Source organism: Camelus ferus, chromosome 1 (genome assembly GCF_009834535.1).
Source record: "Camelus ferus isolate YT-003-E chromosome 1, BCGSAC_Cfer_1.0, whole genome shotgun sequence".
Lineage (NCBI taxonomy): Eukaryota > Metazoa > Chordata > Mammalia > Artiodactyla > Camelidae > Camelus > Camelus ferus.
In genome coordinates, this window is record NC_045696.1 from 69,219,179 (window position 1) to 69,290,444 (window position 71,266).

The window sequence follows — 71,266 nt, forward strand, 5'->3', positions numbered from 1 at the left end:
GTGCAAATAATGATCAAGAGCTCTCCTGGGCTAAGATACAGACGGGAAATGTTGATAATTATTTCTAAGAAATTTTTAACTACAGCGACTCACTATATAATGAATATTAAACGTACAAAAAGTCCACGAAACTCACATATGTATTTACGTGGTACATTTGATTTCCAAGATAGCTTTTCAACATTTTAAATAAGCCTCTTAGTTTTGTCCTCTTCCTTCACAAGGGAACACACAGTTGGATTACTCAAGCCCAAATAGTGTCCTATCAAGGTTACAAGGTGTGCTGATTTTCACCTTGTTCTTAACTGTTTTAAATGGATAAAATTTCCCTTTTCCACTCATTTTTGTAAAATAGGGCAAAATACTGTGAAAAGGCAGTAGTAGCACTGGCTGTTGTATGGCCAAAGGTGGGGCTGTTGCTGGAACCACACTGCTAGGTAGACGGCGGCTCCCACACACTCAGCAACAGCAATTGTTCAACCACATTGGAACAGTCACTCACTAAAGTCATGAGAAGTGGAGTGTGATTTGACTGTATAATGTAGAAAAGGGAAAGAGGCCCAGATGTCAAATATATTTAAGTCACGTACCACGTGAATTAGGTGCCACTGGGAAAAGCAAATGTAATTTGCAACTCTACTACTTAAACTCCTTTTTAGTGCCCATAATAATCTCAATTTCTAATATAAACCAAAGACTCTTTTAAAAAAAGGTCACTTGAGATTGGATATAGGAAAAGTGCTTTCTAAATAGTAAAATTTCCACATGAGATTTTATTATTCCCAAATTAAGTGAGAGGGAATATACTTTCTCAGTGACAATTAGTCTCTGTGTAACCTTGATTCACCTACTCCAATCTCTAATTTTCCTCAAGCTTCTTTCTAGAAGGTGCCAGGGATGTTTAATTGGGGGTGGGGACTGGATCTTCATCGCTGTTTCACAGGTTTGTGCATCCGTCTTGCTTGATGGGAGGACAGCCCAGCTAGCTCACAGGCCCCAAGGAGGGAAACGAGGCTGATCAAGGGGAAGTACCCCAGGTGGGCGTGGAAGAGACAATGCTATAGCTAAACCAACAAGAAACAGGAGTCAAGAAAAAATTAACAACAAAATGTATTTAAAAACAGACTTCTCCAGTTGGCATTTCAAATGAAATAGCTAGCAATTAACTCCAACCCTTTCTAGTGTGTCTTTTGCTCCTGGAGTCCTCTTGCAGCTTTAATTCTTGAACCTCAGGCGGCAGCACCAGACATAAATCCCCAAAGGGAGAGGTATTATTAAACCTTTTGCTGGTCATTCTTTTCTCAACACAAATGGACAGATTCGTAAGCCCTCTTATTCATTTCATGATGATCATTAGAAGAAAAAAATTAAGCCAAACTTGCATATTGAAAAAAAAAACCACACAAAAAAAACCCGTAGATAATAAATATCGCTGATTCACTTCTTTTAAACAAAGTCCAATTTTATTCACTGTTAATATCCTTGCAGTCCATTGTATACCTTCTGCACTGATCCTTGTTTCAGGAGATGTTTGATACCTGAGGAGAGAATGAACAAATGACTCCATTAACAAAAATGTGACTCCCCTAGAGTTTAAAGTGTGTTCTGTGGAGAGGTGGCTCACAAAAGGCCTTATGACAACCATGGACCTGAACTGAACAAATGACTAACAGTGTCCAACTTCATCGCCAGTGGGTACCATACACACACATCCCAGATGATCCGCTGTCTCTCTCTCAGGCACACGTACCACACATACATCCCACGAACTCTGAGAAAGAGGCAGTGAATGGACAGAAAGCTCTTCAGCTGTCTTTCATTCTTTCTTGTCTTCTTTCCAGTTTTGAACTCTTTCACCTCCTTTTTATTTGGGACCCACCAACTGAGCCCTCTTCAATCACTGCAGACTTCACCCCAGGCCTCTAATCCTTCTAATGTAGACCTCATCTTTCCTTGTACAGTTGGGTCCAGCTAATTTGTTCTAAGTGATTCTGTTTCACACCCACACAACCCATCGCTCCCCAGGTTTCAAAGCCCAGTTTATACAGCCTTTTGTAAGTCAACAGGATTATTAATATTGCCTTTGTAGAGAGGCAAGTTCATTCCCAGTCTTGTGCTCACTAGTGTCAGTAACTACTGTCACTGTCTGATTTTACTGCCTGTCCTCTTTAACTGCCTTGTTCTCACACTCACATACAACACACACATATACACAAACTTTCCACCCCTCACCTTCTCTTGCTTCCTCTGTTAGCTGTTCTTTTGGAAAATCCACATCGAAAGTGATTATCAAAGAGCCCTTGATGTTGTTGTTGTCAAAGTTGGGGAGCCCTTCCCCTTTCTTCCATAGCTTGGCTCCCGGTCTGGTGATCTTATCCCGGGAAATATGTACCTGGAAAGCAAAAGGGGATAGACTGGAGCAGGACTGGTCCTCTCAAAGTACGACGCACAGCGCCCAGTGAGCACTGGTGCCCAGAGCTCATGTCACAGCTCAGTAGAGCAGCAGGACCAAGGCCCAAGGGAAACATCACTGGGACAGTGCAGGCCAAAGAGAAGGTTTTCAAAAGGAAGAGAACCAAACATGTGAGAAAGTAAGGCTTTCGCCAGTGGAGCCTGTAAGAATGAGACTGCCAAAGGCTGAGCAGCCACCTCCAGGGTGCTGGCGGGGCGGTGGTGCTCTCACCACTGGACATTCAGCGGCAGAGTGAGGAGCGGAGGCGCTGTGACGCCTGAGAATTTAGTCCCTGTTCCTCCAAACGACTCAAGTGGCTGAAGTAATCTCAAAACCAGCCACACGGAGGCTTTGGAAGGACAGGAAGCAGGAGAACTGCTCTGCTCACCTTGTGACCATCCAAGTGAGTGATATCCATGTCGAAGCCCACTAGGGACTCCACGAGGGAGATCGTCACATTTGTATATAAGTCATCTCCTCGCCTCTCAAATATTGGGTGCCTAGAACAGAACGAGGTAAAGATCATTAACTTCTGTCTTTCTTTGGGAAGAGTTCAAAAAGTTTTAGAAAAATCATGGAAAAGGATGAGTGCCACTCTTTCAAACAATAAGCATTTATCAGATGCTCCTTTCTGTGTAGTATTCGTCAAGACTACAAAGTTGCATAAGATTTATTAAACCCGACTCTTAAGGAGCTTACAATCAGTGGAAACCGAAGCATGTAAGTAAAACTGCATGTAAGTAAGATTCTGGAGAAGAGAGAAGGGCAACTTCTGGCCGCGGGGCTGGGGAAGAAGGGCATCTGGGACGGATCAGGAGGCTTCCAGAGCTGGGCTCGCAAGGCCAGGTCAGCTCTGGAGAAGCAGATGAGGCGGGTGCAGGGAAGGACAGGGATAGGGTGAGAAGGAATTCTGGCAAAGACAAGGACTTGAGAAGGTACTGAGTTTATTCAGGGAATAGCACCTGTTCCAGTTTCTCTGGGAAGTGATGAGAAAGACAAGGTAAGTGAGGAGCACTGGGGAAAGATCACTGAGATTAAGGAGTGCTGTGAGGGCCCTTGGCACCGGGGGCCCGTTTCTCCATATTTAGGTGGGAACCTTGTTTCAGTGAATCCTTAGAAGCAGACACATCACTGGTTTCCAAAGTGGTCACAAGAGACAAATAAGAAACAAGAAAGCTTGAGTCCCAGGCAAAATTCTTACCTAAGCAGCACTTCAGGCTGAAGAGAAGCCAACCAGAGAAGCTGCCCAGCAGCTGCAGATTAAGTAACACCAGGTCCTTTCTACAGAAGAGGCTCCCATTCTCGTGTGGGGCTGTATTTCCTCAGTTAAAATCTCAGGTCACCTTGTCTGCCTCTCTTTCACAGCTCCTTACCTGTCTCATCAATGCTTTCTTTCCAAATTATTTTGGACTTAAGTCCCCAGGAAATTAAAAAATGGGCTCAACCCTTGGTTCCAACCCCAAATTTTCAGTACTACTATAAAGTTACAAATAATCATTTAGGGTATTAAGAGCATAAAATGGGTAAAAAGTCTGGAAGTGCCCTGGTGGCTCCCCTATTTCTCCAGTCTGACTCATCTGAAAAGTTAGAGAAGGCCTCTAGACTGCGATCACTTACTTGACAACTTTGATTCGGAACCGCAAGTCTCCTGGTTCGCCATCCACATGAGGCTCACCTGGTCAGAACAGGTTAGAGCACACTGTAAGTCACACAAGTCAAACACTGCCGATCAGTTGAGAACTGGCAGTTGAGAGAATTTCTTAAAGCCACCACCTAGCGTTGACTGGCAAGTCTACCTGTGAGAGCTGTGTCTCTACCTGGTTATATCAAGTTTCAGATTATTAGTAAGGATCACCTGTGCAATAAATAACTTGACCTACTTCCTAAACAAAGAAGTGATTCACTAACTTCCTGACCCTGATGTTTTAAAGCTATCTTTCTTGTAGAATTTTAAATTTAACCCCAAATTGAGGTCTGAGAGCATCTTATTAATGCTAACTAGAGTTCTATATCCTCTTTCATTGCTGAATTAAAATTAATGCATTAAGTTGTGAACGTACTAAACTTTGGTATAACCAGGGCTACTTGACAATAACCTTTGGCCATGATATTCCAAGGATAAACAGTAATGCTACTGCATAAGGTGACCAACCACGATGGTCATAAACGGCTTTCCGTATTGTAAAACTGACTGAAGTGTGCTGGAAATGACATATGCATTTGCAATGTGGCCATAAGTTATGGGGTGAGGTGGGGTTGGGAGGTACTCATAAGCAAGCAGAGAACAGAAAGTTATGGTAACAGAACATCAACATCAGTATTTTACCTTCTCCAATAAAGGGGTACTCCATGCCGTCTCTCACCCCAGGTTCAATTTCTACCTCCAGTGTTCGTTCTTCATTCACCAGCCTGAGACAAAGAGAATTTAAAAAGAAAAACAAATGAAAATACAAATCAAATTCCAGATATAGATAAAGTTTTATCCACTCAATCAGACCTTTTTCTTGGAAGATTATCCTGTATCTTTGGATGACAAAGCCATCTGGTATTCACTTACACCTTCCCTGCCAAAAGCCAGGGCAAAGCTACTACGTAGCACATAATCATGCATCTGCTGACTCTAAAAAAGCCCGCAGTAGCCTGATTACTTTGAACTGAGTGATGAGTAACAGAGAACACTATTTGCACTTATATAATTGTGCACCTGTAAGGGCAGGGTCATGTTTACCAGAAACTCTAGCAGGAGAGTTTATCCTGATTTTTACCCCTGAGCCCACAAATAACTGAGCTAGTTTTGATATATATATATATAACTGAAGGTCCAATTAAATAGCTGTACTTGGAACAGAATCAGCAGGGGGAAGGTAACAGCTCAGTGGTAGAGTGCAAGCTCTGCATCGTGCACGAGGTCCTGGGTTCTATCCCCAGTACCTTCACTGAAAAAAAAAATTAATCAGCAAGTAGTACTTCTCTAAACTGAAATGTCAGCTGGACATACAAGATTGTGCCAATAGTCCCAGTAGGAAAAAGGAAACATGAACATTTTTGTTAAGTATATTCGGAAATAAAGGGTACTGCTTACTAGTTCATAAACATAAAAGCAGGTATTCAGAAGAGATACTTTTGGAAAAAATTAAAATGTACATTTCTTTGCTCTATGTTCCTGTAGAACATGGGGGAGAGAGAGAAGGATTGGGGGAGAGAGAAGGAGAAAACCTAGATAAGGACCGTTGGCATTTCATTGCACCAAGAAGATTATGAAAGTGTCCATCGGGAGGCCGAAGATGGCGCTTTCACTTACTTGACGTTAGGACATTCGTCACAGACCACCTCCTGGGTCATCTGGAAGCGCCCGGGGCCCAGCTGGGTGGTCCGCATCTCCTGCCGGCAGTTGCACTTCCGTTTGCCAGGGGCCTGCCTTGCCACGGGTTTGTTTCTAACCACCTAGGAAGTGCACAGACAACATCAGCTTCCCTCTAGTGACCCATGGCCTTTGGTTTCCTCACCTGATTGGGGACCTGCGCGTACCCGCCTTTCTCTGCCATGTTATCCCTCAGGGAGACCCAGAGCTGACAGTCTGGGAGCTACAAATCAGCCCCACACAGGAGTGGAGCAAACGGACCTTTAACTGACTCAGATTCTAAAGCTGGAGAGGAGACAGGGGAGTAAGAAAGGACTGAAGACAGTGTGTATGGGATCATCATTTCTACGCCACAGCTAAATACTCTGGAGTTAAAGTAGTCTGCAGAATTACTATCTCTTAAGAAATCTGAGCTGTGTAAAGCATAAGCCCTGGAGAACAACCACAGCCTTCAAAAGCTGGTGTGGCTCCCACCCTGGGATTAGCCACTATTACCCTCATGAAAACACTTCCTTGTTTCAGGCAACGCAATCTAGGAGTGCGTTCCAGTGTGGTCTGAATTCAGGTACTCGAACGCATGAGAAGAGACACACGGTCATCTCTTTGTTGCTGATTGCAATCAAACATTCTAGACATGTGGAAACTAAAATACATGAAGAAATGTATTCCTGTTTTTGCCTGTTTACTTAGTCAAACACCTAATCACAGGGCACGTGCTCATGCAGAAGGATGACGTGAATGCTTGGAGAAAAATCCCTTAAAGCTTATCAACATATGAAAGCCCAGGTCAACAGAATAAACAGCACCAATAACAGTCATTATAGCCAACACATCATAGCACTTACAATGTGCCAAGCAAGGCCCTAATCACTTTTATGTATATGAACTCACTTAATCCTCACAACAACTTTATAAAGTAGCTACTGTTACCATCTCCATTTTACAGAGGAAGTAATGCAAGCACAGAAGGGTTCAGTGACATGACCAAGGTCACATAACCAATGCATGGCAGAGCCTGGATCCTAAACCAGGGAGTCAAGCTCCAAAGTCCATGCTTTTAACCACTATGCTCACTCAAGGTAATTTTTTCTTGAAAAGACTATGCCATGGGGTCATTTAAATAGCAAGGTCATGTACATCCTTTACAAGAACTGGATTAAAAAGGAATTTGTTTAGGAGCATGCTGAAAAAAAGTGACACACATTGTGTATTAGCAATGACTGCAGCCAGTAGGTCTGGAGGAGAACAAGGGAGATGAATCTTTTCCTCCACCTGAACAACCTGTCCTGTGTTTGAAGGTGAGGTGGCCCAAATATCTTTAATGCCCTTTCCTCCCATTTACACTGAATAACAGTGTTACATGCCACCTGCACCGTCTGCAATTGTCTAGTCCTCTTCTGTCAACTATTCACAGCACAAGCCACAACTAAGAAGAAAATGCTTCTTGTCAAGATGGCACATATCCATAGGTTATGGGCGATCTCCTCCAAAATCCTGGAAAAACTCTAAGAAAACATGGATTCCAGGAAACAATATGACAACACAAAATCGGTATGAAACTCCTGAGATATAAGGCTGTTTTGAACTGGTATGTGATTAGGTGGTGATGATGTTAAAAAAATAAAAAGCAGTTGAAGTTCTGCTCTTCCCTCTCTCCTGAACTGCCTTGGGCCAAGATCTCTCTGGCTCCTCTCCCCAAAAACAATACACTGCAGACACCAAACGAAAACAAAAACAAAAACACTCCAAGAAGACAGACAAATAAAACACCGTTAAAAACCACTAGGCAAGAGCTGGCCCCAATATGTTCTACCAGGGAAACAGAGTTGCTAATACCCATGGGGAAATACGAGCCCAAAGGCTAAAGCAGCTAGACACCCAAGGAGTCCCATTATCTCTTCTGCCTTCCAGCAAAGACATCAGACTGGATAAAACATATATTTTAACCAAATCTATTAGAGAAGATAGACCAAGAATTTAAAATAAGTATGGTAGCACTTAAGGAGATAAAGGAAGACATCAGCAAACTGAAATAGATTAAGAAATAATATAAGAATCAAGTAGAAATATTATGTATAAAAATGCGAGTTGAAATAAAAACACAGCCGGTGGGATATTATTAGAATAGCTATAGCTGCAGATTGAAGCAGTGAGCTGGAAGACCAAAATGAGGCATTCTCCTATAAAGAAGCAGGGAAGGATAAAGAAGAATTTTTTAAATATTTAAAAGAGAGTTAAGAGCAGACAGAAGTAGAAATGTCAATAAAGAGAATTAAATATTTGAAAAAATTATGGCAAAATTAAAAAGAGGATGAATAACTTCAAATTAAAAGAGCCCGGGGGGAGGGTATAACTCAAGTGGTAGAGGGCATGTTTAGCATGCATGAGGTCCTGGGTTCAATACCCAGGGCCTCCTCTAAGAATAAATAAACAATAAATAAACCTAATTACCTCCCCCAACAAATAAATAAATAAATAAATAAGTAAGCGAGCTCAAAGTTTCAGTAGAAAATACAGGTGAACTGCTTTCTGATTTTAGGGTAGAGAAGAATTTCTTAAACAAGAAGCCAAAACTAATCATAAAAGAGACTGGTAAATTTGATCATATTAAAATTAATTACTTCTGTTCATTTAAATAAATCTTCAATATAATGAAAAGATAAGCTACAAACTGTTAGCATATATTTGTATCACATACAGTCAAAAAAAGATTAATACTAAGAATAAACTTTTTTTAGAAATCAGTAAGAAAAGGGCAAATGAAAAATGAACAGAATATATGAATGGCCATTTCACAAGAAAGGAAAGAAATATGGCCAATAAATATACAGTAAAGATGTGTATCCTAATCAAAAATGCAAATAAAGACCACAATGAGATAACATATACCCATTTATTTATTTATACCCATTTGATGGGCAAAAATTGAGAAGTCTAATAATTCCAAGTATTAGAGAGGTGGCAGATCTGTGGGATCTCTCATTGCTGGTGGAAGTGCTGGTACCAAATAATTGAGAAACATTATGGTTCTGTCTTGTACAAATGAATATCGGTTTGCAATTCCAATTCCACTCTTACATACATCTACCCAAGAGAAAGTCTTGCTCATATATACCTGGATATATGTACAAGACTTCATAAAAGCATAGTTTGGCACTGGAAGAAAAAAAAAAAACAAACCTAGAAATAACCTACTATGCCTACTGATTCAATGTGCTCACAATGAAATTCTATTCAGTAGAATTGTAGCTATAAGAAATAACATGGATGAATCTCGGTAATATTAGAGTGAGTGAAAAGGGCCAGCCCCAGAAAATATCATTTTTACCAAGTCAAAACAATAAACATAAACAATGTATTATTCAGGTATTGGTATATATGTAATACAACAAACAAATAAGAGTACCAAGGGAACAATAAAGACAAAACTCAAGATGTTAGTAGTTACCTCTGAAGGGAGTCAGGGGAATGGAATAGGGAAGTAGCATGTAGGCAGATGTAATTCCTGGTATTGTTTTATTTAGTTCTTGGGCTGAGTGATGAGTTCATGAAACAATAAAAGTGTATCATGAATCAAGGATTAGGATTAACTCAATCCTATATACCTGACCACTCTCCCACCCCTAAAAGACAAAGAAGGTACCCAGAAACCTCTTGTTTTTATTCACAACACATTCTGGGAGTCAATATGAACAGCTGTATTATTTGGACTTACTTCTACAAAATTTCCTGCATACACTTCTTCCAAAGTGACATCTAGGTCTACTATAATATCACTTCCTCTTGGAATATTTCTGTCTTGCTGGCGAGGGCTTCCTCCAAACATGAAACCAAAATCTCCAAAAAAGCTGTTGATAAATGTAAAATGATCAGGAAAAGAAATCAGAGTTCACATCTTATAATTTTAGTTTTATCCACACTGATAAAATATTGTGGTCTACCAATGAGCAAAACTGAAAGACATTTTTTATACATTGGAGTCATACATCATACATAATTTTTAATTTATATAATATCAGCTATATTGCTGCCTACCACAAAAAATTTACTTTTTAATATTGTCCAGACACAAGGTACGTGTGTGCATATATACAGTATGCCAAAGAATTCTAAGTTGGGCTTAATGAATGAAAAAACAATGTTTCAATACTGACAAATATCAGGATATAATGGAGATACTGAGAAAAAGAATAGTGTATATAAACCTATGTATTGCTGAACCTAATGATAATTTTGGACATACGTAGTGTTCATCTTTATGTAAGCTTTTTAGAAACTAACTCTGGTGAAAGAAGAAGCTACTGCTCTGTAGAAAAATCTTGGGTACATAATTAAACTAAAAAAGCATCAGCCTTAGTAAAATTCTAGATCTTAAGGAAAAGGAAGTTCTGGTCTCTAAAAGACCAAAATTAATTTTTGTAAGTAACAGAAGCATCACTTTGAGCTTCAGTGATCTTTCATTATATAGGAGTTTTAATCTTATTAATATAAACAGTGACCTTTGATTGTACAGGAGGTCTAATCTTAATGTTAAATTTTGGTTATTAAGAAACCTCAGATGAGGGGGAGGGTATAGCTCAAGTGGTAGAGTACATGCCTAGCATGCACAAAGTCCTGGATTCAATCTCCAGTACCGCCTCTAAAAATAAATAAACCTAATTACCCACCCCCTCCAAACCGTCCCCCCCAAAAAACAAAAAGAAACCTCAGATGTTAGCATAGTGATGATGACAACTATACAACACCCCCTAAAAAAACACCAATCTTGGTGAATGGATTCCCCAAATCTTTTTTTTTTTTTTTCAGGTATAGTCAGTTTACAATGTGTCGATTTCTGGTGTACAGCACAATGCTTCAGTCATACATGAATACAGATAAATTCATTTTCATATTCTTTTTTACCCTAAACTCTACAAGATATTGAATATGTATACACTATTTATGTTTATCTATTTTATATATACCAGTTTACTGGCTTACTTCACTTAGAATGACATTCTCCAGAGCCATTCATGTTGCTGCAAATGGCATTATTTTATCATTTGTTATGGCTGAGTAGTATTCCATTGTATAAATATACCACAGCTTCTTTATCCAGTCATCTGTCGATAGACATTTAGGTTGTTTCCATGTCTTGGCTATTGTAAATAGTGCTGCTATGAACATTGGGGTGCAGGTGTCTTTTTGAATTAAGGTTCCCTCCAGATATATGTCCAAGAGTGGGATTGCTGGGTCACATGGTAAGTCTATCTTTAGTCTTTTGAGGAATCTCCATACTGTTTTCCACAATGGCTACACCAAACTGCATTCCCACCAACAGTGTAGGAGGGTTCCCTTTTCTCCACATCCTTCTCCAGCATTTATCATTTGTGGACTTTTGAATGATGGCCATTATGACTAGTGTGAGGTGATAACTCACTGTAGTTTTGATTTGCATTTCTCTGATAATTAGTGATATTGGGCATTTTTTCATGTGCTTATTGGTCATTCATATGCCTTTACTGGAGAACTGCTTGTTTAGGTCTTCTGCCCATTTTTGGATTGGGTTGTTTGTTTTTTTTCTTATTTAGTCGTATGAGCTGTTTATATATTCTAGATTCCCTGAATCTTAAATAAAAGCAGAAAGGGTGGAGGAGGAAGGAGCATGGGCAGAGCTTTTTCTTTCTGGCATCCCTGGCTATCACTTTTAACTGCCAATGGGTTCAAACAGGACACTTCCCTGGTAGGCTAAAGCCGCCAGATCAATCCTGGGGAAGAGAAGGATTTCCTAATCATATTACTCACACATCTTCACAAGTCCTGAAAATCTACTTGTCACTCCCAAACACTAAATGAGGGAAGCTATTGTATGTAACAGTCATTATCACTGCTTTTGGGGAAAGGTTCCTCTTAGAGAATCTGAAGAAATCAGTGCATCTTCTCCCTCATTGAAGTGCATATTCAAACAGTTTTTATTTGTAACTTGATTTGAAATCCTAGATCAAGATCTCCTATTTATGCATCATCAGGGTATATGAAAATTTAAATGCTCAACAAAGAGGGGCTCAGAGAGCAGGAAGGAAAGATGTTTATTATTCCAGCCACTCAGCACTCCCAGAAAGTCAGGCACAGCAAGAGATAAAGAGCCTCTACCCTAAGTCCTTCCACCAGTGCTGATGATCATAATCATCCCTGTCTTATTGATAGGATGAAAAAGAGGCAGCTCTGGGGATGGGAGGAGGAATTTCTCTCTCTCTGCTTACAAGAATAACTTTGCTCATTAAATGGTTTGCAGATTCTACGACAGTGAGGAGACAAAATGAACTGGTTTCCAATACATAAACCCACCAATACAGTCAGGGTTGATTTGACTGATTTGGTTGGCGAGATGGACAGCCCTTTTAGTGCTACCTGCCTTTTCTGGAGCTTTGTGAATATAGAGAATATTCCCTCAGAAAGGATGATAAATGATCTTTTAGTCAAGGATCAGCTGAGCTGTACTCTTCATCAAAAGCTTCTGAACAAAGGAGCAAGGATAATTCTTTAATAATCACTAAGTGATCCATTTTCAGACACTAATACCTTGCAGGTGGATAAATTACTTACTGTGAAAAAATGTCTCCATGGGAGCTCTGATGCCCATCTTTTAATCCCTCTTCACCATAAGTATCATACTGTTTCCGTTTCTCACTATCTGACAGAACCTGGGGGCAAAAGCAGTGGAGGAAAAGATTATAAGCTGGTAATATTTAGTTAAGGTGCAGTCACATTTATGTTTCGGTTGTTTTTCAAAAAATGTTTTTGCTTTTATTTTAAACTCTGATACTGTGTATACAATTTTAGTACAATGCATTATGTATGGTATTAAGGCATGTTTATAAAGTTATTTTTATCAGACTAAATTCTTTGATGCAGTGTTCATTTCTTTTAACTTTCCAATTGCTCAATTCATGTTTTAATTTAAATTTATCAAAACTCACCTAGTCACATAAACATCATATTTGAGATTAGTGATGTGGCTACGAAGGTGAGAGCAGTAACAGAAAAGAGGTGAGATGAATTCCTCAGGTTTACTTCCCATGCAGCTTGACTCCAGGGCTTAAGCTGTTAACCATGATGCTTTATTATCTCTCTAGACTATAAACTAGGACAGGACTATGATGGATTGTCACTAGTGCTAGAAGCAGTAAATGAGGACAGCCTTCAAGTTTGCTCAGCCCTGCGTGGTCATACCATAACCCGTGATTCGCCACTACCACACACACACTAAGCAACTGGCTGGTCAAGGGAATCAAATGATAGGTCTCTGGAAAGGTCTACACTCTGCTGTATTTTCATATTCCCTTTTCATTCTTTTTTTTTTTTTTTTTTTTGGTATATGTAGACATCAATTTGTGGAAGAATGCTGTCTACCACATACAGTTCATAACCCCTTGAGTTTGTACTGCAGAGAGTGAAAAGGGATACTGTTCTATGAAGGATGCTCAAGGTCAATTTCACCAACCTGAAAAGACTTTTTGAAGTTTTAATGGTTCTAGAAAACTATATACTAAGTCATAGGTATATGCTTTCTCACTGGGAACATTCCATATATGGAACTAAAGAATGTAAAACAAAATTAGCTTCAATGTTCTTCAAAATTTGCCTTCCAAAAGTAAGCTTCCCATCTATTTAGAGCATTCTGGAACACATGCATAAATATAAATTTGAAAATCGAATAACTTTATGCTGTTTGATATTCTTAAACTCCTACTTAGACAGCACACTGAAGGAGAAAGTATTTCAAACTCATACTTGTGCTGACACAGGAAAAGAAGTTGAAAGTAGAAGACTTGTTGACTCAGCAAAAGAAAGGGAAGATCTGACTGGCATGTGTAAATAGGACACATTTTTGGCTCAAGGCCTGAATGATGCATAGGAGCCACAGCAAAAATCTATTAACATTTAAGATACATTTAGAAGGATAAAAAGAAATTCAGCGTATAAGAAGAGAATGAACATTCTTAAAAGCAAAGACAAATGGGTTAGTCTAAAAGTGACCAGAGAACTCAACTAATGCCACTGTGATAGACCAGGTGAAAAAAAAATTTTTTTTGGTAAATATTCTAAAAAAGAGCTCCTTTGGGGAAGCAGAAATAAGCAGAGTTAACTTAAAAACAAAACAAAACCCTCATTATTATGTGATCTGGATTTCCAATATTTTTACTTTCAAGTATACTCCTCTGTTCTTATCTTGGCAAAGAAATGAACCCCACATTTGGGTCCATAAGAAACACTTCAAAATCCCAAAACAAAGGGTATTTTTAAGTCAGCTTCTTTTTGGACATTGAAGGCTTCTGTAATAACTGCAAAAACTGCCTTTAAAGTTATCTATTATCATTCACTTACTCCTCACTTTTCTTCTAAGGAATGCAATTTTATTCCACGGTCCTGGAAGCTTTTTTTTTTTTAAGAAAAAAAAAGTTTCTTAGTTGATTGGCCAACCAATCACAGAATCTCAACTAATTAAAATGCCAGCAGGAATCTCAGCTCAGTAAAGAAGACAAATTTGTATTCACAAAAGACTCTTCAACTTTACTGGGATTCTGGGATTCTGATTTGTGAACACTAATTGATCTAAGGAAATAACACAAAGAAAAAAGAAAATTTGAACTAATGACTAAAAAGGTTCTTAGAATTAAACTACAGTCACATGAATGATCTATGTATAACCTGCCTAGGTCATGGCTAAACAACACAGTAGAATCTTTAAAGCGCATGGTAAATTCTTAGCAATAGTTTCCCTAGAAAATACTTTTGATTATTGAGTTCCTAGCAAACAATGGGAATATGTAAGAAATACAGTGTAAAATATGGAAGCCATATTATCAACAAGAAACAAAATGTTACATACAGTAATTTAGGAGGGTCCACTAACCCTCTCAAGTTTATTTGTGGGCCCAAGATTAGGAATTTCAGTCCTATAGGTGTTGAGAGAAGAAAGAGAAACCCCATTAGTTCTAGGTTTCCCCTGGGTATAAGTCACTGTTTTAGTTTATGCACTTTTTTAACCTAGCAGGCCTTGGATCCCTTCTTTATTTTTCCACTACTAAAATATTTTCCAGATTTGTTTCCTGCCTTCTTATGCTACAGGGATTTAATCTGAATTCAGAAGTTGTAACTCCCTGACTTTTGGAGTCAAATTAGTTTTTTCTGTGCCCTTTTAGAAAATGGGAATATATGGGAACTAGAATTGATAACACTGTATTGTATAACTAAAATTTGCTAAGAAAGCAGAACTTAAATGTTCACACCAAAAAAAGAGAGAAATATGCAGTGATGGATTAACTAGATGGGCAGAATCTTTTCACAGTGGATACATATATCAAATCATCATGATGTGCACTTTAAATAGCTTACTATTTTGTTTATCAACTGTTATCTCAATAAAGCTGAAAAGAAAAAAAATAAAACCACAGATCTATTATTCTATTTCTAGGGGAAAGGTGAATTGCAACACATGCAAAGCCACTAACTTCTAAATTAATACATAAGACAGATTATCAATAGCTTATTTGTAAAATTTTTTCACCATAGTGTTCAAACGTTCCATGTATAATAGTTTTTCAAATTGTAAATATTTTATTAAGCATTCAGTAAATCTTGCTCTGTGATGTTAAAAATGAAAGAAAGAAAGAAAGAAAATGGGAAGAAGAAAAAGCCAGTTCTATTATATTTCATGGTGTCCTACTGAAGATTAAATGACACACATGAAAGTGTTTTGACCTCTAAATTAGAGGTTGCAAATTCAAACTACAGCTGTTTTCTTTGATCTGCACATAAAAGAAAATTTTAAATTCAATTAGTCACCAACATTTTATAATCAGGAGAATTCAGAAAAATTTATAAAAATCTGGATTTCCACTACTTTCAAAAGATTAAATGATTTGGCAACACAATGTCTGCATTTCTATACAGTAAAAACTGGCTGGGGTGGAATAACAGCTGCTCCCTTGAAATGAGGCAAGAGGTCCTCAGTTTGTCACTCTTCAATCCCTGCTGACTGGAGGTAGAATATGGAGGTAGGACATCCACCCTCATGTTCTATCTTATATCTGCCCTGCACGTTATTTGCCTGGTCCTCACAGGTATGTGGATTTGCTATCCTCACTTAGATTTTTGTTTCTGTTTCTGGCTCCAATGCCCGAGTGGACTGACTGATGACCAATCTACTTATTAATCTACCAATCCCTCTGTCTTTCATTTTTTCCAACATTAATAAGACAAATGCTGATATGAAAAGGGCAGGAAGTTACATCTACTAACGTTAATGTACAATATGGCATCAAGTACTACTTTTTTTTAAATGGAGGTAATTGGGATTGAACCCAGGACCTCTACCACTGAGCTATACCCACCCCCTATCAAGCACTACTTCTATCTACTGTCGGTTTTTAAAAAGAAGTGACCTGAAAAATGGGAGTGTTACTCTGCGTTACATGGTATTTTCTGTATCTGTAGGTTTTATTAATACCTTTTCCTTTTTCTGACTCACCTCATAAGCAGCACCCAGATCTTGGAATTTTTCCTGTGCTCGTGGGTCATCAGGATTCCGGTCAGGATGAAGCTGCAGGGCCAGTTTCCTGTAGGCCTTTTTAATGTCCTTTATAGAGGCACTGCGAGGCACCCCCAAGATCTTATAGAAATCTCGCCTGGGGGTAGGGGGGAGAAAGCGGATACTTCATTAAAGAGTTATACATTTTTAAAAGTTTTTATACATTTTAAAAGTTTGCATAAACATTTGGGTTTGTGTCTGAGCAAAGAGGTAGAAAAATGAAAGTACAGATGTGACATATACACACAAAAAAGAATGACTAAAAAGAGAATACGCCAGAAACTATAATGAGTCTTATATACTGAAGTAATCATGAGAGGCTGTGTACTTTTTGAACAATGCTAGAATTATTCAAAACATCTGTGGTATTCTTCTCTTAGAACTACCTTCAGTCAAGAAAATCATTTTCTTACTTTATGGTCACAGGTTATTTTCAACCAAGAACCAAATAATCAAATTAACTCTTTTCTCCCCTATTACTGACTTCTAATGACTTTTGATTACTTTCAAAGGTCAAATAATCTCAAAAGGTGATTTTTTTTATTCAAAAAGATTTTATCATTTTAATGTTCTAATAGTACTTTAATACATAAGACTTATTACAAATTCTGATGTATTCTCTTTTTAGTCATTCTCTTGGAATGTTAAAGATGAAGTGACTGAAGTTAAGTTCAGAGGTTAACAGAGCAGTTAAACCAAAGCCCAAATAAAAGCCTTAAAGAGAGAATAACAGCTACTTAAATGTATGAGTTGTGAGGGGTTTTGCTGAAAGAGAGATAAAATATTGATTCTGCAGTCACTACTAGCAGTTATACTAGTTTATCTAAGTCAACCCTTAATTAGAGACAGCTGCTGAAATCCACATGCAGGCATGTATAAGTCTCAGCAGCTGCAAATATGCATATGGCATGAGCTAGGAGACAAAGTGGAGGTCCACTGACCTCATTGCCAGGAACTATGCTGGAACCATATTAATCAAAAAGGGAATCTCTGCAGGAAGGGCCAATGGGAAGACAGAGTAAGACTAATACACTTTCAAGGCAGGGACTGTATCCAACCCATAGAAGACACCAATAAATATTCATTGAATGAAATGAATAAATAAGCATGCTCACAAAAGTCTTTTCCTTTTGCCAGTCACGTTAGCCAGCAGAAATTTTTCTGAAAATGCATTCTCTCAACCAAGGGGATGGGAAAGTTGTTCATGATGGAGACAGTGTAGTAGTGACGGTAATTTTAAAATGCAGTGGGGAAAAAATGCATTGGGGTATCAAGATTCAGGTGATGTAAGACAGAACATGAAAAAAATTAATTCATAAGTTCTTAGTCACACTTCAGAAAAATTATTTAAACATTTTATGTATAAGTTTTTAAAATTATCACCCACAAGGGGTTCCATGAGGATTAACTAGGTGCTTTATCCTCCCCCCCAAAATCTGCAGAAACTTGACATCTCTTGAGACGAGAACTAAAGAAATAAAAAGGTTCACTAAAGCTAATAACAAAAGAGCTAACTATATAAAGAGTGAGGCTTCCTTAGAGTATACTTACTATATAACTAGTTAAGTAACAGCTGAGAAAAATACAAGGAAAAGATGCCTGGCATAGCTCAGCATCAACATTACGGTTCCCAAGAGACTCCTTTACCAAAGACTGAGGTTTATGGCTACAGTATTAACAATATGTATGACATTTTACTTAAACACCTTAAGGTATGCATTGCTTTAAGCGCAAAAAGTACTACAAAAATATACTGAAAAAAAAACAATAAAGCATTACCTAGGAAAGTTAATTTTTATTTTAGAAGTTTAAGACATTTCACAAGGTAAAAAATAAAGTTTAAGCATATATGCACAAGGGAAAAAAACTTTTAAGAGAATAACAAGCAATTAAAGTTTAAAGCTCTGCTAGGTAGTGCTTTCTCCATTCAGAACAACCTATAAATTGTCAGAAGCTAAGACATTACTACTCCTCACATTTTAAAATGAGCCTGGTGTACCATATCCTGCGGTCACCAGGCTTATAGCATAGTGGATCTTAAAGGTTGGACAAAGTCTCAAGAGTTCAGGTGGCCATAGTTCCTTCAGATAAGTGGCACATTATCACCCTCATGTCACAGATGAGAATTTAGGTGTTCCTTCAAGGTCACATAATTCATAAGCCGGGTGGGGGTGAGTGGGCTAGAATCCCAGTCTACTACCTGTTTCCCCAGCTCATGATACCCTTCAGCTTCTCAAGAATGCTTCATGGGGAGAGACAGTGAGACATAATGGCAGCTTAGGCTCGGTATCTCAAGAACCTGAGAAGTACAAGGGCTTTCCAAAGGGTCTGCCTTGCTCCCTCAGTCCAATTTCCTTCAGTCCCAGCATGGCTTTCCTACCTGCCCCTCACTTCCTCACTTAGCCTGGAATCATAACTTATTCACTTTAATGTCAGCCCCCCAATGGCTCGTGGCAGGCTCAACATTGTATCGTCTTCTCCAGCTCAGCTGCCCCCCGACCCCACGTTGTTTGGCACTGCATCCAACACTTAACTTCTCCGGGCAAATCTAGCTCTCTAGGGCATCTGGATCTAATCTCCTCTCACTCGTGTCACCCACTGTTCTCTCCACTCCACTAGCCTGGCCCATACTACCCATTCCTCAGTTCCACTGCATCACCACAGTAACGCCCCTCTCCACTCCCGGAGTCTGACAATGCTCCCTCTTCCCCCCAACCTCCTCCCCAGCCAAGACTGACTTAAGTGCCCCGTGCCCGCGGCTGCCTGTTTCTCACCCGGCGATCACGGCCCCGATGAGGTACAGCAGCAACAGGCAGAAGGTGCCCAGGTTCTGCGGGGCCATGGTCTCTCCGTGCCGGCCCCTGTCCCCCGCACTCCTCACAGCCTCCGCCGCCGCTGCGTCGGCTCGCTAGCCCACCCGGCCCTGAGAGGCCGCCTCACTCCGGGGTCTCCGACTTGGTCGGGAGCGACAGCTAGCCTGCGCCCTCCTCTACGAGTCCACTTCCCGGGAGTCCCGACTCCCGGCGAGAGAAGCCCCCAGCCGGCTAGAGCCAATCGCTGCTCGGGACATCACACGCGGTCGGTGCCTCACAGCCAACCAGCGCAGTACACTTCACCTCCGAGGCGGCGCAGGCGGCCAGTTAGGCTTTGGAACTGCAGCCGCAGCTCCCGGCCAATCAGAAGGGGAAACGTCAGAGAATCGCGCCGCCGCAGGAACCCGCTCAGCCCCGGCATCTGCCAGTCGTAGAAAATTACGTAAAGATTGGTGATGGGAAAAGGTTCCAAGAGCCGGCACCAGCGGTACACTACACGGTTTCCCTCCGCCCGCCTCCTCGGACTCTCCACCAATCACGAGGCTCCTTCTCCAGCACTGACCAATTGCGGGAGGGAGATTTTATCTGGATTACGTCTCTCGGAATTTCATTCATATAGAGCTAAGCGTTGGACGCTCTTGGGGAGGGACGCTGACGAAAGGGGCGGAGACAATGACTCCAAGCCGACGGAACCGCGAACTCATAACTTAGATATTATTTTGTTTTCTTCTAACAAATCCAGGAGAAAATTGTCTCGGTTTCACAAAGAAGCAGCCTGATGAGGACAGGCCGTGGAAGCAGACTTAGGTTGGGATTCAGCTTCTGTCACTTCCTAGCGGTGAGAACATGTCTCCCCTCTCCTTGCCCCTCGCCTGAGCCTGTCTTTATCTACAAACTTGAGGCAAAGCATTTACTGGTGGTGTTGAAACTTTTAATAGAAGAAAATCTGTAAACCGTATTGCACAGCGTCTGGCACATAGTAAGCACGCAAAGAATAGTAACTATTACTATAGTTAAGAAGAGAACTCTGATCCCCATCCCCACTCCCAACTACTTCTGCTCATTTTAGTAAACGCACCACCTAATTGTTCATCACAAAACCCTAGGTGTCTCGATTTCTCTCCTGAATCCCCTATCCAGATCTTTACCTTTAAACCATATCCTGAATCTGCCCACTATTCTACGTTTCCACTACCTCTCTGGCCAAGTCACATCATCTCCCAGCTGGCAAGGCCCTCCTAACTGGTCTTCTTGCCTCTACTCGTTAATATCTTAGTATCTCTTTTTCACCCCGTACCCTCCCCCAGCCATGCTTTTTAAACATATCAGATCATGTCATTCTTCTGATTTAAAGCCTCAGATGGCTTTTCACTGCACTTAGAGTAATATCCCAACTCTTTATACTAGCTTATAAAAACATTTCTCAGTAAAGCTGGGGGGGGGACCCCCAAAACCTTATATGATCTGTACCCTCATCTAGTATACTCCTTACCATGTTCCAGCAAAACGTTCTAGTTGTTCCCTCTCCTGAAACGATCTTCCCTCAGATCCTAACATGGGTGACTCTTTTTAAACTTAGATAACAGCTTAAGTTCACCACCTTATAGAAGACTTCCCTGACCAACCAATCAAAATTAGCCCCTACTGAGTTCCTAGTCTTACACCACCATGTTTTATTATTTCTATCCCTGCCCTCCACACTCACACACCTTGCAATGTCAGTTTCATGAGAGCATGAATTTGCACTGTTCTGTTCACAGCTGCATAGATCAGCATCTTAGAACAGAGCCTGCCACCGAGTAAAAGTCACTTCGATTGTGATCTTCGTGCACTGGCTTATTTGTCAGACCTCAGCTCAGATTCGTAGCGTATCTGAAATTATCCTATTTTATTTCCTTAACTTATTATCTATTCTCCTTATTAAAATATACACTCCAAGAAAGCAAGGACCTTGTCTATTTTGTTCACTACTATAACCCTAATGCCTAGCACTGTGCCAGGCTCAGCGCAGACGTAGGAGGTAGACCAGGTTACTACTTTCAGGAAGGTGCCTACTGGCGGTGGGGGCGAATGCCACGTAAAGGAGGAACTAAACTGCATTTTATGGTCTTATTTACCTTTGTTATCTCTCACACCGAGAGAGGCCATAAACGAATTAAGAAAGCAGGAAATGGCCCAAAACCATGAAATAAGAGGTTTAGAGGAGGGAGTGATGTCTTCTGCGGGGTGAAATCCAAAAAAGCTTCCTGAAGGCGGTGACATGGCGGAAAAGCTGAGTTAAGGAGCTAACCCTGGGCACTCTCGCTTCAGACAGCCTGAGTTTGTATCTTGGCTCTTCTCTTGCTGTGTTACTTTCACCTAGTTTCCTCAGTAAAACAAGTGTACTGAACTTAAAGGGCTCTTAGGAAGACTGAGGTAAGATACGTAACGGTGCTTCAAACAGTACCCAGCCCAGAGCAAGCATTCTATAAATGTAAACTGTCATTATCATTTATTATTACTGATCAAAGCTTGCTGACCTTCCCAGCAGCTAGTGGCTGACCACAGTTCTGTGGAGCAATATAAAACGTGCTACCACCGCGAGCTGAAAGGCGCGACACCATAAAGTGGAGGGGTCTGACTCTAGGTTCCGGCTCAGAGTTACGCAGACTGTGGAAGAAGTACTCGGCCACTCTAGCAACGTGGTCCCCCAGTTCTCAGTGGTGCGAGGTTTCGCGCTTGCGCGGTGGGCGGGCGGTGGGCGGTGAGCGCGGGGCGTGGCGGCGCACGGAGAGGCGCGGCAGAGCGTCCCCTGCCTCCGCAGGTAACCGCGAGCGGGCCGGCGCCGGGGAGGTAGAGGTGGGTCTGTCACGCTTCAGGCTCCGGCTGGGGAGGCCGCCTTCGCTCTCGCCAGGTCTTGGGTCCGCTACGCAGCCTGTCAGCTGGGACTTCTCTGTTCCCGAAGTCCGATCGGGGCTCTCTCGGGCGGCCCACCCCGCGTCAGATTCCTGACCGCGTCCTACCCACGACAGCGGCCGAGGTGGTGGCGAAGCATCGGGCCTCCAGCCGATCTCCCCGTCTGTAAAACTCGGATCCCGATGCATCCGAGGGCAGCTTTTGAAGACGGAAAGAGCCCCAGTTTATGTTTACGAATTTAGCCTTCTCGAGTTTGGTGGTTAGAATAGAGGGTTCATCCCCGAGATCTGGCTTTTGATCGTACACTTCAGGGACAGGAGGTCAGTACCTCAAAGAGCAGCCTGTTTCCATTTGGGGACGAACTAAGATCTTCCTCGCCGAACTTTCATCGTCTGGTTTTACTCAGAGCCACGCTAAGCCATCCCTAAGTTCAGAGACAGCTGCCATCTGCCCTCCCACACCCTTTTGTGGCTTCATGCTTCCATGTTCCTTCACCTGACCGTTACATGGCCGCTCATTCTGGTAATCCTCTTCTGGATTCATTCCCATTTTTCAGATTCTCCCAAAACTGGGTTCCTAGAGTACGTTTGTAAGTAACACAGTTCTAAAGTCAGATTTGAATTCTAATTCAGGGTTCTGCCAACTCAAGTATGTGACTTTGGGTAAGTCCCTTAACTTTTCTAAGCCTCAGTTTTCTCATCTGAAAATAGGGATAATCATATTTATCTCCAGACGGTTGTGAGAATGAAAGGAGTTGAAGAACACAAAATATTGAGAGTGCTAACTAGCACTTAGTACTCAATTGATGTCAGTTGTTTTCTGAATAGATAATTCCCCAAAGAAGTACCATTTTCTTAGAGTCAAATGTGAAATATAATAATAGCATAAAACACTTTTCATCCAGTCATCTAAGGAAGGTTTTTAAAGTGATGTTAATGCTAGGCATGTTCAGTGAAGACAGTACTTTAATCAAGTGATAGTACAATTTGCTACAACCATTTTGGAAAACAATGGAAATATATGTCAGGAACTTCAGACATGTCAGTTACTTTATTTCACAAATGCACATCTAAAGCTGAACATTTTCTGAGAAATAATCATAATGCAGAAAATAAGCAGAAAGATGGTAATTATAGCATTATTTATAATAGTGAAAACATTTAAACTTTTTATAGTGGAAAATTTTAACATACACGAAAGTAGAGTAGGTGAATGGACCCATGTGCTCACCATCATCCAGCTTCAACAATCAATATTTTGCCTCTTGTTTTTGTAAAAAATTTTAAACTTATGAAATGTCTGAAAATAGAACAGTCAAATAAACTGGGGTACATATATTTAAAATGCTGTGGAGCTTTTAAAATAATACAGAATATATGGTATTATCACAACTATGAAAATTCAAAAACTAATATCCAGTCTGTGTAGAGGAAAAGACAGGAAGGAAGTACAGTAAAATATTAGTTCCCCTTTGGTGGTGGGACTGTGGATGATTCTCTCCCTGTCTATTTTTAGGTGTTTTTATAAACATTCCATAAGAATCATGTATTGCTGTTCTAACAAACAATGAACAAACTAAATCTAAAATAGTGTAACTTAACCAAGGACAACAGAATATGCCAGAGCAGGCTCACTGTTACAGAGAAAAAAGATGCTTTAACTTCCCTTAATCTATTTTCACAGCCTATGTTTACATGAGCATTCTTATCCTGCTATCTGGTGCTAGCGCTTCATATTGAGCTCATATGGTCAGCTAATCCAGCCAGATCTTTAACCAACCATCCTCTGTGCGTAAGTGATTGGACTTTGAAATTTTGTTCCTCTTATTTTGACCAGCATTTCCCCTCAGGGTAGAGCAGGATTTCCAGTGATAAGATGGCTTTTCTTCCCATTTCTTCTTTTCTTTGTCCTGAGCAGGGATCCATCTCATACCTCCTGCATTTACACACTCTTCCTAAAACAGCCACTTGGAACAATTTAAGTAAGATAGTTCTATCACAAATTTTTTTCCTGCTCAAATGGATTATAATGAGATCTGACCAAAAATCTATTCTGCTTTTGGTTGGTGAACTGGATCCAGTTTTTAAAACGACATAGTACATTTAAAAACAAGTTAAGGGAGAGGGGAGGTTATAGCTCTGTGGTAGAGTGCCCGCTTAGCATGCAGAACCTCCTGGGTTCAATCCCTAGTACAGTCATTAATAAATAAACAATAATGATAAAAAGATAATAAACCTAATTACCTTCCCCCCCCAAAAGAAAATAAATTAAAAATAAAAACAGTTAAGGGAGAGGTCACCTTAAAAGAAAATGTGTAAATGAGTTTTGTTTCAGATGAGTTTGTGAAGAAACTTTATTTCATAGGTATGCAAAGAAGCCTTTTCACACAGATGTCCTTAGAGATAATATGGATCAGTCCGGAGTTCTCCTCTGGGTGAAAGCAGAACCCTTTATAGTGGGCGCCTTGCAGGTCCCCCCTCCATCCAAGTTCAGTCTTCACTATCTCAGGAAGATATCCACCTATGTGCGAACCCGGGCCACAGAGGGAGCTTACCCACGCCTGTCCTGGTCGACGTGGAGGCACATTGCATGTGGGAAGCTGCAGTTGGCTAAGGATCTGGCGTGGCTTTACTTTGAAATATTTGATAGTCTTGCAGTAAAGACACCAGAGGAGCGTCTGGAATGGTCTGAAATTCTGTCCAACTGCACGTCTGAGGATGAAGTCGAAAAGCAAAGGAATCAGGTATGGATTTATATGTATGTGTATATATATTTGTGTGTGTGTTTAATTACTTTGGGAAATAAATTATTTTAAGTTTTCATTCTGGCTGAACAGTGTGCAGTTGTGGGTTAATGACCATGTGATTCCAAAGCACTATTTAAGTTTTAGCAGTTCCAGTTTGGCAATTTAACAAATTAGTCCTTACTTAACAATTGTTACTCATCTACTTTCAAAGCAGTAGTGTTCCAGGAACCCTGTAATTGGAAGATGGAAATATTTTCATTGACATTAAAACTATTTTGAGGTAAGTGAGCATCTGCTATGTGCTGGGATTCAAAGACGATTAGAACAGCAGCTCTGACCTCGTGGAGCTCATAGACTAGCAGGGGAAGCTGGTGTGTAAAAAAAAGTGCTATTTAATTGTGTGGCATGTACAATAAAAGTATGCATAAAGTACAGAAATAGAACAGAGAAGAGAATGATTAATTCTGGTGATGAAGAAAGACTTCACAGAGAAAGGATATTAATCAGGGTAGGCTAATTACAGTAACAAGCGATCCCAGCATGTCAGCAGCGGTGCCGTAACAGTTTCTTTCTTACTCATGTGGCAGTCCAGCATAGGGCATCTGGATGCATGAGCTTCTAGGCTGCTGTCATCTAAGCAGTGACTCAGGGACCTAGGTATCTTCTGTCTTTGGGAGCCGCTTTATTATTAGTCTGCTTTGCTGCAGTTAAAAAGAAAACAAAAATGAAATTCCAGTGGCTTACAGTAACTAAGATTTATTTCTTGCTTATTTTACATGTAGGCTGCACCTTAGCTATGGCTCTCTTCCAGGTTGTGGCTTAGCTCTATGTGTCTGCCCATTTGGGGACTCAAGCTGAAGAAGCGGCTCCTGTGTAGGTCACGTCTGTTCTTGTGACAGAAGGGAAGAGCAACAGAGCAGGAGAAAAGTCTTGATGCCTTTTAAAACTTTTGCTCACATGTGATGTAAACTGCAACTGCTTTCATTCCACTGGGTAAAGCTTTGTCACAGGTCCATGCTTAGAATCAATAAGATGGGAGGTAAACTACTCACAGGAGGTAGGGAAATCCCATGGCCATGGGTAGGGCCGTGTAAGCCTCTTGGAGGATGGGGAAGTGAACAGTTGCAAATAGAATATGGTTTGCCCCAGCCATGCCCACTAGGGCCTGAGTCCCTCACTTCCATTCCTTTGGGAGAGTTTTCAGGAGGCTTGAAAATGGTATATGTAAATCCACCCACATTCCATTGATTATAACCCAGTTATACCATATCCAGCTTCAAGGGAGGCTGGGAAATACCATCTAATTGTGTGCCCAGGAAGGAAAGATACTTAGTGAGCATCCAGCGAGTCTCTGCCACATGGGGTAATATCTGAACAAGGTTTTGGAAATTGTAAAAAAGTTTGGCAAGCAACCAAGAGAAGGGCATTAAAATTAATAATTAAGCATTTATTGAGTGCCTGTTATGTGCTAGGTACAGCAGTGGATGCTGTGGATACAGAGAGGAATCAAACCAGAAGCCCCAAATTTTTTGAGTGCTTACTATATACTAGTTTCCTTACTAGTTACTAGGAATATAAAAATGAAAAAGACAAGGATCTTGTAGTCTCATGGGGGGGTCAGGTATATGAAGGAATAATGGTGATATAACAGATAATTGTTTGATGGAAGTATATATAAAATCAGAGAATTATGTTGAGTGAAAAAAGCCAATCCCAAAAGGTGACATACTGTATGATCCTAGTTATAAAACATACTTGAAATGACAAAACTATTGCAATAAAGAACAGATAAGTGGTTGTCAGGGGCTGAGGAAGGAATGAGGGAGGGAGGGAAGGAAGAGGGAAGTGGGTGTGGCTATAAAAGTGCAACATGAAGGATCCTTGTGCTGGTGGAGGTGCTCTGTACCGTGACTGCACCATGTCAGCACCCTGTCTGTGCCCCGTGTGATAATTTTCCAACTGGGTAAAGCGTGCGTGGGATCTCTCTGCCCTTACAGCTGCATGTGACTCGACAGTTACTTCCAAAAGTTTAATTAAGAAAGTAAAAATTTTTTAAAATATGTAGATTCATGAGGTTCCACACTGACAGTTGACTAAATAGGTCTAGGTGATCTTGAGAATCCGTATTTTTGAGTTCCTTATGCACAGTGAGCTTTAGCCAGGTTGGGAATCAGGGTGAACATAGCTGTAGTCCCAGCTGTATTACTTCAGTTTTTTGCCTCTCTTGTGTGCATATGGGAATGGGTATCTGAGAATAATCCTGAGCGTCAAATCCTGAGCTTCAAACCACACTCTTCTTCAAATAGAAAATGACTTATAAACATCTGTCAGGCCAGTAGAATTTTTTTTTTTAAAGTAAAATACCCTTTTAAGAATTTGATGAAAACCTGAGGCCTACTCCCTGCCAAAATGCATAGACACCAAAAAATTACATACAATTTCAGGTGTTGCACTGATATCCTGAACTTTCTTGATAAGTTTGTGATTAGGTTAAATTAAACTCTGTGTCTTGATTAAATTTCCTTCTTCTTTTCCTTCATCTATTCGTTTGTTTATTCAAATTACTAAGGTGTTTTTTAAAACTGTAATTTTAAATTTCTGAAATTATATACTTTAAAAAAGTATGTCCCTCATCCTTTCCACTTCATCAGTTTTGGGAGAGAGTTTCTACAGCCATAGATGCTACATAGCTTTCTGAGAAAGTAAGTCACTCCAATTTAATTAGTTTTAGAAACTCCTACATCTGGATATCAGAGACATCAAACGCTAGCAACGTTTCTACATTTGTCTTGTTAGGATCAGCACATCGTTGTGAATTTATTTTACTGTGTCTTCTTTGTTGTAGACTAGTAATTGATGTGGTTTTAGAACATGTGTTCATCATTTATTTTCTTTTTGGACAGCTTTCAGTGGACACCCTACAGTTTCTGCTCTTCTTATATATACAGCAGTTAAACAAGGTCTCCCTGAGAACATCGTTGATTGGAGAAGAGTGGCCTAGTCCCAGAAACAGATCTCACTCTCCCGACCTCACTGAAAAGTCCAGTTGTCATAATAAGGTACTGTTTAAATTATGGCCTCTTTCTCTGAAACAGACAATTTATGAGGGAGATGGTTTGCCTTCATTAAAAATTACGTTAGACTATTTATATAAGCTAGAGATTGGCTGGCTTGTTTTGTCTGTTTTGCTTTTTACTTTTTTTCCCTAATTATAAAACAAAATCAATATGTGCAGTCTTAATCAAAATAGAGAAGTGATTTCAATTCCTTTAGCAACACAAAAATCACCTAAATGACTTTCAGGCAAATCATTCACTGTACTCTTATTAGCATTCCCATTTTTGCAAATGTTAATGAATTTGATTACACATGATTTTAGGCAAGTCAGTTAATTTCTCTAGCTTGGCTTCTCTTCTCTAAACAGGGATGATAATGCCTATTTCTGAATGGCTGTGAGAATTCAGTAATATGTTAGCATGAGGCTTGTTGAACAGTGAGCACCAGTATATGGTGGCTTTAGTTTGTCCTATAGCATGACCTCTCCCAGCAACTATTAGACCAGGGATGGACACTTGACCTGAGTAACCCATTCCTAGGTTTGTGTTTGAAATTGGTCTGATCTGAAATGATGACCTGGCCCAATCAGTACCCCCAGCAACTGAAGAAATTACCAGTTGGCGATAGGTATTTGAGATGGTAGCTCATGTGACTTTGGGACCAGAATAGCTACCATATCCATGAGTGATCAGGAGTTAAGAGAGCTTAGAAACTCTGAGGTAGGAAGAAACTCTGAGAAAAACAGAATGGAACAGACATGCAGAGAGGCCTGAGAGAACCAGCATGGAGATGGCTGTCCAGTTCCAGTTCTGATGAGGCCTACCTGAATACTTCAGTTTGGGAGATGACTATGTGTCCCCACAGTAAAATTTCCCTTTATTTTAATTAACTTGTATTCCCTGTGCCAGTGAAAGTTACCACCACCCATACCTAATTAGTTGTCAAGTCTTACTGATTCTGCCTCAAAAAGAACTCTTTAAAAATTTCTTTTTTTCCCCTCTTTTATAGGCCTTATTGTCATTTTGGTTTTGCCTTGATTTCTGTAATTAGGTCCTACTTGGTCACCTTGCTTTGAGTCTATAGTCCACCTACTACATTGGACTTTCTAAAATGCAGATGATTTACATCTCCTGTCGAAACTCCATCAGTGAATTCTCATTGTCATTGTTGTTCTCATCTTGCACCCTTTGGCACCTTCTCAGGGCCTACCTCCTGCAGGGCAGGGGAATGCAGTAAGAGGGAGGAAGAGCAGATGAGCCGTGGATAGCTCTGCTTTGACATGTTCTTTGGTATCCAAATGACAGTTTATTAAAAAGAAAGAAAGAAATAGCTGTTTATAAAATAGTTTGAAAGCCTCTGGCACACAAAATGAAGTCCAGCTGTCTTAGCATTTCATACAAGGTCTTTTGTGAATGGCCTCTGCTTACATTTTAACTTCATCTGCCACTTCCCAGCACACTTCCTACACCCCACTCAGAGCTTCCACTTTTCTGAACACAGCAGGTAATTTTACTCCTGTGCGCCTTTGGATATTGTTCCCTAGACCCACAGTGCCTTTTCCCTTATCTGTTTGCATAACTACTGACGTCAGTCAAGGATCTATTCAAACAATGCTTCACTAAGGTTTGTTTTCCTTGAGTTCTTTGTTACTCTCATGTTCATAGAACATCTTAACAGATCTCTGCCATAGGTTTTTATCTCATTGTGTTATAGTTATTGGTTTATATTGGCATTTCACTACGTAGATCCTGAATTCTTTGAGGACAGGAACTTTATCTTATTCAATTAGCATAAATCATCACTTAACATTGCTCATACCCCATAATATCTATCAAATGAATGAGCCAAATTGTTGGAACATCTGCCAACTCAGTTTATTCCCAAAGTTGTAACTTCTCTTAAATCTGGTTACTATAAGATCAGTTGCCTTGTTTCATCCAGTGGAATTTGAAATTCCTTCTGTGATTTGAGAAGGTAAAGAAAGAAACCAACTGCTACATGAAAGGAATAACTGAGATGGTTATTTTTATGTTTGATCCAAAACTTTTAGAATATTTACTAACTGTGTGACCTTGGGCTAGTTTCTTAGCTTTTCTGTATCTCCATTTCATTGTAAAGCGGGCGTGGTAATGCCATCTGTTGTATGGCTGTTGCTAGGATTAAATATGTGAAAGTTTGTATAACAGGGCTTGGCACATATTCAGGGTTAGCTGTTAGTATTACTTTTGAATTGGCTAAGGTAGAGAGATAAGCTGTGTATACCTATCACATGCACAGAAAATATGAGGTTTATATTGCCATCTTACTGACTTTCAAAAACACCACTTTTGGGGAGATGAGGCAAAAGATAAATACAAAATAAATAACATATAAAAGTTTTTAGGTCTTCGAGAATCTCTTTGTTCTGTTAAGAGTGCTTTCTTTTGATATTTTTTAGAACTGGAATGATTACAGTCACCAAGCTTTTGTCTATGATCATCTGTCAAATCTCCTTGAGCTGCTTTTAGATCCAGAACAACTCACTGCATCATTTCATTCAACCCACAGTAGTCTAGTCTCTCGAGAAGCTGTCATGGCACTCAGCTTTCTTATTGAAGGGACAGTGAATAGAGCCAGGAAGATATATCCACTTTATGAACTTGCACTGTGGCAACCACTGCATGCAGAAAGTGGATTCTCAAAGACCTCTAAGACCTTTTCTTTCTGCAAGCTGGAAGCCTGGTTGAGAGCCTGTTTGACTGGGAATCCATTTGGTACATCTGCTTGCCTCAAGTCTGGAAAGAAATTGGCTTGGGCTCACCAAGGTATTTATTAATATTTTAATCTATATTAAGTTGAATGACAGATTAAGGGACCTCAGAGAGTTGGTGTAAAGATGAAGTTCTTTTTAGCTACACAGACACATTGGAAATTCAAATTTATAGTAGAGAGATCTGGCTTTGGTTGCAAAGGTATCTCTTCCTGATAGACCAGTGATGGCTAAAGGGATAGGTTCACATACTATATGACTTCCTGGGGCCCAGGTATAAGTTTTAAGAGAAGAGGAGCCCAGATAGAGGTTAAAAGAGAAGTAGGTGCCTACACAGTGAGGCAAGTGCCAGGCGAAATTAATGGGGGAAAGAAAATTAGAATATACTTCCACAGCCTCTGAATTTCAAAGATAAAGAAAAAATAGGTTCCATGCAAATGTAAAAAAAAACAGTTTTGTATCAAATTTTTATAATGCAGAAAACCAGAAAATGGCACCATCTACAGAGTGTGGAGCAAAGAGATTGTGATCCAAGTATTTTATATCCAGCCAAGCTATTGCTCTAGCATGAGGTCAGAGACTCAGATATGTAAGGCTCCTATAAATACATAAGAGATACTAAATAATTTTTGATGTTGATAAAAGAATGTAGGTGCAAGTAAGTTTTTAAATTTTAGGGTAGGAAAAAGAAGGGCATCTAACCTCTTAGGATTATACAAAACTATGATAGATATTAGGATGACAGATAATTTTTATCTTTTAATACTAGTATTTAACATTTTTTCTGCAATAACCATGTTTTACTTATCTATAAAATGGAAACAGTAAGAATTGTTTTAAAAGAAGAATAACACACTATATGACCTCTCCACATTTAACCAGTATCTCTTTACAAGAGTGTCCTGATGGTTTGCAGGGAAGTACAGTCTGAGAAGGCAATTACATAAAGGCAGGACTGAGTTAGGAGGGCAGCCTGCACAGATTTTTTGAGTGTGAGTTTGTGCAAGGCACTGTGTATGAGAGGAAGATGTGCTTTCAGTTAGTAGTATCTTGGGACTGAAGACGTTAACCCGAGTAGAATTCATGGAATGACACTGTAAGTAATTTAGGAGGGATTCAAATTCAGTATTAATGGTAATTTAAAGAGATGATTTAAAGGTTGGGATGATAAATTAGGGCAGGTTGGAGAAGATATTTGAGTTGTGCCAGCTCTGCCACTTAGTAGCCATATGACCTTAGGCACGTAACTTGAAGAGTAGGCATGGAAAAATCATAGATATATAGGCAATCTTGAGTGGATTATAGGTTTAAAAAAATTTTATAACAAAAATTTTTGAAATACTGCAAAAATAAGGAGATGTAAAGAGAATAGTACAGCAAACATCTCTTTACCCAACACCCAGATCAAACATTTTTTAAACCTCACATGTATCTAATTTTAGACATGTAGACATGTAGACATGTAACCTCATGTGGCTGATTGTTTTCCTTTGATTTGAAACTATCTCATTTATTTCTGTTTGTCTTGAATAGTTGAAGGGACAACCAAAAGAGCTAAGATTGCTTGTAATACTCACGTGGCCCCTCGGATGCACCGCATGGTGGTGATGAGCCAGGTTTACAAGCAGACATTGGCCAAGAGTTCAGATACTCTGGTGGGGGCACATGTAAAGATTCATCGTTGCAATGAATCTTTTATATATCTGCTCTCTCCCTTACGGTAAGCACAGTCTTCATAGTGTTCTGACGTTGTGACATTTTCTTTGGACCAGGGTTGATCTTTTCTCCTCCCCCTCCTTTCCCTCCTCCTCCTCCCCCCTTCTTCTTCCTCTTCTTCCTCCTCCTCTTCTTCGTCTTCTCCTCCTCCTTCTTTTTTGCCATCAGATAATAATATTGTAGTCATATATTTTTTATCTTACTCTTACTCAGAGAAATTTCTCTCATTTTTCAGATCTGTGACAATTGAGAAGTGTAGGAATAGCACCTTTGTCCTGGGCCCTGTACAGACTGCTCTTCACCTCCACAGCTGTGACAACGTCAAAGTCATTGCTGTTTGCCATCGCCTATCCATCTCTTCTACCACAGGTTGCATCTTCCATATTCTGACACCTACACGCCCACTTATTCTCTCTGGGAACCAGAGAGTAACGTTTGCCCCTTTTCATACCCATTACCCAATGCTGGAGGACCACATGGCTAGGACTGGCCTTGCTACCGTGCCTAACTATTGGGACAATCCCATGATCATGTGCAGAGAGAACAGCAGCACAAGTGTCTTCCGACTCTTACCTCCATGCGAATTCTATGTATTTATTATTCCCTTTGAGATGGAAGGGGACACAACAGAGATACCTGGGGGTCTTCCATCTGCATATCAGAAAGCACTGGGCCAAAGAGAAAAGAAAATACAAATCTGGCAGAAAACTGTGAAGGAGGCTTGTTTGACAAAGTGAGTATTTTCTAGAAACAGTAATTTGTCTTATGTGAAACTGCATGCATGGGAAGGTAGATTAATCTGCACGTTTATAGCTGTGCTAAAATAATAAAAAAGACATAGTATGTCATTTGTTAGGGTCAGTATTCCAGGCACATTTGGTTGAGGGATAGGAACAAGTGGATACCCAAGTATTAGACCCCCTTCTTTTAAGAAGCTTAAGTTTAATTGGCAGACACAGGGCTTAAATGAATGAAAGAGCATATATAGACTATGTCACATAATCCAATACATGAATGGATTGGTTTTAGTTTTCAATTTACTTGTCTGCACTGTACTGGTGGTTCTCAGGCTGGGTTATGCATCAGGATCATCCAAAGAGCTGGTTAAAAATACAGGTTTCCTGGCTCCACCATTCCACAGACAGACTCCCCAAAGGTGGACTTTTACTGCTGGTCCCTGGATTAATGCCAGTTTTTGTCAAAGTTTTCCTAATTCATGGTAAAATATGAAATAAAAGTATAGTGTTTAAAATAAAGCTAAATTTGATTAATTTAAAATACTGTCTTTTAATCTGAGATTCTTTCTTTCCCACTTTGGCAGTTCTAGAATACTTTATTTTTAATAACATGCTTATGATAGTAGGTGGATATGGTTTATTATGTCTGCCACAAATTTTATTTCAATGGTATTGGTCTTTAAACTCTAGAAGCCAAGAACCACTGTATACAAACCATGTATAAAGATTCAGAAAATATCAGTATGGGTAGTCAGGGAAGGTTTATGGAAGAAGTAGAGCTTGTGTTGGACCTTGAAAAATGAGTGAGGATTGGGTCGATACTTTTAACAGCACTAGAGGAGGAGATGTGGAAGCAGAAGCAGACCTTAGGTAGCCTGGAAATCAGTTGCTGAAACAGGATTCTGGGTATGCGGTAGTGGTATTTAAACTTGGTTGGGTAGACTGAGCCAGATTATGTAGAATCTTGAATAGCAGGCGATGAAAGTTAGATTTAAGTGGAATTAAGTAGCAAGAGCCATAAAAGGGTTTTGAACAATGAAATGAAGTTCAGAAAGCTGTTTCGTTTATTCAGGGACATTTACAGAATGCCTACAATACACATACCACTTTATTAGATGTTATGGCAGATTAAAACATGTGATTGGTACATATGGAGATCCTCTGGTTAGATTTGAAAGAGGGCAGTGAGGGTGGTATTACAGGAGTCTAGGCTAAGCAACTGGACTAGAGTGGAGAGAAAGGGGGTGGAGACCAGAAATACTTTGACAGGAAGCAGGATTTGGTATAAGATTTTGTAAAAAAGACAAAAAAATTAAAGATGACTCCAAAAATTAAGAGTCCAGTTTAGAAACATTTGACTTATCAGTTTTCTTCTGGACAGAATAGCGCATACAATTTAAAAGTAGACGATGCTCAGAATAAGTAGTTATTGTTTGCACCAGTGTTTTGGTATTTAATTAAACTTTGTTAGAGATTTTAGGAAGGGAAACTAGAGACATTATAGCACCAAATGGTAAAGGATTGCTTCTTATACAACATTGTCCAAAGGGAGCTGGAGCTACCTTGAAAAAAGGGTATCAAGTTCTTCTGGTGGATGTTTCCATGAAGTCTCCTGTATCCTGATAATGCCTTGATCATTATGATCCTTTCCCTTAAGAATGAGAGAAACTTTTACTTTCATAATTGGATCCTATTTGCTTGGTATTCGTTTTCTTTTTTTCCTGATTGTCATTATCTTGCAAAATAGCATCCATTCCAGAAATATTTTCTATTTCTGACAATACCGAATTGCTCTTTGATATGTAAGTAAAAATGCTTATTTTAATTAGCTCTCTTAGTTTGTTAGATTTTAAAGTTAGTGTTCTTCTTTGGATAACTGTGTCTATATTGTAGTGGAAGCTACTCTGACTTAGGAATTAGTACTGACCGTGCCACTTGTTGTGTGACATTGAGTGTGTCATCTGACCTCTCTGGCTCTTAGCTGTACCATATATGAAGTATATTTTCTACCTGATGAGATTGATATAAAGGTTTAATAAGATAGCTTATAGTAATGATGCACGTATAAGACAGTGTAGTGGTGTGTGCTGTACAGTGTGGAATAGTCTGAGTATAAGGCACCCTTGTTTAGTGATGAGTTTGTGAGACACATCTTCTGGGTGAGATTGTTCACTCAGAAGATCTGAGACCTAACCTGTTAGGATCACCTGTATTCTAAGAGAAATAGTAATTGGAAAAAGGCTTGATCCAGCCGTGCTATTTTCTAGATGCATTCTTGTGGCTTTGTTCTCATCATATAGATGAAGGAAGGAAGTGTATAATATATAGTTACACAGCTGCATTTAGAATCTTTAAAACAGTTGCTACCTGCCCCAAATTATAAAGATCAGTAACAGCCACAACTCACGCTTTACCTTGGAATCCGTTGTGCTAATACTGCTGTTATTCGTTACAAACATTCCACCTGGTTTGTATCTCATGGACTGAGCCACCAGGATACTAATACTACAGACAAGTCATTCTCAGCTTAGCAGAATGATGATGATGACTATAATAAAAGGAAATATGTTTTGAGCACTTATTATGTGCCAAGTACTATTCCAAGCACCTTCTGTGTGTTAACTTGCTTATTCTTCTTAACAGTTCCCTCTCAGATGAGGAAACTGAGAAACAGAGAGATTTAAGTAATTTCCCCAAAGTCACACAGGAGCCAGCATTCACACCTAGTCAGCCTGTTTCCAGAACCTGGGCTCTTGGTGTCTTTATTGTTTTCTGTGAGCTGTTGTTATAAATAATGTGATCATTATAATAATGTGATCTAAAAATGGATCATGAGGAAAAACATTCTTTTAAAGCAATTCTTTTGGTTGAATGCTTCTGGTATTAGGTGCCTAGATTTTCTTACACATGAAAATCTTGTATACATGTACAGAGTCTGGAATGTGGCAAGGATTTAAAAAATGTTGACTCTCAATAATAGCATATTCAAGTGGTGAGATCCATGATAACACTAGAAACAAGGAAAAGCATGCAATTTAACTGTGGGAATACAGGAAGACAGAAGAATTACTGACCAATTTGAAAATGAACTGCCAACGTGATCTCTTAAAAGTGATTAGATTATGCCATTTCCCTGCTCTGGCCCCTCTAACGGCTCTCCATGGAATAAAATCTAAAACCTTGTGGTACTTACCAAGCCATCTTTGCCTCATTTTCTGCCTTTCTTTTCCTCATCCACTGCCCTTCTGCCACACTGCAATCTTCTTGCTGTTAATGTGGTCATTGCCCTCCAGTCAAACACCACCAGGAACATATCTGTAGAATAAAGTTAGATTTTATTACTCATTATAAGAATAGAGAGAGCTAGTTTCATTTCCATAAAAGCATGTTTAAGGAACTTATAATTGGATTTTGGCTGTGCTAGATGATTTGGCGGAGGGTTCTGGGAAACAGGGCTTTGTTGTGGGTTGGATGCAATCTGAAAGTGAGGGTAATTCTGTGATTTGGTATCTTAATAATTTTTGTATCAAAGACGGGAGGAATAAAGGGGCTAAAGCTATCATTGTAAAGAAGCAGCAGTCGCTCATTAGCCTGGAAGGGTGATGTTAAGTCATTTTTATGGTTTGGACCACAAAATGTTTTTGTTTTTGTCTGGACCTGAGATGTGACTGTGGAGTGATTTTATTTTTGCCTTGATCTATCATCATCCCGTAGGGCCCTTGTCTAATGTTGGTGTGCTGTGGAATTGTTGATGTTTGACAGAAGAACACCACGGCCAGGCCAGATCCCGGCTACACCCAGGCCTAGCTGATGGTGCTAACTTCCTAGCTCCCGGAAGTTAGCACCATCAGCTAACTTCTCTCTCTTCTCCTGAACATGTTAAAAATCCTCTCACTTTAGACCTTTGCACTTTTTGTTTCTTCTGCTTGGAATGTTCTTCTCCAGATATTTATTTTACTTAATCTGTCATTTCATTCAGATCTCTGCTTGTGTCACCTTAGGCTTCTTCTGTCCATTCTTTTTCTAAGTTAGCATTCCCAAATTCTTGATTTCCTTACCCTGCTCTGTCTTTCTCCAAGGCATTTATAATTATCTAAGTTCATGTATATTCATTTTATTCATTACCTATCTTCCCTACTAAAATATACAGTCCACAAGGAGCACAGACTACATAGATCCCAGTGTGAAGGGCGCCCTCTGGAGTCGTGCAGCACAAACCTGCCCGGAAACAGAGGCCTTTTCTCTTCGCTTTACATTTATCCCCATCGGTCAGAACACTGCCCAGCATCTCTTGGTCCTCAGTGAATATCTGTTGAATAACCACAGTATAACTAAACATATAATTACTGAGTTTTTACAAAGAGGGAATTGTATCTGAACAATCTTTTTTTTTTTTCGGTGGTGGTGATCAAAATGGACAGAACTGAACAGAGCAGTTATTTGGAGAGATCAAAGGGAAAACAAGAAATAATTTAATGTTTATCCAGTTAAAGTATTTTATAACCACTTGGGATAAAATTAATATGAATTAGTGTTCTTATATTCTTTTTGTTCTCAACTGCAATTTTAGGGATCAAAGGAAGCAGTTCCAGGTACTTGTGGAAAACAAATTTTATGAGTGGTTGATTAATACAGGACATCAGCAGCAGCTGGACAGCCTTGTGCCCCCTGCAGCAGGCTCCAAACAAGCAGCAGGATAAGACTTCCTCATCAAAACACCGGTAGGCATTTATAACGGAGATGACTTAAATTATTTTGGGGAAATCTTTTTTTACATACCAAAAAAATATGGAAAGTTTGTTTCTGACCACTGCTAATTTTTTCCCATTGCTTCCACCAGCATATAGATTTTTACATACTCGTTTACCACATTTTATAGTGAGAAGACCAACCAAAATATTCAGGTGGAGCCTGTAGAATTATGAGCAAATACAATAGCCAAATTTCTCTTTTTTGCCTCTTGCCTGGCATAAGTTGTACTGTCCAAAGTTGTACTGTACTTCCCCATACATAGTTTTAAATTTTGTGCCTTCTAACACGTCTCCTCTTTCCCATCACCTCACAATTAATAAGTTATACATGAACCAATTAATAAGTCAGCTAATCTTTGTCAGCTACACATATGAGCATTAATAAGTTACCAGAATTAATCCAAATGAAGATCTGAATAGTGAACTCTAGGATACCTACAGATTCAACAGAAGAGAACATGGATACAGAAACATTTACTGGAAGTTGTTTATTCCAAATATGTAATTTTTTATAGAAATCTTTTTGCTATTTTTAAGTACTTTAAAGTAACAATAGAAAAACAGACAAAGAACATAAATAGGTAGCTCACAGAAAGATACTTATAAACACAAAGATGCTCATTTTCACTTAAAATTAAAGAAATGTAAGACTATTTTTCATCTATCACATTGGCAAGGATCAAAAACATAGTATACGACACTGATAAGACATTTCACTTGCTGCTGGGGAAAGCGTAGATTTGTGCAGCCTTTTTGGAGGATAGTTTGACAAAATCAAAATTAAAAATGCACACGTTCTTTAACTTTGCAACTTCACTTCCTAGATTTATCTTACAGATACACTCATGTATGTAAAGATCGGCTTAAAAGAGATGTTCATTGTAGCATGGTTTGAAATAGCTGTAGACTGGAAACAAGCCAAATGCTTCTCAGTAGAGGGCTGGTGCCTAATGAATAATCAGTTCAACAAACATTCCATGCCGTAGAAGGCATCTTTAAAAAGAATGAAGTATATATCTGTAATGTGCTGATATGGAATGATCTCTAAGGTGGGAGTCGGGGGGTGAAGGAAAAATGTGGAGGGGGTAAAGTGTTGCCTTGTGTGTTTGAAAAAAGGAGAGGGATAATCATAGACATTTATATGCTAATTATGTGCCTTAAATTTTCTGAAAGGATATAAAGAAATTGTAAATGGTGTTTGTCTTTGAGGGATGAGACTGGGTGTCTAGGGTAGGAGAAAACTTACTCTTAATTTTTATGGCAATATAATTCACATACCTTAAAACTCAACTTTTTTAAAGAATTCAGCAATTTGGGTTATATTCACAAGTTTGTATAACCATCACCATTAACAAATCCAGAATATTTTTATCACCCTAAAAGTAAACCCCATACCCACTGATAATCACTCCCAATTCCTCCAACCCCATTATCCCCTCTGCCCCCTGGTCCCTGGCAACCACTCACCTGCTTTTTGTTGCTTGATCTGTCCATTCTGGACATTTCATATAAACAGAATCAAACAACATGTGGACTTTGTGTGTGGCTTCTTTCACTTAGCATAATGTTGCCAAGGTTCACCTATGTTGTAGCATGTGTCAGTACGCCATTCCTTTTTGTGGCTGGATAGTATTCCATTGTATGGATATACCACAGTTTGGTCATCAGTTGACGGACATTTGAACCGCTTCCACTCTTCAGCTCTTGTGAATAATGCCACTATAGTTACTTCCGTGTACAAGTTTTTGTGTAGAGAGATGTTTTTATTTCTCTTGGTTATACTATATGGAGGAGTAGAATTGCAAGGTCATATGTTTAACTTCTTCAGGACTCACTGAACTCTTTTCCAAAGCTGTGTAAACTTATTCTTTATTGTTTTCTTTATATTGTTTTCATTTTTAAAGTGTATTACTTTTCATAAAAAATAATTTTTACAATATTTAGTTAGTAAGTGCTGAAATTAAGAATTAGAAATCTAATGAAGATTATGCAAAGGAAGTGGTAACTATAAGAGGATAAAATTTTAGTTTAGACTAATCCCTGTAGCCTGCTACTTTATGTCTATGTGTGAATTTCTTTTCTTCTATTCTGAACTAATGTGACTGTTGGAAAAAAAGAGTATAAACTTTTAACTTCAGATATTTTATCACTCTAAATTATCATCTGACCTTGATATATGTGATTTTATGAAAAGAATTTTTTCCCATGTTTGCATGAAGGCAATAGAAAAAAAGTTGTTAGCATTATTCTTTTTTATCCTCAGGGCCCTGGCAACATGAGGATGAGTGGCAGATGGCCACATGTGGAAACTAAATTGGGAAGGTGCTCCTGCTGCTTAAGAGACTTTGGAGTTTTGTTTGTTTTTTTTTTTCCTGTTTAAGACCTCTCCTTAATTTTCCTTCCATTCTTACTTGTTACTGTTTACACTGAATTTTAGCTAAACTTCTGACTATCGTAGAAACATACTGTTTATTGAACATCAGAAGGCTCATTTTGTGATGCTGAAATGAAGACGTTGATGAAGGCTTGTATATATGTTAATGGTATAGTGACTGAGTATAGATTTACAAGTAAACTTCACATTTTAATTTGTGTAATGAAAGGGTTTCATCCTTTCTAGAGTTAAATAAGAGTTTTATAGTTCTTTGTAGCTGTTTACAAAGGAAATAGCTATTCCTTTTAAAAAAAGAATTGGAATGAAAGTGTGATTTGTTGGCATAGAAATATAGCAGAAGTTTTATACAAAGATATTTTAGCCCTTAAAGTATGCCACAATGAAATTGTGTGAAATCTTTATTTTTTAATTTCATTTTCTGCTTCAAATTTCCAGTAAACATTCTAAAAAGTAATTTTCTCCTTTTGATAAAAAGATAAAGCTTTACTTTTAAATTTAGAAAAGGTTTCCAATGTCATTCCGTGATGTTATATCAAAATAAAGTTTACATTTGGTTGAGAAAACTATGTTCTTTAAGATAAAGGAAAACAATAATCAGTTTAATAAAATGAATCTGATTGCTGATAAACATTGTTTCATATGTTCTATGGCCATTTAATTAGTAATTATATCAGAAGGGTCTTGATCTCTTATTTCTAAAGTGAAAATTAACCCTCAATGTATTTTAATTCTAATTGGAGTTTTTATAGTTTTTATTTTAAGGTGAAATTCAAGCAAGCAGAGTATCACAGATAAACACTAGAGTAATAGAAGTATATTTTGGAAATTGCTATTGGTTCATAAAATTAATGGTATTAATTAGATATTTTCTTTAAAGTTTATAAAGTTCAGAAAACTAAGCATATACTTAATACTTTGTTACTCAACAGTCTTCATATCAAGGCATGTTTATCATTTTCTGAACTGACCATGATATATTTTGGGGCATCCCATTGATAAAAATATTTCCTGGAGGCCTTGTTAGTGGGAAGATGAGGAAGTTGGACTTATAAGAAGAATATATGTGACTAGGAAAATTAAAATGGAGAAGAGCCGATTTGTTGTTTCTTTGAGTTTATGTAAGATTCAATCTCATTCCTAGAATCAGAGGTAAGTTAAGTGCCAAAAACTGTTCTCTACACAGGTTCCAATATGATATCATGCCAGAGAACTGCCACCTAGCAGGTGGCAAGTTGAACTTAGATAAACCTTTGCAAATTCAGAATTCCCACAGTAGCTTTCTGTCTCCCCGGCTGCACACTGTAGCACCCTTTCTTGTTGGATTAGAACTTTGTGTGTTTTGAAAAAATATGAAACTTAACATTTTCAGGAATGAGAATTCTTACATGCCTTTTGTCCAGACTCACCAGTTGTTAACATTTTGCCACATCCAGCTTACCACTCTCTATATATAGTATTATTATTTTATTTTTGCTCAACAACTTAGGAGTAGGTTGCAGACATCTGGGACCTTTAACCCCTATATACGCTAGCTTGTATTTCCTAAAATCAGGCATTCTCTTACATGGTCATAGTACAGATGATTAAATTCAGGAAGTTTAAGAGTGGTACAATAGTATTATCTAATATACAGTCTATATTCAAATTTTTCTATTCATCCCCAAAATGTCACTTGTTGTGTTGTTTTTTTTTTTTCCAAAATACAAGATCATGCATTGCCTTTGGTTGTCATGTAAGTTTTGTTGCTTTGGAATATATATCACTTCTGTTCAGAGTTAGAGAGTTGGTTTTTTGACTCATCACCTGCAAGCTCTTTTGAAGGAAAAAAAAAAGGCTTTAGGGGTTTCAAGGTGGCTGCTTGCTAGAAAACCAAATTGCCCAGGTAAGAGGAACTTTTTTTGTTTTAATTTTGAAAAATTTGGCTGGGTTCTGGTGTATTGACTCAGCAAAATCTATAATGCAGCAAGGCTTGGTAAGCATTAAAGGGGGTACTGAAGCTTTCCTTTATTTCATAATCCCGATTGTTTTTCTAGAAACCATCAATAGCCTCTAAATGACTGACTCAATTTTTGGATCCTATTCTCATGACTAAGCAAATGTTTGATTTGAAACCAGCCCAGTATAAATGTCTCTGTGCCTCTAACTCTCTGTAGCTATTCCTGGAGTTCAGCACTGGGAAAACCAATCTATGCACTAAAAATGTCTAAAACTGGAACCAAGGTAAGTAAATGGTCATGCTGATTTCTAGCCTACCCACTTTCTTTTCACCTAATGCTACACTGAAAGAAACATGGAGAAAAACAGAAGCCTGGAGGTGAGTATGATCACGGTTAGAAGGCTAGGATTAGAGAAAATATTAAGAAATGCTTATTGTATTTCCCACTTTAATAGAATTACCAAAGAGTTTATTAAGGGTTTATCTTTATGTGTGGTACTATGTTGAATATTGTACATGTATGTAATGTGTAAATATCATCACATTTCTGCCTTCCAGCAACTAATCTTTGAACTTCCACAGGAATAGGACATGCACATAAGAGGATTATGTGGAGTTAAAAACTTAGTATTCAATTAAAAATTTGTCTTGTGAAATCTAGCCTCAACCATTAATATTCTAGAAGGCCAAAGTGGATGGACCAGTCAAGTGAATTAAATCCTACATACCCGCTTCGTTCAGCGGTTACGCTTATCCCTGTCCCCAAATGTATTGCTTACTTGGGTTAGGAAAATTGCCTCTGAAATACTTGATTCACTATTGTTGGACTGGACACTGATTCTCTTCGGGAATGAGGGACTATACCTTCATTCTCTTTTTACTTCTTCCACTGACCATAGCTCTAAAGCAAAGCCTTTGGTGCCTGATATTCCTCCCTAATGTTCTACTCTGAAAATGTTCAAAACCATTGAATCTTAAAAGAAGAAAGGTGTTGAACGAATACTCGTATGTCATTTACTTATGTTCTCCAATTGTTAACATTTTGCCATATCTGGTTTCTCTCTGTCTCTCTTTTAACTAAATCATTAGAAAATAAATAGCAGACTTTGTTATACTTTTGCCTGAAGTATTTTAGGCGTGTATATCCTAAAAACAGGGGTATTCCCTGTGTAAACATAATACCATTATGTCCCCCAAATTTATCATAAGTGTAATACCTAATATTCAGACTCTATTCAGATTTCCTTCAATTGCTCCCCAAAATGTGCTTCATGGCTGGCTTTTCCCCTGCTGTGGAATCCAGTCAAGGATCACACATTGCATTTGGTTGTCAAGTTTCTTTGAACTTCTTTTTGTTTGTTTTAGCCTCTTTCATATAGAACAGTTCCCCTATTTTTTGTTCTTGTTCTTTGAGACATTGACATTTTTCAAAGTCCAGACCAGGTGTCTTATGGAAAGTCCCAATATCTGGATTTGTCTAATTGTTTTCCCATGTTTATATTCAGACTAACCACTTTGGCAAGAAATATACATAGGCAACATCAGGTACTTCTCAATGTATTTTTTCAGAAGGTATCTCTTAACTTGTTCCGTAATTGGTTAGTGCCTGATTTTTCTTCCCATTTGGAAAAGAGAACTAATAGTCATACTTGCATCCAGAAGGTTTGGGGAGAAAAATAAGACAGTGTTCTTTAGTGCTCTGAGGTTTTTGAAAAATCCCATGAAATGCCATGAAAATCCCACTAAAGAGAATCTGAAATCCTTCGAGGGATGTCCATGTGCCTGGAGGGAAGACTCTTAGAGAACATCCCCCACTTTTTAAAGATTTCCAGACTAGGAATAGTGTAATCTCTTTTATTTCTTGTAGCTGGGCTGTTCATTTAGTTAAAAACTGTTGCTGCTAGGCCAAAGGAGATAGTAATTCATCTCTTATTCTTCCTCTTATTGCTTCTCCCTTTCTCACTATCTTGCTAGCAATTTAATCACAGGAGTTATGGGCTTGGCAGAAGCAATGCATTTTACTAAGTTTGTTTTTGTTACCTCTGGAATTCTCAAGACATTTTTCTCTCTGCTGTATTGGATTAGTAGGCTATTTTTGAAAACATGAACTTGAAAATTAGAGGAATTTTGTAACAACTTCTAGGAAAGTCTCCTGCACATTTCTTAGCCTTCTCTACAAAAATTTTTGCCTGAGTCCCAACCTCTCAGCTGACTGTGAAGTAGATTTCATGGTCCTTCTACAAATGGAAATTGAGTAGAGCTGCAACATTCTCTGGGTCCTGAGATTTGGTCTCAGGTCTCCCACCACAAGAAGTGCTTGGCCCTGGAACTCAGTAGTGGTTCTGTGGCAACACTAGGGCTTTGTTTCTACTCTGGGATGATTGGCTGGTCTGCTGGAAAGGTGGACAGCAGGGAAGAATCATGTGTGTTTCCATTTCTCAGATACTGAAGTCAGTCAGGTAAATGTGCAGAGGGTAGTAAGTGTGAGAAACAATGAAGGAAGAAAGCTGATATTAATTTCCCTTAGCGTATCCCTTGCAAAGCCTCTTTTTTGCTGAATAGTTGGCCAAAAAACAAAGGTAAATTGACTTAAGGAGTTTAGAATCTATCCATTCTTAGAGAAGTTACTTTGATTTTCCTAACAATTTTCCCACAGGTTTTGGGAAAAGCCTTATCAGATCCAGAACAGTCTTGTTCCATTTCTAAGAGTAAATGGTGTATGTTGAACAGAGCTAGCTGTGCAGGCAGTAAGACAGCAGAGGGAGATAAAGTAAAATAGAATGAACCACAGATTACTAACCAGGAGTCTGCACTGCTGTCCACTGGTTTGCCTGCATCCAGCTTGTAACTAGCTAGTGACCTTGGGCAAATCATTTAACTTCTTTATCTGTAACAGCTGTAGCTTTTTGGCAATCACGAGCCAACTATTAAAATTATTTTATCAACACTGTGCTGTTGGACCCTCAGAACAACCCTCTGCAGTGGACATCGTTACCCAGATTTAACTAGTGGTGCTGTAATTTTGTTTTCTTATCTGTAAACTGGGGTATCACGTACCTGTAAATCTGTGCTATGCTAAAATGGGAAGGGGAATGGGAAGAGATGAATATGGAAAGGGAAGAAAGGAGGTGAAGTAGGTGATTTAGGGGTGGGCAGGGTAAGGAAGCTTTTCAGGAAAAGGAAAGAAGAGAGTTGAGAGAGACAGGAAGGGTAGGGAGGGAAAGATTACAGCTGAAGGAAAGAACTATTAGTAGGTTACTATCTAGAAAGACTCACCTGGGGTAGAAAAGAATGAGGTATTATTATGCCTGGCTGCGAGTCATTCCTAACTTTCTTCTGCTCCTTCATTTCCTACATCTAGTTAGTCTCCACATCCTCGTTTCTGTGACTGTTTCCTCATTGTTCACATCGCAGTTGCCTTTGGTTGGCCCTCGGCATCTCTCACCTCGCCCAGAGCAACCAGCTATTTCCAGGCTCAAACCACTGCCTTATTTCCCACATCACCCCCCGAGGGATCCTGGCCTGGCTTCTGGGTCCCTGGGGCTTTATTTCCTAACCCTTCACCGCATACTCAACATGCACCAGGCTTAATGAACTGCTTGTCCCATTGGCCGTGTCCTTTCACTCCTTTATTCCTTCATACAAGCTGTCCTTTTGTCTCTGCCTCTGGAAAACCCTTACCTACCCCTCGACCCTCACCTCAGAGATCCTCTCCAGACTCTGACTACCTCTGCTGCTTTCATCTGAAATGGCTGGACTTGGTTTTTCGCCTTTTAAACCGACTGAGCTAATTAGCCACAGGGTGGCGGCATCACACCAGGGACTTGACTGCTCGAATGAAGGACGCCTGTGATTGCAATTCAGATTCTAACCGAGCATGGATCTTGGCTGTGGAGTTCTAGAACAAGAAGGGACAAACTCTGTGGTCCGTTTGGCCTAGTGGTTTTTGGAAACACTGTCATGAAGCCCTGAGAGTTCCTGGGAATTCTGTCACCTGCTTCAGACAAAACTTATTTTACAGCCAGAGCTTTGAACCTAGTCCAGTCCTTTCATTTGCCAAATGGGAAGCTGGAGCCCAGAGAGATGGCTTGTCTACAAGGTGGCTTGTAGTAGGGCTGGCTGGAGAGGGGCAGCTCTGGAGCCTAGCCTTAGTATTTCCCATTTCTCTGGCTTGCAGAGTTCCCAGTGCCATCACAGACCTCACAGGTCTCACAGGTTTACCCCAAAGACTGTGGTGAAACTTGGTAAGAGTTTGAAGCAAAGGACATTCTTGCCTTGTCATTTTGTTACTTTGCAACCTCTCTTGTTGGCAATACAATAATAATACAGAACATAGTATGCTATATTTTTTTTTATGTCAGTATGTTTTATAACCATCTAAAATGAGCTCTAAAGCTAAGGTCAGTGTCTGCATTTGGAACTCACTCATCTTCGTCCAGCTCTTGTTGCGGGTTTGTCAAGCACTGGACACGGGGTTCCGTAGCCTAAACAACGCTTGGTTCTTGCCTTTGGAAGAAGTCTAGTAGGAGTTGGTGGGAGAGACAGATACACAAGTGGAAAACTCATTATATAATGTGATAAGCACAGTGAGGAGGAAGGCATGACCTTGAGCCTGAAACTACTGGCTTACAGCAGAGCACTCTTCTACTTTTTTCATTTTAAGCCTTCAGAAAGTACTCATGCCTGTTGTGGACAACAAAAGTTGTCTCCCGAGGCACACGTTGTGAGGGAAGGCAGAACTGTGTATTTTCTCCTCAGGATTGAGGAGGAAAGAATTTCTAAAGTGGAGAACGTGTTCTTAATTTTCACTTTTCTATAAATAAAGCCACCCAGCCCCTCAGATCTTCGCTTCGTCTGCCCTGTCCCTCAGATTACTTTCTTTGAAGACAAAAACTTTCAAGGCCGCCACTATGACAGCGATTGCGACTGTGCAGATTTCCACATGTACCTGAGTCGCTGCAACTCCATCAGGGTGGAAGGAGGCACCTGGGCTGTGTATGAAAGGCCCAACTTTGCCGGGTACATGTACATCCTACCCCGGGGCGAGTACCCCGAGTACCAGCACTGGATGGGCCTCAACGACCGCGTCAGCTCCTGCAGGGCTGTTCATCTGGTGAGTCTGGGGCTGGGGGGCTTGCGCGCTCTCTTCCCCCAACCCCTCCCTTCTTTTTTAGCTTCTATGTAAAAGAGTTTTCTTAAGATTTTCCTACCTCTCAATGGGTGGTTGTCCCTTGTTGGCTGCTGAAGCTTCAATAAAATTTTAGGTCAGTTCATCACAAGACTGAATACACTAATTCTTTCCATTGCACTTCTGCTACCTCTTGCATATTTTAAGGAATTAAGTTTTTCTTGTTGGAAGTCAGCTATGTCAGTCAGAGCACAGTGGGGATGAGCGTTCAGATCATCCCACTTTCGAGGTGGTGGGTTCTGAAGCACACTGTTCTCCGAGTTCCTGGCCGCTGTGTAATGGCTGCTGTTCATTTCCCGCTCTGTTTTTTCAGTCTAGCGGAGGCCAGTATAAGATTCAGATCTTTGAGAAAGGGGATTTTAATGGTCAGATGTACGAAACCACTGAAGACTGCCCTTCCATCATGGAGCAATTTCACATGCGAGAGGTCCACTCCTGTAAGGTGCTGGACGGTGCCTGGATTTTCTACGAGCTGCCCAACTATCGAGGCAGGCAGTACCTCCTGGACAAGAAGGAGTACCGGAAGCCCGTCGACTGGGGTGCGGCGTCCCCAGCTGTCCAGTCTTTCCGCCGCATCGTGGAGTAATGATGTGGACTGGGCCATGACCTTCTTCCTAGGGGCCAAATGCTGGCTGGCCTGTTCGTCCAAAAAAGCATCATAAATAAAACAATTGGCATGCATTCCACTGTTTACTGTAACGCCTCTCCTTAAACACTTTTAGGGACCAGTAAAGTAGCACCCGCCACAGCGGGCAGTTACACGAAGCAGCTCATCCTTCAGATTACCCATCTATATCTTTGTGCCAAACAAAATGGGACTGCATTAAAAGGTTAGAAAATCATACTGTCATGTAGTGGTTCTTGTTGCTTACGGTTTGTGTTAATCCAACAGGGACAATAACGACAGCTACCATTCAGTGTGTGCTTTCAGCATCCCATGGTCTCTTCCCAACAACTCTATAAGAAAGGGGGCTTCTCTGCATTTTACAAGTAAGGAAACTGAGGCCTAGAGAAGTTAAAAACTTGCCCAAGTTCAGCAGCTGGTGAACGGAGGAGCCAGGATTTGGTCCAGGGTATTTATGTTCCAAAGCCATTTCAACTCATTCATTCAGCACGTACTGGCTGGGGACCTGTGTGCATAATATAAGTTCAAGACCCTCAGAAATATAAAAGGTAGGAAGGGGCCCCCTGAAGATATGACTGAGGAGACAGAATACCTGTCAAGAATAGTAAGTGACTGAGGGGAGAGTACAGCTCAGTGGTAAAGTGCGTGCTTAGCGTGCATGAAGTCCTGGGTTCAGTCCCCAGTACCTCCATTTAAAAGAGAAAGAATAGTCAGTGAAAACAGGGCTATTACCTACAAATAACAGAGCCATAATTCCCGTGAAGTCCCTTATTGAAGATCCAGAGACTCCTATGTCCTTTACTTCTCAATATTAAAGTTCAGTTTCTCTGTAAAAATGAAAGGATATATTAAACAATTTTCCCTACTTTACAATAGTTGACATGAGTTTTACTGAATTTTACTTACTTGGAGTAACCTCTGAGATTCTGTCTATTGAACCTTGATGAAGAGGAGAATGATGAAGGAAACGCAGAATCACTAGGAATATTCTGTGAGTGTCTGAGTGAACCCGGGGATATGCTGAATGCAGCTGTTTTAATTTAAAAGATGGCAAAGCTCCTCTAGGAGTGCCATGCTCTAGTGTGTGGTGCATGCTTTCCCCCAAGCATTTTTATTCGTTTTGTTAAATTCCCCTGCCTTTTGTCATTTTGTCTGTTTTGAGTGAGGGACCCTGAGGAAATTGAGTGAAAATAAGAGGGACCGACGATGAGCCCGGGAGGAGGAATGGGAGGCCGCTCGCTGAGCTGCAGAGAGCTTGGACCCCGTCACCCTCCCGAGACGCTAACTTTTCCGTCTCCAAAACAAGCGAGTTGAACCAAATGTTCGTTCAAATCCTGTCAAAAACCAACATTCTCTGAAGGCCAGAAGGAGCGCCCTGAGGGACTAGCTGATGACCAAGGATGACTGACACTCACTGTTAGAGGCACAATTCCTGGAAGTGACTCAGAGATACTGCCCCTCCTTTTCTGCCGAGGAAACTGAGGCAGTGGGAACAGTGTGTTAGGGCCAGTCTCTCCTCTCAACCCCACTGCTGCTGTGTTCCAGCCTGTGATGAGTCGGCCACAGTCTGTTCAACACAACCAGAAAAGCAGTTCTGGCAGCAGGAGGGGAAAACAAGTGTCAGGATGACTAACCACAGCCTCAGAGAGAAAGACGGCTTTTGACAGATAAACCTGAATTATCATTTTAAGACATTAGATGCCCTTTGGTTCATGCCCTGATCCAGAAAGAGATTGCAACCATTCTCCCCAGCTGTAGATACATCAATCAGCTTGCACTTAAAGGGAATTTTATGTGCAACTGGTAATAGAGGTCAAGAACTTTTGTGTCTATCAGTCAGTCCCAGGTCTGGGACAGTGTTCTGCCATGAGAGCAAGAAGCCAGCATCCTGCCTGTCAAGCTTGCCAAGAATAGCACCTGGGGTGTCATTTAGAATTATCTTCCTCTACCTTTTATTGTTTTGTTGCTCCGAAATGGGGGACTTCAAGAAAATTGGGCAAAAGCCAATCTTGGACCATTTTAGCTCTGCTTCCCTCCTGAGCATTCCTCTGAGACAAGTCACTGACTCCCAACTGTGGAGCCCACTTCCTCAAAATGCAGTATCAGGGACTCCTATTTAAAGTCACCAGGCTATGGTTGCCCGCTTAAATACAGGACAGTATGTCTCAAGTATTGGGGTGTAAGTACAGTATATGTATATCCTAAGTATTTGTCTGAAATTCAAATTTAACTGTGCATCCTGTATTTCATTTGCTAAATCAGTCACCCCTATATCTGATCAGCAAGGCAAGTTACACGTAAGTGACAGGGGGCTAAAAGCACAGACAGCAGTGCAGGCTGTGGAAACAGGACAAATGTTCCACAAAAGGGCTTTACATACAATTTTTTAAAAACACTGGGAGCCAACAAAATGTGTCTGCAGCTGGATTTGGCCTGGGGACCACCAGTTTCCAATCTTGGCTTGTTGGAGAGCTCTGAATATCAGGAACTGATCCTCACATTGAGGCAGATTTGCTCCCTGTGTCCCTGTAACTGTCGACCTGCGATCCTAGTTCCGCTTTCCACCTAGTTCTTCGTCCCCAAGATCGCCCGTTAGATATTCGAAGATCCCTCCCAGTTTGCCTCCACACTCTAGCTGAACAATTCCTAGTCCTCCCAGTGTTTCTCTCCTGGCCTGCTTGGCTCCCAGACTCCCCACCCTGGTGCCTCTCTTCTGTGCGGATCACAGATTCCCCCCCACCCCCCCCACTACACTCCCCACCCCCGTCTTGGCTGCAGTCTAAGGCGGGCAGACTACATCCGGAGGAGGATAGTTGAGTTCTTTCACCCTCCATTCTCAGATATATGCTGTTCTTGACTAAGCTCAGATTTTCTGACTTCCTACCAGTCCTGATATGGGCCCGGTCACACTTCCCCAAGAGCTAGCATTTCAGTTCAAGGACTAGAGAGTTCCTGTCCCCTCTGAGGAGTTAGAAGTGGATTCAAATCTTGTCATTTGCCCATGTTAACTCTAAATCTGATAATCTAACATGTATAACCTCAATTTCCTTATTTGTAAAACAAACAGAATACTTACTTTGTGTGAGATTATATATGAAAAATGCATTTCATGCATTGTTTGTAGTAGTTATATTCTATAATGCCTGTGAACACCGAAAAGCAAACACTAAACTAGTTTTTCCTAAAAGAACTACAGGACTAGGTTTCTGTGAGTCTCTGGTCACAACATTCTTGTCAACTAACCAATACATAACCTTTTTTGTGCATTTCTGTTTAAAGACACCTTATTTAATGTACATTGTTGATCCATTAACACTGAACTCACAGCTAACTCATGCCTGCAGGAAGATTATCTAACACGTATTTTCTCTTTAAGGCACATCACAGCCTTCTTGTGCTTAGGAACACTGGAGAGCATTTTGGCACTGCCTTTGCAGGTGATTATATACAGCTAAATCATAAACCAAAAGGACATGATGCAAAAAACATAGCACTAAGCACTGCAGAAAGGACTCGTTTCTAGTTGAGAGCTGAAGCAAGAAGGCCAGAGGGTTGGACCTCTACTGGGAATGGGCACATTGGGTGCCAAATTTTCACTGCTGTGTTCATGTTGGTAAATGACCTAAAAAGCACCATGAGCAGTGATTTGGAGATTACAAACAAATTTTAGTGAGTGGGTGAATTCATGAATACAAAAATCTGTAATAACGAAGATCAACTGGACTTCCCACCATGGCCGACATGCTTGTACCACCATCTCCTCAGCCTTAAGGACCTCTGTTACCAAGTTGTTCTGTTTTTTTTTTTTTTCACTTGTTTAGCTTTTTCATACCTCTTTCTGCGCCCCAGTTGTTTTCAAAAAGCATCTCTGCATTTTTAGCAGATGCTTCATAGTCAGGAAGAAATACAGCAGAATCATCCAACCCATCCTTTTGCCTTGAAAAAGAGCCACCTTTCACAGGAGTCTGGCTTTCTCTTGGTTTTCCCATCTGCCTCCCTTCTGGTTCCAGCTGCCACGAGTTCCCATGGCCAGCAGGGTCCTCCCTAGAGCTCACACACATCCCCCATGTTTTCTCACGTCTCAGTTTCTCTTACTTGGGGTCTCTCAGGCAACAGAGGGCAATGAATCGCCATGCTTTCCTTCCAGCTCTTTGGCTGACTAGCCTTTGGTACATCCAGGAGAGAAAGATGCCTTGTGGGTGTGACTCCCAGACACCTCCCTCCTCTACCTCTTCGCTCAAGCCTCAAACTTCAAAATCAGGGAGTTTTATACCTGGAGGGGCTGGGGGCCTTCTCATTCACTGTAACAACGTGGTGAGTTGGGGCTTACTAACCCCAGTTTACAGACAAGGAATTCAGGCTCAGAGAGGTTAAACAATGTGTCCATGGTCTCTGGTTCCAAAGTTCTGGTTCTTTCCACTGTACTGTGCAGTTTCTGCTTCTCAACCTTCACAACACAGAACCAGGGTACTCTGTCAGTCACAGCATCTCTGCATTTTTAGCAGATGCTTCATAGTTGGGAAGAAATACATCAGAATCATCCAACCCATCCTATTTCTTTTCTTTTCTTTTCAAGGAGCTTTATTGAGATTTAATCCACATACCATACAATTCACCTGTCCCAAATGTACAACGCACTGGTTTTTAGTGTATTCACAGATATGGGAAACCATCTCCACAGTCAATTTTAGAGCATTTTTGTCACCTTAAAGAGAAACCCCGTCCCCTTTGGGGATTACCACTATTGCCCCCCGCCCTGAGCAATCAGTCATCTACTTTCTGTATCTATATATTTGCCTATTCTGGATATTTTAGGTACATGAAATCAGATAATATGTGGTCTTTTGTGACTGGCTTCTTTCACTTAACTATGTTTTCAAGAGTCATCCTGTTGGATCACGTACCCATGTTTCCTTCCTTTTTATGGCCAAATAATATTCCATTGTAGGGATATGCCGGATTTTGTTTGTCCATTCACTCGTTAATGAACATTCAAATAGTACTGCTATAAACGCTTGTGTGCATGTTTTTATGCGGCATGTAGTTTCATGTCCCTCGAGTGTATATACCTAGGCATGCACTTGCTGGGAGCGTGAGCTATTTCTTCTTAAATGCTGGGAGCCTGTGGGGACCTGAAGCCCCACAGCCCTAGGTTCAGTCCTAACTCTCCCGCTTTCTAGTTGTCAGATTTCAGGCAAACACATCTCTCTTAGTCTTAGCTTTCTTGTATGTGAAATAGAGATAATTACACCTACTTTCTGGTGGTTTTGCTAGCATTAGATGAGCTAGTAAGAGGAAATTCCTAGTCTAGAGAATGAGCCAAAGGAGCAGGTACTTAATAGAGACAGCCATTCTAGAATCTCCCACATACAGAATCCCTGCTGGAGGAGGCACAAGAGGGGCTGTTGGTGCTGGAAAGCTTGGGAACCCACGGGCTGGTGGTCTCTTCAGCCCCTCCCCTCTTTAATGATCAGTTATAGGTGTCTGTGAGTAACTTTATGAGCACCTGCCTGGCGAGCAGGTGGAAGGGGCAGTGGGCAGTGGAGACGAGGCAGTGGGGGGTGGGGGTACAGGGGAGCAGAGAGCTCTGTGCTGCCGAGGGGAGCAGCTAGCGCACAGAAAGGGAAGTTAATCTCTCTCATTTCACTTCTGCCAAGCCTCCTCCTACCCCTTGGGCTTCTCTTATCTCGGCTAAATGATCTCATTTCCTTTCACTTTGGTGAAATGGTTTCTTGTTTCCCCAGCATCCGTGTGGCCCTTTGTGAGTCAGCAACCACCGGGGCTCAGTACCCTGGTTGAGCGGTTCTGGAACTGATTAGCTCTGAGGGAAATCCTGCCAGCGCTTTGTCCCTTGGGAGCGCAGTGGGCAGAGATTTGTCCGCATTGTTCACGCCCCACCTCCCTGAACAGGCCACATTAGCCTGCCCACTGAACCGTGGGGCCGGACAATGGTGGGCCTGGCCGGACTGCTGACCTCCACGGTTCTCCGCACACACTGGATGCTTTGCCCAAGCCCCCGGGAAACCAGATGACCCTGACTGGCCTGGTGTTCCAGGACCCGGTACTCAGGACAGCAAGAGAAATCTTCAGACTGTGTTCTGGTGATCAGGGGGAGGGGGCTTCCTGCAGGTTGGTTGTAAACTAGAAATAAAAATATCTCAACCACTAACGAGATTTTGGGACCTCCTCTAAAGCCAGGGGTCCTTGAGGTGGTGAGGGGGTCACATTCGATGGCTGTGTCTCACAGCCACATGGCAGCAGCTCATGTCTGCAAGTGCATATTCCAGAGTTTATAGACCTTTCACATGCAGTTCCTCATTTGCCCCTCACCCTGGTTATGTGAGGAAAAAAAGAGAGTCATTGTTATTCCCATTTTACAGGTAAATAAACTGTCATGGAAGGGCTCTGTGATTGTAGGCATTATTATAGACTTCTGAGGCCCCCACATCAATAGCAGCCCTTTGGAGTAACAGAAATTCATGCCAAAAGTCTCTCTCATAATATGACATTTTAAGAATGCCATTTCTCTTGTTTTTCTCAGAAGTATAATGTATAGTTTCAGAGTAGGTGGCTCATACAGTGTCACATAACATTAGCGAAATATAAGGGAGCACAGGAGTGCTGGGCTGGGGAGGCACATGTGAGTACCTGTAAGTCCATATCAGAAAGACAAAGAGAGATGCTTTTTGTTTATCCATTGTTTTGTTTTATCTCCTGCCTGTCTGCCCTCCATTCTTCTGGTTTCCAGCTGGGCTCTGTCATACTGGAAAGATGCGTTCGGCAGGTCTAGCAAACAAAATGGAGGCTCGATGGCTTATCCTTCCGAAATATTCCCTTCTAAGCAAATCCAATTTATGAAAAGTTTCCAGTGTGCAAAATAAGGCAATTAGGAGAGAATATTAACTTAAAATGGCTACCAATGGGAGTCTTTTAAAAATTCACATTTAAAGTTTCAACAAAAATTCAGTGCTCATAGAAGGTTTACCATTGAAGAGTTGTATGTTAAGTGAGAGGATCTGGGTGGCAGGAGCTGAGGTTCCCAGACCCGTCAGAGGAGATGCTTGAAGTCTGACAGTCTCATCCTGTCCCCTGAAAAGAGGACCCCTTCCCTGCTTTGGGGTCTGCACTGACGAGGAGACAATCCATCACACACAATCTCCAAGACACAAAATGTTTTCTGTCTTTTCTGTCTAAATCCCTGTCTTTCTCTGTCTCTGTCTCTGTCTGTCTGTCTCTTGTTTGTTAACCAACTGAGTGAAGCGCAATTACAGGGGAGGTTCCCTTGGTCTGAAATGGACCCTGCAGCCCAGAGAAGAAGGAGGAAATCACCACCTCTGTCTTGAGAAACCCAGGAAAGAGGATGTGATTGATTGATTTACTTATTTACTCATTTGGGGGGTTAGCCTCATTAAATTCACCCTTTTTAAAGTATTTGGTTTGATGAGTCTTGACACATGTATACAGTTGTGTGAAAAACAACACAATCAAGACATAGAACATTTTCATCACCCAATCAAATTCCTGTGTCCCTTTGTAGCTAATCCCCTCCACCCTCCCTGCTCTGGCAACCCCTGAGCAGCCTTCTCTCCCCATAGCTCACCTTGCCAAGAACGTCACAGAGGTGGAACTATGCCGTATGCACCCTTCTGTGCCTGGCTTTTTCCACCCAACCTAAGTCTATCGAGAGCCAAGTTGTTGTGTATTAGTCATTTACCTATTTTTCATCCCTGAGTGGTGTTCCATTGTATGGATGTATCACGTTTTGTTTTACCATTCACCAGTGGAAGGAAATTGGGCTGTTTCCAGAAGTCCTGCTTTGTTGACAGTTGCTTCAAACCACACAGAGTGGGTATCCAGCCAGAGAAGTTTCCACAAGATAACCATACTCTTTCCCTTCTCTCTACTCGGGTGATATAGTTTGGGGAGGTGCTTAGAACTGCCTGGAAATCCTGAGTTGGCAAAATGACACGCAGGGAGGGGAACCTGCCGGCCTCAGCTCCCTGGGGACCTTGACTGTATCCATCATTATCCGTTCAGAGGGTCTAGTCACCAGCTGGTAGTGCTGGGCCCAGGTCCAGCTTCTGCCCCATCCGGGCTCACAGGCTCACAGGTGGCCAGGCTGACCCAGGGGAGGGCTCACCAGCATTAGCCTCCGGGATGTGAGAGTGGTGCATGGGAGTAGGTTGCCAGGCCCAGGACTGGTGGGAATAGCTTCGTTTAGAGTTTCGAAATGTTTAGACATCTGGTGAGTGGGCCTGAATTTGCACTCTTGCTCCAGGCCTGCAAATGTTAACAAGGGCCCGCTCCTGGTTGTATCTGGGGAGGGCTCCTGGGAGCCTCTCCACACACTCCCTAAGCCAGTGGCCGCGTCGGCACCGGCGCCCTCTAGCGGTTCACAGGGACAAATTCTGTATCTGAAAGTTCCTGCTCTGCCCGCAGTGTAGCTTCTGAGCTGGGAGAATCTTACCTCATTGTTCCATCTGGTCTGTGACTGACAGCAACTGTCAGGCCAGGAGAAAACAACCCATGCTCGGCAGTCCTCCTCGGTGTCCCCAGTCCGCTCCCTCACCCACAGCCCACAGCAGCTCTTTCCTCCTCACTACCCTCCAGCCCCCACCACATGCCCCAGTCTCTCCAGATACCCCACCTCCTACATGGTGGGAAGAAGAAAGCCCACAGGGCCAGCGTTTGCTCAGCTCCCCTCCCCCCTGGCACATTTCTTCCTGTCTCTACAACATCTGGGCTCCTGGACATTTTGTTCTGTGTCCTCTTCCCACTTGACTCTCCGATGGATTCAACCTTCTCCTCTCTCTCCACATAAATGACTCGCACATCTATGTCTCCAGAGCCACCCTCTCTCCTGAGTGTCAGGACGCAGCCATCACCATGCCCTCATCTTCTCCCATATCCACTTGGTCACAGAATCCTGACCAGTCTACCTTCCCTGGAATCCTCAGTGCCTCCCTTTCTGCTGCATCCCCAGCCCCATCTGCCTCATGCCTCTGCTTCTGTCCTCGAGGAATCCTCTCCCCAGGAGGTATCCTCCCACCAGGCTTCCAACCATCTCTCACTCCTCCCCAGCCCCCTGCCTGAGTGTTCTTTCTAAAACACAGTTGAGATTGTGTCACTTCCTTGATTTAAACCCTTCTCGTTAATCTCTCAGGTTCGGAGTGTTCTGAACAAAATCCAGATTTTGCAGACCATGACACATGTCCCTCGTGACTCATGTCCCTCGTGACACAGCCCTCTGTGCCAAGGGCCTGGGTGTGCAGTCGTGCAGGGTGCGCCCTGAGCCATCCAGCCAGGAGTGGGGTGTCCGAGTGCGGTTGGAGAAGGGGGCTTGGGGAGGCCCCAGGTCAGCAGAGGTGCTCACAGACCTCATCTCTTTCCACTCCCCCAGCTTCCTGCCCCCACCCCCAGTCCCCTGCACTCACAGTGAATCTTTGACAGTTCTTCAAATGCATTTCCTACCAGGAATACCCCTCCCTAACAGTTTGCCAGAGAGGCTTCTCATCCTTGATATCAGCTCAGATGTCTCCCAGGTGGGGAGCAGGAGGAAGGGAGGGGTCTTCTCTGACGACATCGACTCCTCCTCGGATATGGCTACGTGCTCTCTTCTGAGCTCCTTTAACTCTGCCCGCCTCACCGCTACCCGGGCCCTCCGCCTCCTGAGTTGTCGTCGTCTCTCCACGGTCCTCTTCCTCTTTAGACGGTGAACTCCTTAGGTCAAAGGCTGTGTCTTGTCCGCATCCCGCCAGGGTGGATGTTTGTTGCCACGTGGACACTTACTCTGCACCTGCTGTGTGTCCGGTGCTTCGGGGACTGTCGCCCGTACTGCTGGGCTCAGAATCATAAGAAAGGTTTCTCTTGAAGACCTAAACTTAAGTATAATTCATCAAGGATCACAGCTGAGATCCTCAAAGTCATCTTCAGGAGACAGAAAGTCTCCTCATCCTCCAAGTTTCATTGTCCCCCAGTTGACATGAAAAAGGTCTTTATGTGCAGGAACGAGGTCAGCCATGGAATCCAAGAAAAGTCAAGTCCCAGGGATAGATGTTGAGTGAGGAGGTGAGGAGGCGAGGATATCCAAACGCTGCCCTGGGAAGAGAAGCCTGGGCGGTACTGGGTGATACTTTCAGATGTCACGGTCCCAAAGGCACAAGCAAGCAGGAGGCACACCTGCGGTGGCTGGAGTCACCAGCCTACACCTGTCAGACATCTAGGTCCTGTAACTCCCCTCATTCTGAGTCTGTGTTTTTGAGACATGACTGATCCTGACCTGGCTTCCAAGTAATGCGACTGCTGTTGGTCATGAGGGCTCGAGTGGTCTGTGTCCTCTGAGTTATTCCTCATTGTAAGTTACTGACCTGGATGAGCCCATCTTCATTGTGCTGATACAAGCCAGTGCCTGGGCTTACAAGGCTCAAGGCCAGATCTTGGATTGGGACAACTTTACCAAAGCGAGGAAAGATACTCTGTGAAAAATCTTAGGACACACACAGCATCCCCAGGAGGTGACACGTCAGTGGAGCTGCGTAGTTACGAATGAGAAGTTTTTGACTTTAGACACACAGCCAGATACCATGGTTAACCATACAGGCTCTGGGACTAGATGTCACAGGTGCAAATCCCGGTAAGTTATTTATTCTTTCTGTGCCTCAATTTCCTCATCTGTTAAATGGGAATTGTAAAACTACCTCCCTGGCTATCATCATTTTCTCTGCATCTTAAGCCCATTCCATCGTTGCAGGAATCCTCAGCCAGAAATGCTAAATGAGAAGTTCTAGGTAAGGAAACTAGATCTCAGGGGGATGCAGTAATTGGCCTAGGATCACAGAGCCACAAGTCACAGAGTCCAGATTCAAACCCAGGGCATCCATTCTCTCTGCTTCACCTACCACCTTACCAGGCAAGACTCCATGGCTTCCAGTTTGGAGCCCCAGGTAGGGGCCAGGGGCCTCCACATTGGTTCCAGCTGCTGCTTTAACTCAGCACTAACCTTCCACTGCTGCGGGCAACCCCCTCTAGCAAAGGGAAGCCCCCACAGGCTTCGGAGGTTTTCATCAGCTCAGTGGAGTTGGAGGCTGGCTTGTTTCTGGTGGACAGAGATTTTTTTTTGCCCTTGTATAAACACTAGCATAGAGTTCCCTGTTTCTAACAAAAAAGATTGATATTTTAATCAACTAAATTTGATTTTTTAAAAAATCATCTAAAGCGATGATAGCCTGAGATGCAAAGCCCCCGGGGTGCTATTAGCAATTTGGCATTTCCACGTCTGATGGGAGTATCAATGGCACTCCAGAAGCGCTGTGATTATGATTAAGAGATTGTCACTGTAGAAACTTAGAAGTGTGAATGCAGCATAGGAACAGAAGCCAACATCCCACCAGAGCCGGTTGTGCATGTAAGTTTCTGTTGGCTTCCCCCTTTGCAACCGGGTTCTAATCTCATTACAAGGAACACCAAGAAGTGTCCTAGGATTAAAGACTATTTGAGCTGTTAGGGATGTTAAAGCATCTAGTCCATTGCCCTACCTTGCAGAAGAGGAAACTATGGGCCAGAAAGGATGCATGCCTTGCCCAAGGTCACAAAGTTCATCAGGGCACAGCCAGGAGTGGAATCCAGGTCTTTTGCCTCCAGACCAGTGCGCTCTGTCTTATACCATTAATGGGCTGCCTCTATGCATTCATTCTGAGCTTTAGTTTTCCCCTCTGTAAATTAGTATCTCAGTCAGTTCAGGCTGCTGTAACAAATTACCGTAGGCTAAGTGGCCTAAAAAGCAAACATTTACTTCTCACAGTTCTGGAGGCTGGGAAATCCAAGGTCAAGGCATGAGCAGGTTCAGTTTCTGGTGAGAGCTCACTTCCTGGGATGCAAATGGCCATCTTGTATCTCTCAGGCAGAGAGCAGAGAGGAAGTCTCTAATCCTGTTTCTGAGGGCTCCACCCTCACAACCTAATTTTTTTTTTAATGGTTTATCCTGACAGATAATTTTAATATGTGAAGCCTTGACCCAATTGAAATCTGAGTAATTTGTACATGCCACAGGTAATTAAAAGTTTCTAAGTTTTAACAAGAGTTTGCATAATCCTTGGAAAAAGAGCCTGGTGTCTTTGGAGACACACTGATGAGAAGCTTTTTCTTTTCTTTTTCTTTTTTTCAGTTACATATTTTTCAGATTATTTTTCATCATAGGTTATTATGAAATATTGAATATAGTTCCCTGTGCTATACAATAAATCCTTGTTGCTTACCTATTTTATGTATGGCAGTTTGTAGCTATTAATCTTGTACTTCTAATTTATCTCTCCCCTTCGCCCTACTTTCCCCTTTGGTAACCATAAGTTTGTTATTTATGTCTGTGAGTCTGTTTTCTGTTTTGTGCATAGATTCATTTGCTATTTTTTAGATTCCACATACAAGTGATATCATATAATATTTGTCATTCTCTGCCTGACTGACTTCACTAAGTATAATATTCTCTGGATCCATCCATATTGCTGTAATGGTAATATTTCATTCTTTTTTTATGGCTGAGTAATATTCCATTGTATATATACACCACATCTTTTTTTTTTTAGGTATTTTTGTTTAGTTTTTTAAACATTTTTTATTGATTTATAATCATTTTACAATGTTGTGTCAAATTCTCGTGTAGAGAACAATTTTTCAGTTGTGCATGAACATATATATATATTCATTGTCACATTTTTTCCTCTGTGAGCTACCATAAGATCTTGTATATATTTTCCTGTGCTATACAGTATAATCTTGTTTATGTATTATACATTTTGAAATCCCAGTCTATCCCTTCCCACAAATTTGTATTCTATGTCTGTGAGTCTGTTTCTGTTTTGTATTTATGTTTTGTTTGTTTGGTTTTTTTTTAGATTCCACATATCAGTGATCTAATATGGTATTTTTCTTCCTCTTTCTGGCTTACTTCACTTAGAATGACATTCTCCAGGAGCATCCATGTTGCTGCAAATGGCATCATGTTGTCAGTTTTTATGGCTGAATAGTATTCCATTGTATAAATATACCACATCTTCTTTATCCAGTCATCTGTTCATGGGCACTTGGGTTATTTCCATGTCTTGGCTATTGTAAATAGTGCTGCTATGAACATTGGGGTGCATGTATCATGTCAAATTAGAGCTTTCATCTTTCTAAGACATAAACCCAGGAGGGGAATTGCTGGATCATATGGTAACTCTATTTTTAGTTTTTGAAAGAACCTCCATATTCTTTTCCACAGTGGCTGCATTAACTTACATTCCCACCAATAGTGTAGGAAGGTACCCTTCTCTGCACACCCTCTCAAGCATTTATTATTTGTAGACTTTTTTGATGAGATGATGGCCATTCTGACTGGTGTGAAGTGATACCTCATTGTGGTTTTGATTTGCATTTCTCTGATAATTAATGATGTTGAGCATCTTTTCATGTGCCTATTGGCCATCTGGATGTCTTCTTTGGAGAAATGTCTATTTAGGTCTTCTGCCCATTTTTTGATTCGGTTGTTTGTTTTTTGGATATTGAATCCTAACAACCTAATTATGTCCCAAAATCCACACCTCCAAATGCCATCACATTGGGGGTTAGTCTTCAATATATGAATTTGCAGGGGGTTAGAGGACAGAAACATTCAGTCCATAGCAAATGGAAGCTTAAAACAATTCTTAGATTTCAGGGTTGTAAGGATTAAATGGGATAGTTTATGTGAGTTGCTCTGTAAACTGCAGGTATCATACAAATGCAGGGAGGCAGCAGAGTTGAGGGGAAAGAGCAGGTGTTTTAGAGACAGGCCTGGTGGGAAGACTTGCTCGCTACCTGCATATCTAAACCCCAATTTCTATGAAATGCAATGATCCCATCTCCTGCATAAAGCTGTTATGAGATTTAAATGAGATAGTTTTTGTAAAATTATAATTCTCTATCAAAATACTAACTACTAAATTCTCTGTCAAAGATAAAGAATATTGGTTCTCTGTCTTTCATCTGCTCCCCACCTTTTGAAGGAAGCACTAAATTCAGACATTTGGGAATTTTGCCAGAAATAGAAGAATGTTTGTTGTAACAGGAATTGGCCCAAATTAAACACATAGAGCCTGTCCATATCCAAGAGTGCCCACCGTTTCCAAAGGTGTCAGTGAAGCCAGCTCAGTGGAAAACAGGCAGAAATGACTTCCCATGAGGTTGACAGGACGCCAAGGGCTGGCTGTCAAAATGAAGGCCTGTTACCTCAGGGTTCAAAGCACTTGGCTGTGCCCTTTATGGGAGCCTTAGTTGCTTATGTAAGGAAACCCTCCAGGATGTCATGTTTACAATCAGGTGCAGATTAGCCCCAAAGGGCTGCCGTGTAAAGGGGACCAGGGGCTGCTAATCCTCTGGTAAGCGTTTCTCCTTTGCACTAATGTAGTATAATATTCTAAGAGACATTCCACCAGATTTCATGTTTTTTCCAACCTGTTTTTACTGTTTTTAGGTCCACATCTCCTGCTTTCCTGTTCTTACTCCTTTTCATTTACTTTTTAAGCTAATGTACATGTGCAAAAGCTGCACACAATACGGATGCTGTTCCGCCTCCTTCTCACCCGTCCTCTACCCTGACACCCGCCACCCTCCCCACTGATGGGTGCCCACCAATGCCATGTTCTCATCTCTCTCTTCAGGGATGTTCTTTTCAGCCTATTCTATTTACTCAATTAATAAACACTTACTGAGGCCCTGTTCTCTTGTGGGATTCAGCGGGCCAGCACGCAGGTGGTAAAAGAATTTATTAGACACAGAGTGAGAAAGGAAAGGCGTTTATTGAGGCGCTGTTATAGGCAACTGTGGGTCACAGGCGAGAGGTGTCTGTGTGCTCCGAGGGTCAGGTGCCGAGGTCTTTAATAAGGGAGGGTGACCTTTTGCTGCTTGTGCTGATGTGACATCAAGCACAAAGGGGTCACAGGGTGTGCGATCAGCTTGTGCACAATTCTCTGACCGGTTGATGTTGAGGTAACAGGGAAGGGAGAGGGTCATGAAAGGGTAGGGATTTGTGACTCTGTTAGGGGCTTGTGACTGGTCCTGGTGGCCAGGCTTCCAGTCACTGTGAGGTTGATCACTGTCTAGAGTAGTTAGTTCACCTAAGGCAGATAGATGTTAAGAAGGGAATGTTCTTTGTTATCTTTAAAGGGCAGCCACTGGACACTCAAGGCGCCTTGGAGCAGGAATCTGCCAGATGTCTGTGGACCCACATGCTCTAGGTATTGGGGACAGAGCAGTGACCAAAAAGAAGTCCAAAATTCCTGCCCTTAAACAGTTCACATTTAAACAGTACTTCCATTCTTACTTTTTGTATGTGCATTTTCTGCTTTTATAACCATGTCTACCCCTGCCTGCTTGAGTACATCAGTCATTATTTGTTATATATGCTTTTCTATACCGGGCTTTTCCTACTTAATTCTGCATCTAGGAGGTTAATAAGGAGCAGGTTTAAATCTAGCCCAGAGGCCTTTTTGTTTGGGTCACCTCAGCCCCAGACGGCAGACTTGGCCAGAAGGAAGGTAAAGCCTGCAAGTGACTCCTGCCCAGACAGGGAGGAAGGAAAGGGCGGCATTGCTAAGCCGTCTTTTGGGGAACAGGCTTGGTAAGCAGGTCCAGATTCCCGCAGGAGGGTTAGTGTTGAATTACCCTCGGCTCTTGATGTTCTTGGTGCCAGAAACCCAGTTCAAAGGGGCTTAAGCAAGAAACGGGATCTATCAGCTCTCAAAAGTGGTAGGGACTCAGGGGCAGCTCCCAGAACAGGAAGAGACAAAAGAATCAGCTTGAGGCGCCCAGGTTATGTCTAGCTCCCCATCTGTCCCTCTCTCTGCGTGTCTGGCTCAGCGGCATGTTGGCCTCCATCTGCCCCCAGCAAGCAGACCCTTTGCATTTTGTGGGGGAACATGGGTGCTACAGGTCAGGCAAGGGCACCTGTTGTCCAGGACAGGGTCACATGCTCAGCCTTTTGTCAGGGGGATGGTCTCTTACCAGGAGAAGGGGCATGGGAAAGTTCTCCAAACAGATAGCAGGAGTTACTAAGCCATGTTTAATGGGCCTCTGCAATCACTCATCAGGGTGGCATCCATGTGAGTCTAATGTTTCTTGGGCCAAATGGCATGCCTAAAACTTAAGTTAGAATGGAAATTTCCAGAGCTATTTTAGAGAGCTTTTTTCGACTTGTTTTTTGCTACACCGACCAATCATTTTTTCACTGATTCAGTCCTTCATCCAACATTAATAAGCACTTACTGTATGCCAGGCACTGTTCTGGGCTTCTGAAGATACCTTGCTGAATGAATGATACCTGGTCCCTGGTCTGGAAAGAGATGCAGTCCCTGGCCCAAAGGCATGGGGAAAAGAAATGGGCAAACAGCCCCTGAGATGGTGATTACACATGGGCTGTGGAGAGCAGGATGTGTGCAGATGCCGTGGGAAGAGAGGTGGGGCAGCTAACTCTTGGGGTGCACACAAGCAGAGCCTTAGAGAATTGGGGGCGGGTGGCTTGAGATATTTACAGAATTCTTGTGGGCACCATAAGTAGAAAGCAAATTTAGCTAACCCCAGTGAAAAAGAGCATGATACGATTACTGCAGCATTCTGGAAATCCCAGAGTCAGGACCTGGAGGACCGAAGGCAACTCAGGCAGCAGTGCTCTCTCTCCGCCTCTTGCCTTTACTTCCGTGTCTCTGTCTTTTTGTCTGTCTCTCTCTCCAACCACCTCACCCCACAGACCAGCTTTCCCTCCCCTCAGCCCTCACGTAGGAGCGTGGCAGGTGGAAGGGAAAGGTGAAGGCAGTGGGAAGATATGATGGGGAGGTGGACAAGGCTAATGGAAAAGTCCAGAGTTCCATGCAGGAGCCCCTGCACAAGGAGGGAGCCACATGGAGGCCAGGCCAGGCCCAGGAGCCTTCCCATGAAGGAGAGTGAGGTTGACCACGGCAAAGGGGGTCCGGTTAGTCCAAGGAGCAGGAAGGTGAAACTGCCTGACCTCCAAGAGGAAGGATTCCTGCCCGAGGGGCCACCTGGCAGAAAAAATGTCCCAGGGAGCTAAGGGAGGGAGGACAACTGTAAGCCAGAAGGACACAAAGCTAAAAATGATAGTTTGTATTTGTTGAGCCCAGACTCAAGCTAAGCACTTTTCATGGTTGATGGTACCTCATCCTTGCACATTGATCCTGATAAATGGGGATTATTGCCTGTTTAACAGAAGTGCCAGCTGATGTTCAGGGAAATTAACAAGTCACCCAAAGTCACACACTTCGTAAGTGACAGAGCCAGAATTCAACTCCAAGCAGTTTGAATTTAGAACTGTTACTTCACACTGTCTTACCACTTAGCTGTGTGTTTGGGGAAAATTAACTTGCCTAAGCTTCACTGTCCTTATCTAAAGACATGTTTATAATAACAGTATCTATATTCTGGGTTTTTGAGAACATTCCATGGGACAAGGCGTTTGGAGGAGCCAGCACGCAGGGACCAAAGAATGGCAGCTATTATTATGTGATGCTTTCTAAGGGACAAGCATCCCAGATCCACCCTGGATGAAGTTTCCTCGAACCCTGTGCTGGCATCCCGGGCTGCGTGGTCCTCTGCCCTCAGATCTCTCCAGCGGAGGGTGGCTCGGGATGGACCCTGACCCACAAAGTCTCCAACAATGAGGAGGTCCTCATTAGAGGCAGTGCAAGGCCCTTGGTCCCCCGGGTAATGGGATGCACCTGCCTCTTGTTCTTCTGGGCCAAGCCCTACTGGGCTCAGAGGGGAACCCTCTGCCCGACACTCAGAGGGACCCTCCTGGGCTGGCCTGTGAACTGCTGGCGGTGGGTGGTGGGTGGTCCCTCTAGCTCGTGAGAACAGATGGGGCTCTCCAAGCTGTTTGAAGGTGGCAGCTTGATGTATATTAACTGGCAAACTTCTCATCGTGTAGAGGCGGCCCGGAAGGAGGCCTGCAGTTGTGAGTGGGCGAAGGGGACCACAGAGGGAAGTTGGCAAGCACCAGGCACTGAGTAGGCAGAGGCAAGGGCAGAACAGTGGGCTAGCGAGCTCGGGAGGTGGGGAGGTGAAACAGCTCGGCTCAGGGCCCACTTGGCCCCCACTCCTCACCAAGGGAAGCGTACTGGATAACATTTGCTTAACTAGCCTCGTAGAAACAGTGTTGTGGGGGCCTGCAGTCAGCATGTGGGGCTGCAAGAGGCCTTGCCGCTCTCCTGGTGCAACGTGCAGGCGCGAGGCCGAGGTCCGGGGTCAGGGAGACTCGTCCGTAGTGCACAGGCCCCTGTCTTCATCCTGGTCGGTGGCTAAAGGCAACCTCTCTATAAATAAATCCACGTATTTAGACTTTGCTTCTTTTTTTTAGTTTTAAAAGTATGATGATCAATGCAAATGAAGTTTTGAAAGAAAAGAAAAAATCCTTTCATACCCTAATTATGATCATTTTGTCCTTTCATTTTCAGGCCATTAAAATATATTTTTTTTATGCAATTGTCATTATAAAGGGGAGAATATTCTGTTTTCCCATTCAATAGCATGATATTTTCTCATGCTACAGTCTTGAGTTGTCACCAAAAAAAAAACCAAAAAACAAAAAACACAACAAACAAAAAACCCCATAGTTGGACAGTAAATCAATGCTCAATGACACAGAATTGAACTTATGAAATGAGGCTGGTCTGAATTTAGTTATGACTTCCTCAGTGACAGCTTCATGCCTGTCTGGTGTCCCTCTTATCCTGTCAGGACCCATCATATTTTACAAGAAGATGATTTATAGCCAAAATGAGAAACAGGATTGGGCAGGAAACTGGCTGGGTTTTGCCTGGAACCCCAGACATTATCGATGTTTATGCTCTGTTAGAACAATGGTTCTCAGCGCTGGTGCACATTAGAATCACTGGGGGAACTTAAAATAAAATATTTGTGCCTAGACCCTGTGCCAACAGATTCTGATTTCATTGTTTTGGGTTGGAATCCAGCTGGAAGTATTTTTTTCAAAGTTTCCAGGATCCTCATGTGCAGCCAAGATGGAGAATCACAGGTGTAATAGGCTGAATCCTTAGACAGAGCCTCACTACATGTCTCAGAGACTATGGGCAGATTAATTAGAACCCTGTCCTATAACAGAGTCGAAACTTTTGTCATCCATAGACTGTGACAGCCGCAATTTGCAAAACATCCTCAAAATTGTTTGGCAGAATATGGCTAAGCATAGTGGGTGGGTTGTTTAATGGGAAGGGAATTAAGGTTATCAGAGGGAGGCCTGAGAGTGTATTTTGAAGGGGTGGGGGTGACGCAGAAGATTTATTCCTGGACCACAAGAGGGCTTCAATGGCTTTCTGAGTCTGAGGCTCAACAAAATTTAAAAGACCTGTGTGGTGTGTTGTCCAGGGAACAATGTGTGCAGTGTCCATCTCAGCTGGGCTTGTGCTGGGTGCCCCTAGGTTTCCCTCACATCCCTCGTGAACTAGACTCCTCCAGCCCAGAACCTGCAGGAAGCTTCCAGGTGGTTGGGGAAGTGTGCTCCTGGCACAGGAGGTTCTGGTCCACAAATGTCCATCTGTTGTCAGTGAGCTCGGAACAGAGTCACCTGTGCTTCTTCCATCTGTCTTCTCTTCAGTTTTTAAAAATTGTCTCAAAAGTTTTCCTTCCCCTCAAGTTTGGAAAGCTTTGCCAAGACTGATTTGGCACATTCTACTTCACTGGTCAACACTGTGTTCCGGCGTTTCCTTGATGTTCTGTGTCTGTGTCTTCTTGAGGCTGCCCATTTCCCTCGAGGGACTGGAGAGGGGAGGGGAAATCAGTTCAACTCAGCCAAAGCTGTCTGAGCATCTGCTCTGCCGTGAACAGTGATTGGCAGAGTCTTGTAGATGATGAGGCAAACTCCTCGCCCTTCCCAACCAAGCTGTGCGTCAGACTGTGATGAGCCTCTGACAGGCACAGAGCTGTGGGAGCACAGGCGAGGGGACAGTGCATTCAGTCCAAGGGCTCAGTGCTCTCTCCCCTGAGGAGGAGTGTTTGAGCTGCACTTAGAATGAGGATGTTTCAGAAATCTATCATTGTGTAACAAATCATGCCAAAACGTAGTGGCTTCAAAAAACAATTTACTCTACTCTCTCATTGTTCGGTGAGTTAATTGGGCTCTCTGGGTGGTGCTCACTTGGGGTCTCCCATGGGGTTGCAGTCAAGTTGCGGCTGGTGCTGGGGTCATCCACAGGCTCCTCTGGGCTAGGCATCCAAGATGGTGTCAACACTCACACATCTGGCACCTCGTCTGGATGGTTGGAGCAGTCTGGGCTGTGCAAGGTTTCTCCAGCTTGGCTAGCTGGGCTTCCTCAGAGCGTGGCAAACTCAGGGTAGTCAAACCTCTTACGTGGCAGCTGACTTTTCTCAGAGCATCATTCCACAAGACTAAGAGGGAAGCCGCCAGGCTTCTTATGTCCTAACCTTGGGACTTAGGCAATGTCACCTCTACTGCATTCTCTTGAGCAGGTCAGATCCAAATGGGAGGGGATTCACAAGGGCATGATGACCAGGAAACATGATTCACTGGGGAGGCTCTTTGGAGTCCAGCAGCCACCGGAGAGGATTTCAACACCCAACATGGGAGGAAGGACACTTAGGATTTTAACATTTTAATATCATATTTTCCACATTACTTTCTGGTTTATATTGCTTACTACTAAATTGGTAGCAATTTTTCTAATGACAGTATGGTACTAATGGACATTTCTCTGACCTCTTAGCTAAACAAATATGTAGGTAACTACAGTTGTAGCTGGGAAGTCAAGCATAATTTTAAGCTTAAAAAATAAATTATCAAACATACTCAGTATTTTTTCTTTTGCCAGGTAGATTATAAAGTATTTTACACATTTAGATACACTAAGATGATATATAATCACTGCAGAAAATTCATAAAAGCATCAAAAAAAGACAAAAAGACAAAACAGGCAAATCCCATCAACATTATGGGCTTATTTTGGGGATGATTTGTTTGTACAAATACATATTTTTTAAATAAATAAAATAATTCTTAAAGAAGAAAGATGGGAGGAGGGAAGTATCCTTGGCAGAAGAGATCTCATGAGCAAAGGACAGGTATGTAGAGGGGAGGGGGTTTTGTTTTGATTACTTAAAGACCTAAATAAAATATAAGACTGGAAAGGTAAGTGGAGGTTAGATCCTGGAGGAATGAGGAATTTATTGTATAGATAATAGGGAACCACTGCATGTTGCAGGGTTGGGAAATCCACATAATTAGATCAGCACTTCGTTTTTAGCACTCTTGAAAAGTGTGGAGGATGATTTGGAAGATGGGAGAGCCTGGAGGCAAAGGAATCCTTCAGAAACTGAGTGTACCAGGCCAGGTGAGCAAGGCCAAGTTCCAGTAAGGGCAGCGCTGTGGGGGTCAGGGGGCAAGGGTGAAGGATGGATGCAGGGAACGGCTCAGAAACAAAACTGATAGAATGAAGCAGTTGACCACCTGTGGGAAAAGAGGAAGAAGGTGAAGTAGAAGATGAGACTGGGGTTTCAAGACACGGTGACAGGTAGGCGAGGAGCCTGAAAACTGTAATAAATCTGCAGGATTCAAAATCATCAGCCAGCAGAAGGCAGGTGGAAGCCTTGGAAAGGATGGGCCACTGGAAAAGCACTGTTACTCTAGGGACATAAGAATCTCCTGGAGAAGTTACTATAATGAATAGACTAGACTTCGAGAGTCTGATTCAGCAGGTCTGGGTGGGTCCTGGGACCTACAATTTTAACACATACCCCAGGTGACTGTGATGCTGGTCCTAGAAAGCTGGTTTGGGAAACTGGTGGATAATGAAGATCATACTGCTTAGCATGCTTGGGAAGTTTGACATTAAGTTTGTAGAAGGAGGACGAGGAGCCGGAGGAGTGAGGGCAGTTACCACGAGGATCTGTCTTGTCCTTACCAGGACAACGGGAGCGAGGGCTCCAGGGAGGAAGGAGCAGGCAAGTCGGCCGCATGCTGCAGATTAAATGAGGCAGAGAACATTTTGCAGGTTTCGTTCATGAGGACTTTTGTGGCCTTGGGGAAGTAGAATTCAGAGCACAAGGAACTAAGGAAGGAATGGTGGTGAGGATAAAGGCAGGTAGGGGTAGATGACTCTTCTCCGCAGTGTGGAGAAGGGAGGAGAAGGAGAAATTGATGACAGAGCCATGGGGAGCATCATTTCAGGATGAAGGGGGGAGATGGAGAGAAGATGAGAGAGAGGGAGAGGGAAGACAACGGGAGAGCTTTGGGGCTTTTATATCTGGCTTCTAATCCTGATTTCCTTTCCCAGCTGTGTGGCCCTGAGCAAGTGACTGAATCTCTCGGAACTTCAGTTTTTCATCTGTATAGCAAGGATTCTGCCATCTACGCCACTGGACTGTGGCTGGAATTACAGCACAAGACACAGTCCCTGGTCTCACGCCACTGGGGCTAAGGTTGCTCCTGCGGCTGATTAATGAGGACGGAATGAGGAAGCAGATGTAACAACACAAATAATAGTGATATCTGATACTGGAAAAACAAAGGGGATCACCTTTTTAAAGCTATATTTAAAAATTTTAAAACAGATACAAAAGGAGAGAGACTACCATAATGAACATTTAAATACTCTCCCCTAGATTTAATCACCCCTAACATTTTTGTCACACTGGCTTCATCTGTTCTTTTTTGTTGTTGCTGAAATATTTTAAAACAAATCCCAGACCTCCTATCGTTTCATCCTTTTATATCTAAAAAAAAAAAAAAAAACCCTGGTATTTTAAACATTGCTTGCATCTTCACAATGTAATTACACACTTAACAAATAGTCATTCGCTCTTTGGTAGCGTCTAATATCCAGTTCATAATCAAGTTTCCCCAGTTGTGTAAAAACTGATTTGTCTAGTCCAATCCAGTGCATCCCTGTGCTGCATTTGGTTCATATGTCTTTAATGTCTCTTAATCTGAAACAGTTCCTCCTCCCCCTTTTGCTCAATGGAATGAGTCACATTGGCATTTGTCTTGTTGGGTTACTCACGGTGTCACTTAACTTGTCCCTTATCCCCTGAAGTTCCTTTGACTAGAGGTTAATTTGAAAGGCTTTCTTAGGATCAGCTTCTGTGGGGGACACACCGCTCATGGCTGTGCTCTGTGTTTCATGTGCCGTTGTCCAGTGCAACCTTGGCTACTCGTTACAATCTGTTGGAGCACTTTTTTAACAGTCTCTATTCCTAGGCTGCACCCTAGACCTTT

General features: G+C 41.6%; 3 protein-coding genes across 10 annotated transcripts; 2 read left to right on the forward strand and 1 right to left on the reverse strand.

Moving 5' to 3' along the window:
* Window positions 1–1,092: 1,092 nt before the first annotated feature.
* On the reverse strand, window positions 1,093–19,433 carry DNAJB11 (DnaJ heat shock protein family (Hsp40) member B11). The gene is made up of 10 exons (XM_006188839.3): window positions 19,161–19,433; window positions 16,327–16,483; window positions 12,399–12,496; window positions 9,529–9,661; window positions 5,754–5,896; window positions 4,779–4,861; window positions 4,070–4,127; window positions 2,841–2,952; window positions 2,233–2,392; window positions 1,093–1,538 (listed from the first exon to the last, which is right to left on the reverse strand). Exons 1-10 carry the CDS (start codon window positions 19,226–19,228, stop codon window positions 1,474–1,476), a joined length of 1,077 nt encoding a protein of 358 aa, XP_006188901.1. The 5' UTR covers window positions 19,229–19,433; the 3' UTR covers window positions 1,093–1,473.
* Window positions 19,434–21,934: 2,501 nt separating this feature from the next.
* Window positions 21,935–40,873, forward strand: TBCCD1 (TBCC domain containing 1). Of its 8 annotated transcripts, none has more exons than XM_032482657.1 (9): window positions 21,935–22,756; window positions 23,778–23,885; window positions 24,459–24,837; window positions 27,744–27,899; window positions 30,335–30,701; window positions 32,180–32,366; window positions 32,598–33,095; window positions 37,670–37,820; window positions 40,114–40,873. In XM_032482657.1, the coding sequence occupies exons 3-8, from the start codon at window positions 24,502–24,504 to the stop codon at window positions 37,797–37,799; spliced, it is 1,674 nt and encodes a 557-aa protein (XP_032338548.1). In that variant the 5' UTR covers window positions 21,935–22,756; window positions 23,778–23,885; window positions 24,459–24,501; the 3' UTR covers window positions 37,800–37,820; window positions 40,114–40,873. The 8 variants fall into 8 exon arrangements, with proteins under 8 accessions (XP_032338548.1, XP_032338540.1, XP_032338547.1 ...); XM_032482649.1 differs by having other exon boundaries at window positions 21,935–22,616; XM_032482678.1 differs by having other exon boundaries at window positions 21,959–22,002.
* A 110-nt stretch (window positions 40,874–40,983) lies between these two features.
* Window positions 40,984–48,211, forward strand: CRYGS (crystallin gamma S). Its single transcript, XM_032482730.1, has 2 exons — window positions 40,984–47,294; window positions 47,683–48,211. Exons 1-2 carry the CDS (start codon window positions 47,124–47,126, stop codon window positions 47,953–47,955), a joined length of 444 nt encoding a protein of 147 aa, XP_032338621.1. The 5' UTR covers window positions 40,984–47,123; the 3' UTR covers window positions 47,956–48,211.
* The last annotated feature ends 23,055 nt before the right edge of the window (window positions 48,212–71,266 follow it).

Excerpts from the sequence above, each read along its gene's own strand:
- DNAJB11 (XM_006188839.3), bottom strand. The coding sequence starts at position 19,228 with ATGGCCCCGCAGAACCTGGGCACCTTCTGCCTGTTGCTGCTGTACCTC. Across the intron at positions 4,128-4,778 it reads GTACCCCTTTATTGGAGAAG|GTGAGCCTCATGTGGATGGC; the intron begins GTAAAATACTGA and ends TGTTCTGACCAG. Across the intron at positions 1,539-2,232 it reads AACAGAGGAAGCAAGAGAAG|GTATCAAACATCTCCTGAAA; the intron begins GTGAGGGGTGGA and ends TTCTCTCCTCAG.
- TBCCD1 (XM_032482656.1), top strand. The coding sequence starts at position 24,502 with ATGGATCAGTCCGGAGTTCTCCTCTGGGTGAAAGCAGAACCCTTTATA. Across the intron at positions 24,838-27,743 it reads TCGAAAAGCAAAGGAATCAG|CTTTCAGTGGACACCCTACA; the intron begins GTATGGATTTAT and ends CTTTTTGGACAG. Across the intron at positions 32,367-32,597 it reads TATCTGCTCTCTCCCTTACG|ATCTGTGACAATTGAGAAGT; the intron begins GTAAGCACAGTC and ends CTCATTTTTCAG.
- CRYGS (XM_032482730.1), top strand. The coding sequence starts at position 47,124 with ATGTACCTGAGTCGCTGCAACTCCATCAGGGTGGAAGGAGGCACCTGG. Across the intron at positions 47,295-47,682 it reads CCTGCAGGGCTGTTCATCTG|TCTAGCGGAGGCCAGTATAA; the intron begins GTGAGTCTGGGG and ends CTGTTTTTTCAG.